This window comes from Pristis pectinata, chromosome 39 (assembly GCF_009764475.1).
Source record: "Pristis pectinata isolate sPriPec2 chromosome 39, sPriPec2.1.pri, whole genome shotgun sequence".
NCBI classification, from domain to species: Eukaryota; Metazoa; Chordata; class Chondrichthyes; order Rhinopristiformes; family Pristidae; genus Pristis; species Pristis pectinata.
Genome location: NC_067442.1, coordinates 2,454,047 through 2,514,994, shown reverse-complemented (window position 1 = coordinate 2,514,994; position 60,948 = coordinate 2,454,047). Strand labels below are relative to the sequence as shown.

The following is a 60,948-nucleotide window of genomic DNA, read 5'->3' as shown; positions in this document are numbered from 1 at the left end:
TTGTGAAATGTGTTGTTTTGCGGCAGCAGAACACAAAAGTACTGTAAGTTGCAAAAAGAAATAAATAGTGCAAAAGAGGAATAACGAGGTGGAGTTCATGGGTTCATGGACTGTTCAGAAATCTGAAGGCGGAGGGGAAGAAACTGTTCCTAAAATAGTGACTATGGATCTTCAGGCTCCTTTACCACCACCCCAGTGGTGGTATTGCAAAGACGGCGTGTCCTTAATGACGGATGCCGCCTTCTTGAGGCACCACCTCTTGAAGATGTCCTCGATGTTGGGGAGGGTTGTGCCCGTGATGGAGCTGGCTGAGTCTACAGTCTCGTTCAATCCTGCGTATTTGAGCCTCCGTACCAGGCCGTGATGCAACCTGTCATCATAGTCTCCACTGTACATCTGTTGAAACTTGCAAGTGTCTTTGGTGACGTACCAAACCTTGTCCAATTTGGTTCAGAATAAAGCACAAGGAATCCCTGAATCATTCAGCTCCACTGAATTTCTGACCCTCTCACCAGAGGACATCCCAGTGTCTCTTTGTTGGGTCAAAAGTGGATAACCTCTCCTTTCCCTGCTCAATGTCCCATCGTAATTTGCAGAGATGTAAGCAGGGTCAAAGACATTAAGCCTAATTATCTGGAAGCCTCTGGGGGATCGGGAGGGAGGGGAGAGGTCCTGGAGAGTTGGCTCTGCCAAAATAGAACGTCAACCCCAGATCACAGGGTCATTGGGTGACAGTTACTCATCTCCACATTGTGGAGAATCCAGGACAGCATGGAGAGCTGGAAACCCTCAGGAAGAAATCCCTTTTGACCGCAGCCAGCCAGGAGGAGATATGAGAGTGTGCCAAGTGTCCGAAGCAACGCTGCTGATCAGCGTTTGAGGGACTGTAAGTCTTGGGGAGAATAAGGAGGCTTCTGACGTGATGACCTTTGCCCTTATTTGAACAGTGTGTGAGTGTTAATTGCTTTTTGGTTGCAAAATACCCCTGACTGAACATGCAGCAACACTCCCTGTGGGAGGACGTTGTGGCTTTAGTGGGTTTGACAAATCGTGTCCCTGTTCTTTATTTAATTTACTTATTTTCCAGGAAGCAGCCATCTTCCCTTCCGAAGTTGCAATGAGCTGCCCTCTTGAACCTCTCCAGTCTGTGTGAAGATGCCCCTGCAGTGCTGCGGGGAGGGAGCGCCAGTATTCAGACGCAGCAGCAATGAAGGTACAGATGATATATTTCCTCGTCTGGTTGTTGTGTGACTCAGAGAAGAAGCAGTATTGGGTGGTGTTTCCCTGCAACCACTACTCTTCCTCTTCGTGCTCACAGAGGGTGTGGGTTTGGGATTTTCTGCTGGAGTAGCTGGGTGAGTAACTGTAGCAAGTTTTGTAAGTGGTAGCCTAGAATAACGTGTGAGGAACACTTGCTACGAAGTCCTGAGGCTGGGACGATTGGCCTCGACAACCTCAACCGTCTTCCTTTGTGGGAGATGGGAGTGCTTTTGTCTTGATATTTATTGACTACAGAGTTCAGGTAAATCCTTTGTTTTCCACTGATGTGGCAATGTCTTTGTCTCAGTTTTGTTATGTTGGATTTGACTCCGTGTCACTTTGTCCCAACTGCTGGTTTTTAAAATAATTGTTACCGTCACAGCTTGGGTCTGCTCCCAGTCACAGACATTTCCTCTGAGCTCTCCACCTCTCCCTCTCTGCTTGACGTTCCCAATTCGACTGAGGGCCCTTGACCCAAAATATCGACCCTGTTTCTGTATCCACAGATGCTGCCTGACCTGCTGAGCACATCCATCCTTCTCCAGTTCCACGCTTTTAACGTCAGGAGCAGTTACCCTCACCTCCCTGAAGAAGTCTGGAGCCGAGTGATCTGGTGAAACCCAGACGGGGGCATTGGTGAGTAAGTGTCGCTTGAGAGCACTGCTGATTACACCTTCCACCCCACCACCGTTGACTGAGTGTAGACTGACTGGACGGTAATTAGCGGTTTGGATTTCTCCTGCTTTATGTGAGCCCACCGGGAAAGTTCCCCGAACATGGTGCTACATTTAGGGTCTGAGAGCAACGGGCCCCTGATGTCAACCCACGAGGTCTGACTGACTCCCCCAGTCAGTAGCTCATGGACCGTTTTGAAAGTGTTTCTGTGCTCCTCAGACAGAAAAAGTCCACAATTGGTAACAAACACATTTCACGGCTCTTCAACAAGGAGCAGCTGCTGCTCCTGACGGTCAAAAGGGGAAGCTGGTCGACTGAGCTCAGACCCCACTTGGAGCACTGTGCTCAGTTCTGGTCGCCTCACTACAGGAAGGATGTGGAAGCCACAGAAAGGGTGCAGAGGAGATTTACAAGGATGTTGCCTGGATTGGGGAGCATGCCTTATGAAAGCAGGTTGAGGGAACTCGGCTTTTTCTCCTTGGAGCGACGGAGGATGAGGGGGGACCTGATAGAGGTGTATAAGATGATGAGAGGTATCGCTCGTGTGGATAGTCAGAGGCTTTTCCCCAGGGCTGAAATGGTTGCCACAAGAGGACACAGGTTTAAGGTGCTGGGGAGTAGGTACAGAGGAGATGTCAGGGGTGAGTTTTTTACTCAGAGAGTGGTGAGTGTGTGGAATTGGCTGCCGGCAACGGTGGTGGAGGCGGATACGATAGGGTCTTTTAAGAGACTGTTGGATAGGTACATGGAGCTGAGAAAAATGGAGGGCTATGGGTAAGCCTCGTAATTTCTAAGGTAGGCACAATGTTCGGCACAGCTTTGTGGGCCAAAGGGCCTGAATTGTGCTGTAGGTTTTCTGTGCTTCTATCTCAACACGTCCCAACTGATATCTCGCTCTGCAGGGGAGCAAACTAACTGCTCCTCCGACAGATTCAAGCTGCAATCGCCCCTGGATTCTCCAATGTGCAGATGAGAGATGGTTTCGTTCTCCACCAATGCACCAATGTCCCCGGGTCCTGGAATAGATTTCTGCCCCACACGTGTGCGCGTGCGTGCGTGCGTGCGTGTGTGTGTGTGTGTGTGTGTGTGTGTGTGTGTGTGCGTGCGTGCGCGCGCTCACGTGCGTGGTTAGGGGAGAAGTGGGGGCAGTGATGCACCAGTTAGCATTGCTTTCTCCAGCTCCAACAGTCAAGTTCAATCCTGACCTCTGGTGCTGTTTACGTAGGAGGTTGACCATTCTTACCACCATGGACTACATGGATTTCCCCCAGATGCTCCAGTTTCCCACCATAACTCATAGACATGTGGGTTAGTCGTCAGCGGGATTGGAAATGGGACATTCGGCCCACCAACCAGTGGATATCCATCTGTGTTAATCCCATCTTCCAGCACTTGGCCTTCTGCACCTGGGCGACTCAAATGCTCGTCTCGAGACTTCTTAACTGCTGTCAGTGACTCTGCTGCCACCACACTCTCGGGCAGTGTGTTCCAGGTACTCACCACTCCCTGGGTACCTCTGAGGAGCCCTCGAAATCTTTAACCCTTGGCGGCTGTGAACCACCCCGAGTGTAGGTGGGTGGATCAGGGGAGTTGGTGGGCATGTGACGGAGAGCAGATGACTGGGAAAGAAGCGGGGAAAATGGGATTGTTCTGTGAGACAGCAGAGATTTGATGGGCCTGCCATGTCATATGACATAGGAGACATGAACGTGAGAAGTTTGAATTTTATAATCAATCAGACTGAGAGTGTTTCTGTGTGTGTGTGCACGTACTGCAGCCACATAGCCACCCAATCAGGCAAAATCCTCCCTGAAGACCGAGTTTTCACTGAGATGAGCTTTTCAATGGTCGTTAATTGAGTAACAGCTATTTGCCGTTGTCCCTACTCTGTCTAACTCTGTCAACCCGGTTTGAAATCCTTTTTCTCATCCTTAGAAATAATCTTAAACGTGATATAACTTTAACATGACTTCAAGGAGTGCTAAAGGTACAAAAACTACTGAGGAACATGATCCTCCTGTATCTTTGGAATCTATTTTCCAATTGCTTCGAAAACACAAGGATGATTCTTCCGAGCAGTTTGGACAGCTTAATTCCAAGTTGGGTTCTATTCAAAAAACCTTAGACGATCACGATAAATTGAAGTGAATGAAGTGACTCTTTCGATTTTGGATGGGAAAATTGATGAATTAGAAAGGCTTTGTAAAAAGCAATCAAGGTTTAACGAGATGAGCTTCGTAAACATTCCTTAAATGTCAATTCCCCAGCTGCTGTAGTGAGCTTCAAACTGATTTCTCTGGGTCAATGGTCCAGAGCCCTGGCTTCCAGTCCAGGAATTTACCGCTCCCCCTCCATTACCCACATCAGCACGGGCGATATTTTGCACCAACCATTGACCGATGCTCGTCCCCACCTCTCTCGTCTCCGATCCAGAACACCTAGGGTCAAAGACCCCCTCTGTCCTGGAGTCCCACCCCAGGCTGACACGCCCAGTGCCGGTGGTGTGCAAGTGTCACGTTGTTGGGGCAGCGCCATGGGAACTTTAAAGGTTGGAGGGACTGTACGGAGGCAGCAGTGAATAGTGCGGGGTGTCATGTCAATGGAGGGGCAGTACTGAGGAAAGGTCATACTGTGGTAGGGGCAGTACCCAGCGGCGGGCGGCCGAGGGTACTGGCCGGTCTGCCTGCCTGCCCGTCTTCCGCTCGTGCGCGGGTGTGTTTAGAGAGGGAGCACGCGGTTTCTGCAGGCACACGAGCCGAGTTCCGCGCTCGGTGGGCCCCTCGGGATCACGTGTGTCGTGGACGGTACAAACGCGATTCTTATTTGAAGTGTTGCGTGTTGCGTTAATGGGTGTAGTGTCGCGTGTGTGTTTCATTAGTATTAGTTTGCATTCTCTACTGTAGTTCCGTCGTTACTTAGTTTCTTCTTTTCTGTATTAGATGTCGTGTATTGACACTGGTTGTCTTTTTGTCGTGCTTTTAGCGAATAAATGTTTATATTAAAAAAGAAGGGGCAGCACCGAGGGACGGCCACACTGTGGGAGGGGCAGTACCGAGGGACGGCCACACTGTGGGAGGGCCCACAGTTTGGATGAGATATTTGGATGAGATAAGAGAGTCTTTCTGCGTTCCCAGATGAATGTGAAAGATCCCAAGGGGACTCTAGAAGAACAGCAGGGAATTCCTGGTGTCTTGGCACCGATAATTTATGTTACACCCAATATCATTCATACCACTGCTAATCCGGCTCGCGGTCACATTACCGTCTGTGGGAGCTTGCTGTGCACAAATTGGCTGTCACCTTTCGCGACGTTCGTGACGGTACTTCACTGGGTGCAAAGTGTTTTGGGACATCCAGAAAGGGATGTGAAAGGTGCTACGTGAATAAAAGGTTGTGTTTTTAACCATTCCAATGTTACGCTGAGGCCTCAGTGGAGGATGAAAGTCGACCCAGGGGATTATAGGAATAAGATATCACATGTACACGGAAACACACAGTGAAATGAACCCTTTGCGTAGAGTGTTCTGGGGTCAGCCCGCAAGCGCCGCCGCGCTCCCGTCGCCAACATACCACGCCCACAGCTTCCTAACCCGTACGTCTTTGGAATGTGGGAGGAAACCGGAGCACCCGGAAGAAACCCACGCAGTCACGGGGAGAGCGTATAAACTCCTTACAGACAGCGGCCGGAATTCAACCCAGGTCTCTAGTGCTGTAATAGCGTTACGCTAACTGCTACACTACCGTGCCTGCCCAGTATCAGTTGTACGAATCCTCATGTCTGGAGTCAACAAGGACGGGGACGGGGATTTCAGCTGCTGACGAGCTGAGACAGGGCCAGGATCGGGCTATGTTACAGAGAGAGAGCTCATAGCTCAAGGTCAAATGGGACTCAAAATGGCCACGACTGCGGCCAGTAATCTGCTGGGCCTTTACAAGTCTCAGATCTGGGAGGTTAAACGTGCAGTCCTGCTGTATGTTTTGCACTGCAATACCCAGAGTCAGGGTGCGAGGGGAGGCGGGGTTGAGAGATGGAGCAGCGACATTAATGTGCAAAAACCGCAGGCCTGGTCCTCGGGTGAGCTGCAGAGTCCTGTCCATCAGCAGCACCATCTAGGCAGCATGTGGCAACAGAATGTAGTTCATCGGGGTGTGAGACTGTGAGTCTGTGACAGATTGTATCTGAATGTGTGAAGGTGCATGTTGAAGAGTACGTGACTCTTTTCAGAAGAACGAGGGGGTACTTCATAGAAACATTTCGAATGTTAAAAGGCCTGGACAGAGTAGATGTGGCAAAGTTGTTTCCCATGGTAGTGGAGTCTAGTACAAGAGGACACGACTTCAGGATTGAAGGGCGCCCATTCAGAACAGGGATGCGGAGAAATTTCTTTAGCCAGAGAGCGGTGAAACTGTGGAATTTGTTGCCACGGGCAGCTGTGGAGGCAAAGTCACTGGATGTATTTAAGGCAGAGATTGATAGGTATCTGAGTAGCCAGGGCATCAAAGGTTAAGGTGAGAAGGCGGGGGAGTGGGGCTAAATAAAAGAATGGATCAGCTCATGATAGAATGGTTGAGCAGACTCGATGGGCCGAATGGCCGACTTCTGCTGCTTTGTCTTATGTACTGTACCTCACCGCAGAGAAGCAAAGTAATCCACAAAAACTTTGTCTCCAGTTTTATTCTCCCCCAGAGCTGCCGGGCAGTAGGAGAGGTCTCACCGACCGTTCTCTCTTCCAGACCCTGAGAGCGGGAAATTGAGGGAATATCTGGGATCAGGCAATGATCGGGAAATCGTACTTCCTCCTGGCACTTCTCCAAGGTACAGGAAGCTTGTTATTTTTAAGGTTTTATTATTCTTTGCAATAGGTCAATGAAGTTGGATGGGGACAATTTCGGCAGGAACCCAGTGACCCAACTCACACCAAGTACGGTTCTCCCCTTGACCCGTGATCACTGACCCATTGGTCTTAATCCGTCGACAGGTTGATTTTAAAGTCCGCCTCCCCGTGTTCAGGCCCTTCCGCGACCTTGCCTCTCGATATCGCAGATATCTGTGGAAGGTAACACGTGTTCAAAGATAGCAAATACACCTGGCTGGATCTGCGATGTGACCACCCCCATGAAGCCCCCATCCACGACACTTTCTGCCTCCTGTATGCTCCCTGGACAGTCCAACTGATCTGTGTCGTCTGAAAGGAATCGCAGCTGGACACTCTTTGTTGTGTTATTTCGTTCGGTCATCCCATGGAATTTGACAGAAGCAAAGGTGTATGTGCTATCTTTGAACACAGAAGGCAGATTTCGATAGTCGGACACGATCTCGCGGAAATAGATCGGGGGCGGCTGCTAGAGTGGGAAACAACATCGGGTAAGCGGGAGATGTTTAAAAGCAAAATGGTAAGAGTTCAGAGTCAGCATGTTCCTGTCAGAGTAGAAACAAAGCTAGTAAAATTAGGGAAACTTGGTTAACAAAGGATATTGATCAGGAAAAAGAAGGAAGTGTGTGTCAGGGATAGGAAAATGGTACTGAATGAATCACAAGGTTCATAGGGGATAGAGAATAGAAATTAGGATGGAAAAAAGGGGCCACAAAGTGGCCTCGGTAAGTAGGATCAAGGAGAATCCTAAAACATTTTAGTAAGTATATTGGAAGCAAGAGGGAAGCTCAGGAAGGAATAGGTCTCCGCAGGGACCAGCAGGATAAGCCGTGTGTGGAGCCAGTGGATATGAACGAGGTCCTGAATGAGTACTCCAGCACTCCCTAGGGAGAAGGATGTGGGGGCTAGAGAGTTAAGGGACCAGTTAGGAGGAGGTATTAGAAATATTGGCACACATTATGGTGGATATATCCCCAGGATCTGACGGGATCTGTCCTAGGATGTTAAGGGAAGGAAGGGAGGACAATTCTGGGCCTTTGACGTTAGCCATGGAGGAGATGCCAAGAGACTGGAGGATCGCTAATGTCCCCTGTTCAAAAAGGGGCAGGAGGGATAAGCCTGGAAACTGTTGTGTTCCATCAGTGGTTGGGAAGGTGCTGGAGAAGATTCTGAGGACAGGAGTTGTATTCACTTGGAAAGGCAGGGATTGATTAGGAGTCGGTGTGGTTTTATGCAGGGAGATCACGTCTCACAATTCTGACTGAGTTTTTTGAGAAGATAATGAAGAAAATGAGATAAGATAAGATTTCTTTATTAGTCACGTGTACATCGAAACGCACAGTGAAATGCGTATTTTGCGCAGGGTGTTCTGGGGGCAGCCCGCAAGTGTCGCCACGCTTCCAGCACAACGTCGCACACCCACAGCTTCCTAACCCGTATGTCTTTGGGATGTGGGACGAAACTGGAGCACCCGGAGGAAACCCGCACAGACACGGGGAGAATTGAAGGCAGGGTAGGAGATATGGTTTACAAGGACACCTCTGACAAGGTCCCACTTGGTGGGATAAGGCACAAGGGATTTGAGGCAAAATGGATCCAAAATTGGTTTGGTGATAAGGGGCAGAGGGCAGTAGTTGTAGGCTGTGTTTCTGATTGGAAATCTGTCACAAGTGGTGTACCGCAGGGATTGGTGCTGGGACCTTTATAAATGACTTGGATGAGAATATAGGTGGTCTGATTAGTCAGTTTGCAGACGACATGAAGATTGGTGGAGTCCCAGGTAGCAGATAGAATTGTCTAAGGATACGGTGGGACACAGGTCAGTTGGAAGGTCGGGCGGAGCGATGGAGATGGAATGTAATCTTTGGGAGGTCAAATTCTGGCGGGGGATATAGACTAAATGGCAGGGACCTTCGGAGTGCTGAAGTATGGAGGAACCTCGTACATCAGTGGTAGAGACAGATACAATTACAAGATGTAAAAAGTATTTGGACAGGAAAGGCGTAGAGGGGTATGGGATGATTTAGGCACAGTGGTCGGCATTGACAAGGTGGGCCGAAGGGCCTGTTCTTCTCCTGTACGATCCTATGATTCCAGGGAGGAGATCACACAGCCCATGAAGCTCACGCGGCTTCCTTGGAAGAGTAATCCATTCATTCCCACGCATCGCCAACAGTCTTCCAAATTTTCCCACAAGTTCATCCAGCTCCCCCCCCCCCCCCCCCCCCCCCCGTTAACAAATACAACGAGATTGCTGGGATGAGGGTCCAAATTGTACCAAATACATCGGTGCACTTTCGAAGTGTTGAAATGGGAACCTGCGCCTTTGTCTTATTAATGCTCCGTGACGGAGAATGTGGCGTGAGCTCTGTGGGCTACTGATCCGCGGTTCTGGCTTGTGGAATAGATCCCCGTCAGTGGGATGTGCAGATGTCATGCTGGGTGAGTGACTCACTTCACTCCTGAGTATCCAGGGGTCCAAGGACAAACTCGTCTACTCCCACACCCAGGTTCCCTTCCATTCCTTGAAGCTCAGAGTTCTTCATGCACCTGGAAGTTTGTGATCACTTAGGCAGACCAGGCTGCCTGAAAACAGGCCACAGGTGGTGCAGCACTCCATCAGAACTGCCCCTCTGACAGTGCGGCGTTCCCTCAGTACTGCCCCTCTGACAGTGTGGCACTCCCTCAGTACTGTCCCTCTGAGTACGGGGCTCCCTCAGTACTGCCTCTCTGACAGTGCGCACTCCCTCAGTACTGCTCCTCTTGACAGTGTGACACTCCCTCAGTACTGCTCCTCTTGACAGTGTGACACTCCCTCAGTACTGTCCCTCTGAGTGCGGGGCTCCCTCAGTACTGCCTCTCTGACAGTGCGCACTCCCTCAGTACTGCCACCTCAGGTTTGCTCCTGGTTTACATTTGTATCCAGTTAATTAATTCCCAGATTTTAAAACTACACGGCTGCTCAACTGTCCTGAGAAACCCTCCAGCCCCTTTACCCTTCCCCATCTCTGTGACCCCCCTCTGGCCCCTACACCCCTCGTCTCTGTGACCCCCCCCAACCGCCTCCCCTAAAACCCTCCCCGTCTCTGTGACCCCCTCCCGCCATATACAGCACCAGATACCCTCCCCAAACCTCTCTGCTGAGCTCCCCTTTAAACCTTCCCTGTCGGAGGGAGGTTTGGGTCCTCGACAGGTTGTCACTGGGTCAGGAGCACAGCTTGAAGGGGGGTCGTTGTTGTCTTTCCAGGTGTTCACTGCGGGCCGTGGGAGGTGCGGGCTCCGAAGATAGTCACGGCCTCGGAAGGTTCCTGCGTACGGATCCCCTGCACATTCGATCACCCCGCGTGGTCACCGCTCAGTCAAGTGAAGTGGCTGAAAAATGACAAGACACGTGGGAGTCTTGTCATCGATTCCAAAGGGTTATCCGACCCTCCCTTCCTCCGCCGGACCCAACTCCACCCCCGGTGGGAAGTCGAGAAGGACTGCACGCTGACAGTAGATGGTCTGACCCACGGGGACGTGGGTCGGTACTACTTCCAAATGAAGACCAAAAACGGAGAGGAGTATTCCGGGCCGGATGGAGTCCTGGTCATTATATCTGGTAAGTCCAAACCAGACAAGAGCTGAGTCAATCAGAAAACAGGCTTGAGGGGCAGAATGTTCTCTTCCACCTCCTGTGGAATTTACCAAGTGGCTGAACAATCCCCTGACGTCTGATCACCGTTTCCCTGGGTCAGACCCACACGGGGAGCACCGTGCACAGTTCCAGTCTCTGTATCCCTGGGTCAGACCACACCAGGAGCACTGTGCACAGTTCCGGTCTCCGTATCCCTGGGTCAGACCACACCGGGAGCACCATGCACAGTTCCGGTCTCCGTATCCCTGGGCCAGACCACACCGGGAGCACCGTGCACAGTTCCGGTCTCCGTATCCCTGGGTCAGACCCACACCGGGAGCACCGTGCACAGTTCTGGTCTCTGTATCCCTGGGTCAGACCACACCAGGAGCACTGTGCACAGTTCCAGTCTCCGTATCCCTGGGTCAGACCACACCGGGAGCACCGTGCACAGTTCCGGTCTCCGTATCCCTGGGTCAGACCACACCAGGAGCACTGTGCACAGTTCCGGTCTCCGTATCCCTGGGTCGGACCACACCAGGAGCACCGTGCACAGTTCCGGTCTCCGTATCCCTGGGTCAGACCACACCGGGAGCACCATGCACAGTTCCGGTCTCCGTATCCCTGGGCCAGACCACACCGGGAGCACCGTGCACAGTTCCGGTCTCCGTATCCCTGGGTCAGACCCACACCGGGAGCACCGTGCACAGTTCTGGTCTCTGTATCCCTGGGTCAGACCACACCGGGAGCACCGTGCACAGTTCTGGTCTCCGTATCCCTGGGTCAGACCACACCAGGAGCACTGTGCACAGTTCCAGTCTCCGTATCCCTGGGTCAGACCACACCGGGAGCACCGTGCACAGTTCTGGTCTCTGTATCCCTGGGTCAGACCACACCGGGAGCACCGTGCACAGTTCCAGTCTCCGTATCCCTGGGTCAGACCACACCGGGAGCACCGTGCACAGTTCTGGTCTCCGTATCCCTGGGTCAGACCACACCGGGAGCACCGTGCACAGTTCTGGTCTCCGTATCCCTGGGTCAGACCACACCAGGAGCACTGTGCACAGTTCCAGTCTCCGTATCCCTGGGTCAGACCACACTGGGAATCCACTGCAATCACACAGTTTGCACTGATTAATCCTCTCTGTTTCTCCTAAGATGTGTCCAACTTGCCAAGAATTTCCTCAGCTGAGGAGATGGTCGAGGGAAGGGAGGTGGAGTTAACTTGCTCTGTGAAGTACGCCTGCCCTGGGCACCTGCAATGGACCGGTTCCGACGGATTAGACCGACCGACTACATCAGAAACTCCGGGCACCGTCCAGAACAGAGGGAGAAGCAGTCGCACACTGAGATTTTTCGCTTCCCACCAGGACCACGGGAGGACACTGCGTTGTGTGCAGACGTCCTCACAAGGAAAGACTCTGGTCCAAAGCATCACCTTAAACGTGAAGTGTGAGTGTTTGGGCAGCACCAGGGGCCCACCAACTGAGTGTTCCAGCAACACACATTACAACCTCGGCTCAGTGGGACACCTGACCCCTCATCCCAGAGTGAGGAGGTTGTGGGTTCAAACCCCAGACCAGAGGTTGATTCACTGTGGGAGGGGCAGTGAGGAGGGAGTGATTCACTGTGGGAGGGGCGGTGAGGAGGGAGCACCGCACTGCAGGAGGGTCGGTGAGGACGGAGCGCTGCGCTGTGTTCCTGTTCTCTCTCGGGGGTAAATCCTTTCTCTAACTGCCAGGTCTTTGGCTCCACAGATGCCCCCCGGTTTGTTCACCTCACCCTCTCTCCCTTCAAGCCGATCAATCGAGGTGATTCTGTGACATTGAGGTGTGGGGTCGGGGACAGTAACCCTCCAGTAACAAGGTACAGGTGGCATCAGTCAGGGCTTGGAACAACCCCGATCAGGGAGACATCGATGGCAACACACCGGGTCAACAACGTTTATGGATACCGGGAGCACTGGTGTGAAGCCACCAATTCAGTCGGAACGGCCACCTCGGAGAAAACGAAGCTGCCAGTTTACAGTGCGTATCGTGGGCTCCTCAAACTCGACCTTGTCAGACTTCGGCAGTCAGCTGCCCTGTGACCTTGTGTGCAGCCCGCCGTTCACCCGTCATCCACACTGGGTCTTTGTTCCACACCCCACCCAATCTGTGTGACCCCCTCTGGCCCCCACACCCCTCCTGTCTCTGTGACCCCCTCTGGCCCCCACACCCCTCCTGTCTCTGTGACCCCCTCTGGCCCCCACACCACTCCCCGTCTCTGTGAGCCCCTCCAACCCCAACACCCCTCCCCGTCTCTGACACCCCTCCCGCCCCACATCCCTTCCTGTCTCACTCCTCTCCCTATCTTCGTGACCCCCCTTCCCGCCCCTACAACCCTCCCCATATGAGACCCCGAAGCACCCCTACACCCCTCACCCTCTGTGAACCCCCTCTGGCCCCTACACCCCGTTTCTGTGACCCCTCCTGTCCCTACACCCCTCCCGTCCCTACACCCCTCTTGCCCCAACACCCGTCTTGCCCCTACACCCCCCATAATCTCTGTAATCTCTTTGAGAATCATCCTGACGTAGAAGGATTGAGGGGGAGCTGCAAAGTGCAGGGAAAAGCACGAATGAGAGAGGAATGGAGGGCAGTGGGGTCGTGGGTTGGATGAAGAGGGGCAGGACTGAGAGAGCGCCGCACTGTCAGAGGGGCAGGACTGAGGGAGCGCCGCACTGTCAGAGGGGCAGGACTGAGGGAGCGCCGCACTGTCAGAGGGGCAGGACTGAGGGAGCGCCGCACTGTCAGAGGGGCAGGACTGAGGGAGCGCCGCACTGTCAGAGGGGCAGGACTGAGGGAGCGCCGCACTGTCAGAGGGGCAGGACTGAGGGAGCGCCGCACTGTCAGAGGGGCAGGACTGAGGGAGCGCCGCACTGTCAGAGGGGCAGGACTGAGGGAGTGCTTCTCATCACCGTCTGGTTTTGGGGTTGTGGGTTGTCTGGTTTTGTTGTTTCTGATGCCCCACACTGAGACTTGGTTCCTTTCAGACAGTTACAGCTGGGCAGTGTGGACCCCCCTCTCACTCCACGCCCGGGAAGGTTCCTGTGTGATCATCCCCTGCCGGTTCCGCATTCCTGGATCTGGGAGGAGAGACTCAACAGCCACCGGGATCTGGTTACAAAATGGAGCCTATAATGGGATTCAAGTGTATCACACTTCTTGGATCAGCCATTATTATACAGGACGAGTCGAGTTCCTGGGAAACATGAAGAGTAGAAACTGCTCGTTGAAGATCCGGGATTTAAAAGCGTCCAACAGTGGGAAATATTATTTCCGGATTGAAGCATCGGCTGGTCAATGGTCGGATCCAATCGGCTTCAGACTCCTGGTATCTGGTGAGTTAATGAGCAACTATTCTGCGAAGCACCAACTGTGTCTCGCTGTCACTCTGTTCTCCACCTCAATGCTTCCCTCCCTCTGCTGACCGGTCTGCCCCTCCCCACAGTGTAACACACCCTCTGCTCAGCCACTGTGTGAGAGCCCCTCCACAGTGGGGCACCTGCTTGGGACCGCTCTCCAACCCCACCCACACACTGCCCACACCACAGCGCGGCGCTCCCTCCTCACCGCCCCTCCCACAGCACGGTGCTCTATCGTCACTGCCCATCCCACAGCGCTCTCTCCTCACCACCCCTCCCACAATGCGGCGCTCCCTCCTCACTGCCCCTCCCGCTGTGCTCCCTCCTCACCGACCCCCGCCCCCACAGTGCTCCATCTCACAGCCCCTCCCGCAGCGTGGTGCTCCCTCCTCACCGCCCCTCCCACAGCGCGGCGCTCCCTCGGTGTGACCCTGGGGAATACCTTCCTGGGTTGTGGGCCCTGACCCCAGGAGCTCTGAGACTGGGAGGTGGGGGTGGGGGAGCGACTTTAACCCTCACAGAGCCACACATTGTTTGCACGGTTTGTTCCACAGGGGATCTGCAGAAACCAGTGATCACAGTGCCTGAGAGTGTGGTGGACGGGGAAAGTGTGTCTCTGACCTGCTCTGTGTACAGTTACTGCCCTGAGGTCACTCCTGTGTTTGAGTGGCACCTCCCTCATTTCTCCCGTCCTCAGGAGACACGGACAGTTTTCAAGGATGACCGGTGGATTTATTCCAGCACTGTGGTGTATGTACCAACGTTCGGGACTACCCAGCCGGCAGTGAAATGCACGGCCAACTTTGGACAAGGGACACCTTCAGCAGAAACAGAGATCTCACTGGACGTGAAGTGTAAGTCACAGGGAATGTACCCGGAGAGCTGCTTTAACCCTCACAGAGCCACACATTGTTTGCACGGTTTGTTCCACAGGGGATCTGCAGAAACCAGTGATCACAGTGCCTGAGTGTGTGGTGGACGGGGAAGGTGTGTCTCTGACTTGGAGTTATCATTCCTAACATCCCTTCAAAGTCCTCTCCCTCCGTCACTACACACTCTCCATCCCCTGCACGGACCCCAATCTCTGCAACCCCAGCATCTCCTACACCCCTCCCTGTTTCTGTAACCCCCTCCATCCCCTACACCCCTCCCCGTCTCTGTGACCCCCTCCGTCCCTCTACACCCCTCCCCGTCTCTGTGACCCCCTCCATCCCTCTACACCCCTCCCCTACCTTTGTAACACCTCGAGCCACACCATTCCCTCTATAGCCCATTTCCTCCTCTTGATCCCATCCCAGCCACCCCTGCAGTCTGTACGTCTCTTCCTATCTCTGTCTATCTTCCAGCATTTACTGAAGAAGCTCTTAGAATGTATCCTGGGCCGTTAATGCAATGGGTGGTTTGCCTGACAGGGAAATTTGGAGAGGTTCAACATGTATCTGCTGGAATTTACAAAGTGAGACGTGACTTGATTGAAAGATCTTATTGGGTCTCAACAGTGGATGTGGAGATTGTTTCCTCATTGAAGAGTCTTAGCCTATGGGGCACAGTTTGAAAATGAGGGGTTAGTCAAGTAAGACAGACGTGAGGCACAATCTTTTTCTCAGAGGGTTTTTGAATCAAGTGGTTTGAATCTTACCTCGCACAAAGGAAGAGGGCTGGTTGTTGGAGGTCAATGATCCCAGCCCCAGGCCACCACCACAGGATCTTCTCGTCTTTGGATGTGGTGATGGGGGAGGTGGAGAGGTGAAAAGGGGCTGGTGTGGGGAAAAAACGCCAGAGGGGTCAAAGGCGCTGGACTCTTGTCGAACTCATTCTGTGCGTTTTCAGATCCACCTTGAAACGTCATCATCTCACTGACGGTAAACGGGGGGACAGACACTCACAGTATGAAGGAACGAGACAGAGTTGTCCTCAGCTGTGACGGTGTCACAGCGCACCCAGCAGTCAGGGAGTACACCTGGTTCAGGGATGGAACTGAAGTCCGGGGGGAAAGGAGCAGAAGCCTCCAATTTCCATCCATATCTTACAAAGATTACGGGAAGTACGCCTGTCAGGCTTCCAATGAAGTGGGCAAGAGCAGGTCAGCGGAACTCACGGTGATGGGCAAGTGTAAGTATGTCACAGAAATAACCTTGGTTTGTTTGGGCAAGGAATACAACAACAAGTGGAATTTATGTGGCGCACCTTCCTGGCGTCTCCATATCCCTGGGTTATACCAGACTGGAGCATCCTGCACAGCCTCTGATCCATATCATCTCTCATTCTTCTGTTCTCCAGAGAAGAATCCCAGCTGGTTTAATTATTCCATATCCCTGGGTCAGACCCACATCGGGAGCACCATGCAAGTTCTGGTCTCCGTATCCCTGAGTCAGACCCACACCGGGAGCACAGTGCACAGTTCCAGTCTCCATGTCCCTGGGTCAGACCCACACTGGGAGCACTGTGCACAGTTTCAGTCTCTGTATCCCTGGGTCAGACCACACCGAGAGCACCGTGAACAGTTCCGGTCTCCGTATCCCTGGGTCAGACCGCACTGGGAGCACCGTGCACAGTTCCGGTCTCCGTATCCCTGGGTCAGACCACACCAGGAGCACCGTGCACAGTTCCAGTCTCCATACCCCTGGGTCAGACCACACCAGGAGCACCGTGCACAGTTCCAGTCTCCATACCCCTGGGTCAGACCACACCGGGAACACCGTGCACAGTTCCCCGTGTTGGCAGTGGGGCCAAACAGCTGTTTCTGGGCGGTGAAGTTTGACCTGAAACAACGAGGACGTGAACTGCTAACAATCAGTGGAACAGGCGTTGAATCCTGTTTCAGATCAACCTTATGATGTTCACTTTGAGTACCGTGTCAACTGGAGAGCCAACAGCCATTCAACAACTGGCTGAGGCTGACCTGTCATTATTTTCCCCTCAATATTTCCCTTCTGTGCTACACAACCTCATTGTAGATTGTGTTGGTGTATAATTACTGAAAGTTGCCTCACAGTTAAGAAAGCTTATGAGGTGTTAGCTTTCATAAGTCGTGGGATCAAGTTTAAGAGCCGCGAGGTAATGATGCAGCTCTACAAAACTCTGGTTAGACCACACTTACAGTGTCCAGTTCTGGTCGCCTCATTATAGGAAGGATGTGGAAGCATTGGAAAGGGTGCAGAGGAGATTTACCAGGATGCTGCCTGGTTTAGAGAGGATGCATTATGAGGAGAGACTAAGGGAGCTCGGCCTTTACTCTTTGGAGAGGAGGAGGATGAGAGGAGACATGATAGAGGTGTACAAAATATTAAGAGGAATAGATAGAGTGGACAGCCAGCGCCTCTTTCCCAGGGCGCCAATGCTCAATACAAGAGGGCATGGCTTTAAAGTAATGGGTGGGAAGTTCACGGGAGATATCAGGGAGGTTTTTCACCCAGAGAGTGGTTGGGGCATGGAATGCGCTGCCTGGGACGGTGGTGGAGGCAGGTACACTGGTCAAATTCAAGAGATTACTAGATAAGCGTATGGAGGAATTTAAAATAGAGGGATACGTGGGAGGAAGGGGTTAGATAGTCTTAGGCGAGGTTTAGAGGTCGGCACAACATTGTGGGCCGAAGGGCCTGTATTGTGCTGTACTGTTCCATGTTCTATAATGCACCCTCATCACTGCCTCCTCATATACAGTGCATCCTGATTACTGATTCTCCTTCTTTGTCTCTCCAACTGTGTTTCCATCTTCATTATCATCCCTCTCCCATGCACAACCGTAACAATTGTTACAGCTTCCTAAATGCATTTGTGTTCCCTCATTTCACTCCCTCCTACGCGATACAGAGACCGGAACTGTGCACGGTGCTCCCAGTGTGGTCTGACGCAGGGATATGTGTTACAAGGCATCATTACTGCCCTTCCCCATGTGTAGTGCACTCCCAGTACCCCGCTAGTGTCATCGCCTGGGTTCTGTGCTTTGTGAAGGAATCTGTGTCTAAATCAAAACTCTGATGCTCCAGGATCCTTCAATGTGCTTCAGACAATGCAGGGACTCTGATCTTTATTTGTGTTTAGATGCCCCACAGTATCTCTCAATCACCTCTCTCAACAATGTGGACAATTCCTCCGTCAGTGTAAAGGAAGGGAATTCTGCAGCGATCCTCTGCTCCGTCCAGAGTTTCCCGGCGTCCAACCTGATGTGGAGGCATCTCGGTGTCACACTGAACACAAGTTCCACCAACGAGCTGTGGTTGGAGGTTCCTCAGGTGACGTCCCAGCTCGCCGGAGTCTATCAGTGTGTGGCGGAGAATGAACACGGGAGAGTGGAGAGGAACATAACCATCAGTGTGGAACGTGAGTGGATACATCACCATATTTCTCTAACTTAAAGATCCAGATTATTGACTACATTTGAAATTTCATTGGGACTTGGATTTGTCACTCCAGGTGTGTTGGTCACTATTCTGGTACTTCAATCACTGCAGTACCATGGTAACCCGACTGGGCATTTTGTGGGAATCTTTTCATGTTTGTGCCCATGTTTTCTTTGGTGGAGAAAGCCGAGGAGGGAATTGAGGTGTTCAAAAGCATGTGGGTCCTAGATAAATAGGAAAGACTTATCCCCCTTTGAGGAGGGCTCTAAAACCTGGACTGTCAAGTTTTAAGTAGATTTAAAGAAACTGGCAAAATAGCGCGAGGAAAGTTGAGCAAAAATATTTTGATCCAGTGGGTGGTGAGCGTCTGGGACTCTCTTCCTGAAAGGCTGGTGGAGCCAGAAAGTCCTCCCACATTCAAACAGTGCTAGGATGTGCACCTGAAGTACTGTGACCTGCAGGACCACAGACCGGGTGCTGGGCGGTGGGATTAGGCTGGGTTGCAGTTTTTCAACTGGCATCACCAGTGGCCTGAATAGCCTCCCGTCTCTGAAAACGTTTGTGATTCTGTACAGTCCAACTAAAGCCCACAGGAAGCTCCGGGGTTTACAGAGTGATTTACACTCATTAAAGCACAAAGAACTACGCAGGCAGGAATACAGGCACTCTCACCCTCCTCACACTCTCTGTCCACCTGCAGCACTGAGGCTTGTTTACCTATCATCACCAATCTAATGGCCCTTGTGGCTTGGTAGCAAATGTTGTCGGTAGCTCTTTGAGAGGAAAAAATACGAGAGATGGACACAGACGCTCACACACACAGAAGCTCACACAGACGCACAGACAGACAGACATACAGACACACACGCACACACAGACAGACACACACACACACAGAGACATGCATACACAGATACAGGCACAGATATACGCACAGACACAGAGATATAGGCACAGACACACACACAGATGTGCACAGACAGACACACAGACACAGACACACACACACACACAGACACATACAGACACGCAGACAGACACACACAGAGTCATGCATACACAGATACAGGCACAGATACACACACACACACACTGGAAGAGGATCCAAGAGGAATGGATGAGGTTAGAGAGAAATTAAGTGGTGAGAGTCCTTTGACAAATTGAAAACAGTGCTGTGAATTGTACCAGCATGGAGTCTTATCATCAAGTGATCATTGGGATGATGGTTGAACAGGAACAGGGAGCTCCGATGGAAAGCAGCAGAGTGTTGAACGGCCTCAGATTTGTGGAGAGTGGAACAAGCGGGGCCAGGAGAGGGTTGGAACAGTGAAGCCCAGAGGGTACAAAGGCACGGCTGAGGGGTTTGGGGTTCCAGTGCTACCTAAAGATGTACTGATGCTACAACATCTCACGTTTTGTTCCTTCCACCCCAGATAAGCCGAAGATTTCTCCCGAATCTAGATGCACTCAGATGCCCGAGGGCATCACCTGCGTCTGTAAGGCCAGATCCAACCCACCCGCAGAGCTCACCTGGCACCTGCCCCTCGCCAACCTCAGCGGGAACCAAACGCACGGCCGTTTCCAGGCGTGGCAGGTGGCGGACGGGCAACTGGTGACTGGCTCACTGACCCTGAGAGGGGGCGAGGGAGAGGAGGAAGCGACGGTCTGGTGTACAGCCCGAAACCGGCACGGGGAGGTCTCGTTCAAGGTGTATCTGTGGGTGAAAGGTGAGAGCGTTTCTGGGGAACACTCCACATTCAACAATGTGGAGCCCTAATCTCGGCGATTCCCACCGTCCACCTCTCGCGCTCCTTTTGAGCAAGGTCCATATTCCCTCCCAGCTGGGAGGGGCAGAGCCCACGGCCAGTAACTGGGAGTTCACCCCAGTGTCCCAAGGCCAATAATGATCCTTCATCGGATGATCTGGGGTCATTATTGGATTGTTGTTTGTGGGAGCTTGCTGTGCAGAATAGGCCGCCACGTTTCCCTCGTTACAACCGTGACCACACTGGAAATGTATGTCATTGCTTGAGCAGCACTTTGAGATGGTGAAAGAATGATGTCGAGATGGGTCCAAGGTCCATCTATCCTTCCACACCTCTCACCATCTCCCACTTACTTTTACCTCATGGTTCATATCTTAAAGGTATAGAGGTATCTGGACACACAGTCTTTGTACTTTAAAAAGGAGAATTTTATTTACAAAGACAGACGTGGGAACAGAATGTGAAGGAACAAATTCTGTTTGGTGAAACCCGAGGGTGATCGTGAAATATGAGGGGAGTCACAACAGGGGCACACACACGCACGCGCGCGCGCACACACACACACACACACACACGCACACGCAACAAACTAATACAAATAATCAGGAAACGATCAAATACGTTGTCTGAACCCCCTGAGTCTGGACAAACAATGGCTCTACGCTACTGCGAATCTACTTAGGACACTCCCAGACCCCTGTGGAACTGCACCCTCTCACCTGTGGTCTCGACCCCAGCAGCAATCGGAAAAGAGGGAGAGCTGCCCACACGTACAATCTTTTATAGGGCTGTAGCTGGGTGGATCCCGCTCAGGTAATTCAAACAAGCCAATGATTCAGGGTCAAGAACAGAGGTGTGTTACCAAGCCAATCCTTAGGTGTGCTCTTAATGGGTGGGGCGGAGCCGGACCCTTGATTCATGCTGCACAGAAACAGACTCTTCGGCCCACCATGTCCATGCTGACCATAAATACCGATCTACGTGAATTCCATTTTCCAGCATTTAACCTTCTATGCTTTGGAGATTGAAGTGTTTATCCAGAAACTTCTTAAATATTGTGAGAGTCTCTGCCTCCAACAGTCAGTGTGTTCAGGCGGTGTGTTCCAGATTCCAACCACTCTCTGGGTGAAGGATTTGTTCCTCAGATCCCCTCTTACCCAAACCTCCATCCCCTTAACATAAACCTTTAGTTTTTGACACCTCTGTTCACTGGGAAAGCTCTATGCCCCATCTATGCCTCTCATAATTGTATACGTCCCCCTCAGCCTCCTCTGCTCCAAGGCAAACAGACCCAGTCTCTCCTTGTAACGGAAGCCTTCCACCCTGGTGAATTTCCTCTACACCCCCTCCAGTGCAATTATGTCCGTCCGATAAAGTGGCAACCAGAGATTCACACAGTACTCTGTACTCTTGTGTTCTTCTGAAGATTAAACTCCATCTGCCACTCCTCTGCCCCTTTCTGACCTGTCCCCAGAAGACAGTGGGGGTCTGGAACTCCTTCTGAGCCAACGTGACTAGAGGGCAACTGTGATAGCATTCTAATTATGTTGTGAGGATAATCCGCGGGCTTGGGCTGATGATCCTGAGGTCAAATCCCACATGACATTTTCAATTTCATAAATAAATTCTGGAAAAGAAAATCCGGTATCATTAACAGAGCCTCTGAAAACCACCAGACTTGCAAAGAACCCAATAATTCACTGATACACCATTAGGGAAGTATGTTATCCCAACCTAGTACCGCCAGCTCAATCCCATTCCAACATTAGTGGCTCTTAATTGCTCAATGAAACGGTGGAGTCATTTTGTAGTTAAGAAAGCTTATGCGATGTTAGCTTTCACAAGTTGTGGGATCGAGCTTAAGAGCCACGAGGTAATGATGCAGCTCTACAAAACTCTGGTTAGACCACACTTAAGAGCACTGGGTCCAGTTCTGGTCGCCTCATTATAGGAAGGATGTGGAGGTGTTGGAAAGGGTGCAGAGGAAATTTACCAGATTTACCAATGTCCAATACAAGAGGGCCTGGCTTTAAAGTAATGGGTGGGAAGCTCAAGGGAGATATCAGAGGGAGGTTTTTTACCCAGAGAGTGGTTGGGGCATGGAATGTGCTGCCTGGGGCGGTGGTGGAGGCAGGTACATTGGTCAAATTCAAGAGATTGTTAGATAATCATATGGAGGGATTTAAAATAGAGGGATATGGGGGAGGTTGAGGTTGGATAGTCGTAGACGAGGTTTAAAGGTCGGCACAACATGGTGGGCCGAAGGGCCTGTATTGCGCTGTAGTGTTCTATGTTCTATCATCATCATACGAGATTATCAGTTCAAGGGAAGTAAAGAATGGGTAATATTTTCCAGCCTTGTTGCCTTGTTCCATTAAAAATCAAGCAAGTATTTACTTCACTTCTAGAGGGAAACTGAAGCACCGTTCTGAAGCTGTACTACTGCTTGTTTTTGCAGTTAGAGGCTGCACTGATTGGAGAACGTGGTTGCTGACAGCAGGGATCATTTTCAGCGTCGTACTGGCTGGATTCTTCATCTACAAGTACATCCAACAGTAAGTGTGAATTAGTCTTCTTTGTATTGTAACATCAGGTATCTCCTTAAGTCCAGAACTGCTTCAGACAGGGCCAGCTCCTGTCCGCAACTAACGGCTGTACACCCTGCACTGACACAGGGCGCCTGGAGTTCTCTGGCATTGCATATTAGCTGTTGGATGACACCAGGTGTCATAGACACCTTGGCATTAACACCTCAATGAACAATTAAACACGGGAAGTAGGAACAGAAGCAGGCCATTCAGCCCTTTAACTCTATTCTACCATTCAAAATAATGATGGCTGATCATCCAAATTCAGTAGCATATGCCTCCATTCTCCACATATCTCTTGATCTCTTTAGCCATAAGCACAATAGCTTCTTCAATACGTTTAATGATTTGGGCTCAACTGCCTTCTGTGGTAGAGAACGTCATGGGTTTTCGTTACTACCACTGGGGAGGAGGTACAGGAGCCTGAAGACCCACACTCAACGATTCAGGAACAGCTTCTTCCCCTCCACCATCAGATTTCTGAACGGTCCATGAACACTACCTCGTAATTCCTTTGTTTTGCTCTATTTAGTTATTTTGTAAGTTATAGATTTTATGTCTTGCACTGTAATGCTGCTGCAAAACAACACATTTCACATCGTATGTCAGTGGTAATAAACCTGATGCTGATTCAGCACGCTTAGGTGAAGAAATTTCTCCACATCTCAGTCCTAAATGGCCTGCCCGGTTGTATTGTTGAGGGTCGTGGCTGCCACGTGACAGCACTGCCCCTGTACCTGGTCGAAAGACACACCACTGCCAATCAAGGTTTGATCCCGGCCCACCTGTCAGTGCACATCTGACCATTGGCCTTTGTAATCGATTAGTCCTTGCTGGCACCAGGCCATTGGCCTTTGTAAATTACCTGGGCTGGATCCCCACCCCCTCCAGCCCTCCAGCACTATAAAGAGTGCCACATGTACTCGGCTCGGTCTCTTTTGTCTAATAAAAATAAAAAAAATTTAAAAATTTTGAAAAAGGCCAAGCACCATGAAACAGAGCTGGAGAAATCGTTGGTGAGATGTGCATTGTTAAAGGGTTAGGAGCGTTTTAGTTAGTGTCCCGAGTAGCACAGAGCCGTGCCTGCACTGTCAAGGGGTGGCGGGTATCATATTGTTTTTCCTTGTTTGTATGTACCTAGTCTGTTGTGTGTGTGTATTTTACCCCCATTGCAATTTTCCCACGCTTGCTATAAACCGTGCGTGCACGTGTGTGTGTTATCCTGTCACCATATTCCCTGCTTATCTTTTGTAAGTAAAATATTTACTGCCAACTGTGTTCAGAATCAACTTCTGCGACTCCGAGCGACATGGTGGGTCTGGTGGGGGAGATATTGTGGAGGGGAGAGGGGTGGGGAATGGAGGGAGGAGGCAGGGTGAGCTGGGGAGGCAGAGGGGAGGAGGAGGAGGAGGAGGGAGGGAGGGAAGGTCTGAGAGAGAATGAGGTGGGGGAGTGATAGGATGTACGAGTCGGCGGCCCTGTAGCGCGGCGCTCCCTCCTCACCGCCCCTCCCGCAGTGCGGCGCTCCCTCCTCACCGCCCCTCCCGCAGTGCGGCGCTCCCTCCTCACCGCCCTTCCCACAAGGATTTGGACAAAAGTGTAGGAGAACAGATTGGTAAGTTTGCAGACGACACAGAGTTGTGGATAGTGTAGGAGGCTGCCAAAGGATACAGCGGGATATAGATCAGTTACAGATCTGGGCAGAGAAGTGGCAGGTGGAATTTCATCCGGGCAAGTGTGAGATGTTGCACCTTGGAAGGTCAAATGTACGGGGAAAGTGTACAGTTAATAGCAGGGGCCTTAATAGCATAGATGTGCAGGGGGATCTTGGGGTCCAAGTCCACAGCTCCCTGAAAGTGGCCACACAATTAGACGGTGTGTTGAAGAAGGCATACAGCACGCTTGCCTTCATCGGTCGGGGCGTTGAGAATAAGACTTAGGAAGTCAGGTATAAATTCTTTGTTGGACTGCACTTGGAGCATTGTGCGCAGTTCTGGTCGCCCCCGTTACAGGAAGGGTGCGGGGGCTTTGGAGAGGGTGCGGGAGAGGTTCACCAGGATGCTGCCTGGATCAGAGGGCGTGAGCAATAAGGAGAGGCCGGATAAACTTGGGTTGTTTTCTCTAGAGCGGCGAAGGCTGAGGGGAGACCTGGTAGAGGTTTATAAGATTATGAGAAGCAGAGACAGTGTAGACTTTTCCCCCAGGGTAGAAATGTCCAATACTGGAGGACATGCCCTTAAGGAGAGAGGGGGAAAGTTTCAAGGAGGTAACCTTCTTACACAGGGAGTGGTGGGTGCCTGGAACGGGCTGCAGGGGAGAGGGTGGAGGCACCAGACAGATGAGAATAAAGTCCGACATTCCAAGTTGGAGACTGCCACAGAGACTGCCTGGTTTACCAATCCCGTCCCGCCCGGCTCTTCTCTGTGGAGGCAGCCTGTGCGGAGAAGAGAGACCCTTCCTCTTCCGTGAAAACTGCCGTTAGTTCAGAGCTGCCCAGCCTCCCTCTCCAGCTCACTACCCTTCCCGTCGCTCTGTCACCTTCTGCCATGCCTTCAGTGCCCTGGGAACCCAGCTCCAGGATTCCCTCCCGGGACCCCTCCTCCTCACCTTGGACCCTGCTCTCCGTCATGGTGCAGTCCAACTTCCCCGGAATCTCCGGCTCAGTCCGTGGTCCTGGGGACCTCCGGACAGTTGGACTCAGATCCCAAATTGTTGCGACCATGTCCAGGGTGGGGACTGGGTCCCGTCTGAGGCTGAGAGATGGGTCAGTCACTTTGGGAGAGACTCACACCCTGCGGTGTAGAAGCTCCAAGCAGCTCAGTTTGAGGAAGTTGGGTTGATGATACCAGGAGCTAAAACTGAAGTGACTCAGCAGAGAACAACACATTTCCCTTATTTCTGAGAAGTAACAGAGGAAATGAAGTTCTGCGTGTAACCCGTGCCCTGGGGTGTGTGATGGGACGAGGTAGAGGGAGCTTCACCCTGTGTCTGACCCCGGGAGTGTGTGATGGGACAGTGCGGAGGGAGTTTCACCCTGCGTCTGACACCGGGAATGTGTGATGGGACTGTGTCCAGGGAACTTCACCCTGTGTCTGACCCCAGAAAATGTGTGATGGGACAGGTAGAGGGAGCTTCACCCTGCGTCTGACTCCGGGAGTGTGTGATGGGACGGTGCGGAGGGAGCTTCACCCTGTGTCTGACCCCGGGAATGTGTGATGGGACGGTGTCCAGGGAGCTTCACTCTGTGTCCACCCTGTGCAGTTTTTTCTCAAAAGGAAGTTTTTTTATAAGGTTATAGTCCAAAATATTACACTGCTGCAATTTGTTCTACATCACGTTCAATATGCAATATACAGGGGATCCATGGTGACTGGTAGTTTGAATTCAGAATTACTTGCCCATTAGAAGACAGAGGCTCGTGGTGGAGGGGTGTTATTCTGGCTGGAGGTCTGTGACCTGTGATGTTCCACAGGGATCAGTGCTGGGACCTCTGTGATAGATCTAAAGGATTTGGACAAAAATGCAGCTGGGCTGATTGGTAAGTTTGAGACAAGATAGAAATTGGCAGAATTGGGTGGTGAGGAAAGTTGTCGAAGGATTCCGCAGGAAAGCTCGGCAGAGGAATGGCAGATGGAGTTTAATCCAGACAAGTGTGAGGTGTTGTACTTTGGGAGGTCAAATGTCAGAGGAAAATATCCAGTGAATGGCAGGGCCCTGAGGAACAGTGATGTACAGAGGGATCTTGGGGCCCAGGTCCACAGCTCCCTGAAGGTGGCCACACAAGTCGATAGGGTGGTGAAGCAGATGTACGACACACTCGCCTTCATCGGTCGGGGTGTTGAGTATAAAAGTCGGGAAGCCGTGTTGCAGCTGTGTAAAACTTCGGTGGCTCCGCACTTGGAGTACCGTAGAACCATAGAACCATACAGCACAAAACAGGCCCTTCGGCCCACCATGTTGTGCCGTCCATCAAACCACCCTCACACCATCCAACCCTTTCCTCCCGCATATCCCTCTATCTCACATTCCCCCATGTGCCTATCCAACAAACTCTTGAACCTGTCCAATGTATCTGCCTCCACCACCACCCCAGGCAGTGCATTCCGTGCACCAACCACTCTCTGGGTGAAAAACCTCCCCCTGACATCTCCCCTGAACCTCCCACCCATATCCTTAAAGCCATGCCCTCTCGGCTTGAGCATTGGTGCCCTGGGAAGGAGATGCTGGCTGTCTACTCTATCTATTCCTCTCAATATTTTATATACCTCTATCATGTCTCCCCTCATCCTCCTCCTTTCCAGTGAATAAAGCCCTAGCACCTTAAGTCTCTCCTCATATTCCATACACTCTAATCCAGGCAGCATCCTGGTAAATCTCCTCTGCACCCTCTCCAACGCCTCCACATCCTTCCTATAATGCAGCGACCAAAACTGAACACAGTACTCTAAGTGTGGTCTAACTAGAGTTCTGTAAAGCTGCATCATCACTTCGCGGCTCTTAAACTCAATCCCACGATTTATGAAAGCCAACATCCCATTGGCCTTCTTAACTGCTCTATCCACCTGTGAGGCAACTTTCAATGAACTGTGAATATGAACCCCCAGATCTCTCTGCTCCTCTACACTGCCAAGTACCTTGCCATTTACCCTGTACTCTGCACTGGAGTTTGTCCTCCCAAAGTGTACCACCTCACACTTCTCCGGATTGAACTCCATCTGCCACTTGTCAGCCCAGCTCTGCATCCTATCAATATCCCTCTGTATGTTCTGACAGCCCTCCACACTATCCACAACACCGCCGATCTTAGTGTCCTCCGCAAACTTACTAACCCAGCCTTCCACCCCCTCATCTAAGTCATCTATAAATATCACAAAAAAACTGGTGTGCAGTTCTGGTCACCCGGTGACAGGAAGGACGTGGAGGCTGCAGAAAAGGTTCACCAGGATGTTGGCTGGGGAGCCATTTTGAGTTGTTCAGAGAGTCGGACAAACTTAGATTGTTTTCCCTGGAGCATCAGAGGCTGAGGGGAGACCTGATCGGACTTAATGAGGAAGAGCAGAGACGGGAGACAGTCAGCGTCCTTTTTCCAGGGTAGAAGTGTCAGGTGCGAGAGGACATGCATTTCACTTATTTTAACTTGAACCAGCATGGTAACTTCTACAGTTAACTTAACAACACAGCGACTTGACTTATACGGCTCTTTTTTCTTCATTAACTATCACATGTGATTATTAATTTATTGTGATCTCAAGTATAATTTAACACAATCTATTCAGTAGTATCGTTATCCTCTCTTTGATGAGTGTACTCTGTACTTTTTTTTGCGGAGTTAATAAAAATATTGTAAAAAGGAAGACTTGTACAGCTCTTCCAGCCCAATGAATCCGCGCCGCCCATTTACACCCATGTCAACCTCCCCGCACGTCCTTGCAATGTGGGAGGAAACCCACGCAGATGCACGGGGAGGGTGTACAAACTCCTGACAGACAGCGAGGGGGAGCTGAACCCCCATCGCTAGCGCTGTGGTAGTGTCGCGCTGCTACGCTACCGTGCATGAGGTGAGGAGATTTATGGAGGACATTCTTTCTCTAAGCACAGAGAGTAATAGGTGCCTGGAACGGGTGCCAGGGGATGGAATCAGACAGTGGCGTTTCAGAGGGATTTAGACAGACACATGAACAGGGAATGGTGGATCTGGACAGTGTACGGACAACTGGGACTAGTTTAAATTAGCATCATGGTCAGCACAGACACAGTGGGCCGAAGGTCTCTCCGCCCCAGGTCCCCGATGTAAAGGGGGAGGACTCCCGCGTAGAGAGAACCCCTCTGGGGACCCCCTCGTCACTGCCGAGTGTCCTCCGTTCCCGTCGTCAGGGGACGTCGCTTGGCCCAGATTCTGCGAGAGGGGGTCCCTCAGTCCCTCAGCGAAAGCCAGTCGGAGAGAGGCGGCCAGGGAGCGCCTGAAGGCCCAGCGGAAGCCATGGCCAGTGAAGACATAGAGAAGGGGGTTGAGGGCGCTGTTGAAGGAGGCCAGGCCGAGGGTGACGTAGATCCATTCAGTGGGAACGGGTTGGGAGAAGACCTTGAGAAGGCGGAAGACAGTGCTGGGGAGCCAGCAGACGATAAAGGCCACCACCACGGTCATGATGAGGCGGATGGGCTTCCTGGACTTGGCAAACCGGTCCCCGCGCAGCTTCCAGCCAATCAGGAGGTAGCAGGCGGCCATGATCGCAATGGGGAGGCCAAAGCTGAAGACGACCCACGTTACCTTCAATGTGACCCTGGTTTTGTCCCCGAGATACGGGGCAGTCTGCCGAGACAGGACAGGCAAGCACAGGAGGAAGGCCAGGCCCCAGGCCCCGAAGCAGGCCGCACGCACCCAGGCCAGGCCCGGATGTTGGCGGAACCAGATGGGCCGGGTGATGGCCAGGCAGCGGAAGATGCTGATCAGGGTCAACAGGAAGATGCTGGCAGAGGCGTTGAGAGTGACGGCGCAGAGGACGAACATCCGGAGCAATTGATTTTTGCGCCATGATCCTTGAACAATGAGGGAGGCCACCAGGATGGGGAGGGTGAGGCAGTAGGTCAGGTCCGCCACAGCCAGGTTCAGATAACACACCGTGTGGACGGTCCTCTTCATCTTGAAGCCCATCACCCAGACGACCGCGCCGTTGCCGGGGACGCCCAGCAGGAAGGTGAGGGTGAAGATGGTCAAGGACGAGATGGTGGACGCTGTCCACTGGCTGCTGCGGTCCTCAGGGGTGGAGTCGCTGGAGGAGAAGTTCCCACCAAGGGTGGTGTTGGACTGGTCTCCAGAGAGCGACATGGTGGGTCTGGTGGGCGAGATATTGTGGAGGGGAGAGGGATGGGGAATGGAGGGAGGGAGAGGAGAGAAGGGGTAAGATAAGACGATATCTTTATTAGTCACATGTACAAACAGAACGGAAACAGGCCCTTCGGTCCAACACGTCCTTACTGACCTTTTTGCCCATCTCCACCAATCCCACTTGCCCGCATTAGCACAGTATACCTTGTCTATTCAAGGGTCTGTCTAAATGCCCCTTAAACGTAGTCACTGCATCTGATTCCACCCCCTCCTCTGGCAACACCTCAACCACTCTCTGTGTAAAAAAAACCTACCCCTCAGATCCCCTTTAAACCTCCTCCCTCTCTCCTGAAACCCCTGCCCTCCTGTTGATAACCCCACAGTGGGGAAACAGGTTATGACTATCTAAAGTGTCTCTGCCTCTCGTTATCTCCCCCCAGCAGGAAAGTCCTCCAATCCCAGCAATGTCCTGGGGAATCTCCTCTGCACTCTCTCCATCCCAACCACACCCCTCCTGGTGGTGTGGTGACCAGAACTGCACACACGGCTCCAAGTGCGGTCTAACCGGTGTTTTGTAAATTTGCAATGTAACGTCCCAACTCTTGTAGTCTCTGCCCCGACCTATGAAGGCAAACATGCCGTACGCCTTCCTGACCACAATATCTCTGTCAATGATTTCGTGAGAATGTCCAAGGCATGGTCAGTAAGTTTGCAAATGACACTTAATTAGGTGTTGTCCTTGATAGTGAAGATAGTTATCAGGATTTACAGAGGGATCTGGATTAGTTGGGTCAGTGGACCAAGGAATGGCAAGTAGAGTTTAATTCGGATAAATACGAGGTGTTTCATTTTGGGAAGACAAACCAGGGTAGGCCTTTCACAGTGAACGGTGGGGTCCTGGGGAGTGTTGTAGAACAGAGGGACCTTGCAGTACAATTTCGTGGTTCCCTGAAAGTGACGTCGCAGGTAGACAGGGCGGTGAAGAAGGCGTTTGGCACGCTGGCCTTCTTCGGTCAGGGCACTGAGTATAGAGGTTGGGAAGTTACGTTGCAGTTGTACAGGACATTGGTGAGCCCGTATTTGGAATATTATGTTCAGTTCTGGTCGCCCTGCTGTAGGAAAGATGCCATTAAGCTGGAAAGGGGGCAGAGAGAGATTTACGAGGATGTTGCCCGGACATGAGGGACTGAGTTATGGAGAGAGGTTGAGCAGGTTGGGACTGTTTTCATTGGAGTGTAGGAGAATGAGGGCTGATCTCGTAGAGGTGTATAAAATCATGAGGGACAGAGATGGGGTGAAAGCGCATGGTCTTTTTCCCCAGAGTTGGGGAATCAAGAACCAGAGGCCACAGGTTTAAGAAGAGAGGGGAGAGTTTTAATAGGAACCTGTGGGGCAACTTTTTTCACCCAGAGGGTGGTCTGTATATGGAACGAGCAGCCAGAGGAAGTGGCTGAGGCAGGTACATTAAAAGGCACTCGGACAGATACATGGATGGGAAAGGTTCAAAGGATATGGGCCAAATTCAGGCAACTGGGACCGGCTTAGATGGGAATCTCGGTCGGCATGGACCAGTTGAGCTGAAGGGCTTGTTTCCATGCTGTGTGACTCTATGGGCTTGAACTCCTTGGTCTCTCCTGTTCATCAATGTTCCTCAGCAGCCTCCCGTTCACTGTATACATCCTACCCCGATTTGACTTCCCAAGGTGCATCACCTCGCGCTGGTCGGGATTAAATTCCATCTGCCGACTCGCCACCTGATTTTAACATGAAGGTGGATTGGGAAAGCCAGGAAGGCAGTGGATCTCAGGAGAGCGAGTTTGTGGAATGTCTACGGGACGGCTTTTTGGAGTAACTTGTTGATGAGCCCACCAGGGGATCGGCTGTTTTGGATTGGGTGCTGTGTAACGAACTGGAGGTGATTAGGGAACTAAAGGTGAAGGAACCATTGGGAACTAGTGATCACAATAGGATTGAGTTCAGTTTCAGACTTGAAAAGGAGAAGCTGACATCAGATGTGTCAATATTTCAGTGGAACAAAGGAAATTACAGAAGGCATGAGAGAGGAACTGGCCCAAACTGATTGGAAGAGTAAGCTAGCTGGAGGGACGGCAGAGCAGAAATGGATGGAATTTCTACAAGAAATGAGGAAAATGCAGGATAGATATATTCCAAGAAAAAAGAAGGTTTTGAGTGGAAAAAAGGCACAGATGTGGATAACGAGAGGTGAAGCCTAAAATAAGAGCAAAAGGGAGGGCGTACAAGGAAGCAAATATTAGTGGGAAAACAGAAGACTGGGAAACTTTTAAAAACCTGCAGAAAGAAACTAAGAAGGTCATTAGGAAAGAAAAGATGAATTATGAAAGGAAGTTGGCAGATAACATTCAAAAGGATACTAAGAGTTTTTTTTTAAATATATGAAGAGTAAAAGAGAGACATGGGTTGATACAGGACCAATTGAAAACGGTGCGGGAGAGATTATAATGGATAACAGAGAGATGGCAGAAGAACTAAATGAGTATCTTGCATTGGTCTTCACTGTGGAGGACATCAGCAATATACCGGATAGTCAGGGGTCTCAGGGGATAGAACTGAATTCAGTTAAGATTACTAGAGAGAAGGTGCTCGGGACTAAATGGACTAAAGGCTGATAAGTCTCCCGGACCAGATGAGGTGCACCCCAGGTTCTGAAGGAGGGGACTTCAGAGACTGCGGAGGCATTGGTGATAATTTTCCAGGAATCAACAGACTCCGGCATGGTTCCAGAAAACTGGAAGGTCGCAAATGTAGTTCCGCTGTATAAGAAGGGTGGGAGGCAGCATAAAGGAAATTACAGACCTATTAGTCTGACATCGGTGGTGGGAAAGTTATTGGAATCGATCCTCAAGGATGAGGTTATGGAATACCTCAAGATGCAAGGCAAGATAAGCCCAAGCCAGCATGGTTTCGTGAAGGGAAGATCCTGCCTGACCAACCTATTGGAGTTTTTTGAGGAGATCTCAGGCAGGGTGGATAAGGGAGAGGTGGTAGATGTTGTGTATTTAGACTTTCAAAAGACCTTCGACAAGGTGCCGCACAAGAGACTGATTAATAAGATGAGAGGTCATGGAATTACAGGTAGGATAACAGAATGGGTGGAGCATTGGCTGGTTGGCAGGAAGCAAAGGGTGGGAATAAAAGGATCTCGTTCTGGTTGGCCACCGGTTACTAGTGGTGTTCCGCAGGGGTCAGTGTTGGGGCCGCTTCTTTGTACATTAATGATTTGGATTATGGAGTAAATGGTTTTGTGGCTAAGTTTGCGGATGACACCAAGATAGATGGAGGAGTAGAGAGTATTGAGGAGACAGGAAGGTTGCAGAGAAACTTAGATAGTTTAGGAGAATGGGCAAAGAAATGGCAGATGAGATTCAGCGTTGAGAAATGTGCCGTTGTTCACTTTGGAAAAAGAAAGAAATGGGCAGATTATTATCTAAATGGGGAGAAAATTCAAAGTACAGAAGTATAAAGGGACTTGGGGGTACTCGTGCAGGATACCATAAAGGTTAACCACCAGGTCGGATCAGTGGTAAAGAAAGCGAATGCTATGTTGGCATTCATCAGAGGTGTAATGTATAAAAGTAAGGAAGTGTTGATGAGGATCTACGGGGCACTAGTGAGGCCTCATTTGGAATACTGTGCGCAGTTTTGGGCCCCGTATCTTAGGAAGGATGTGCTGATGTTGGAGAGGGTTCAGAGGAGATTTACAAGGATGATTCCAGGAATGAAAGGGCTTACGTATGATGAGCGTTTGTCGGCTCTTGGACTGTACGCACTGGAGTACAGAAGAATGAGAGGGGACCTCATAGAAACATTTCAAATGTTGAAAGGACTGGACGGAGTAGGTATGACCGAGTTGTTTTCCTTAGTGGGTGAGTCCAGAACTAGAGGGCACAGTCTTAGAATTAGAAGGTACCGGTTTAAAACAGAAATGAGGAGAAATTTCTTTAGCCAGAGGATAGTGAAATTATGGAATTCTTTGCCATGTACAGCTGTGGAGGCCCAATCATTGGGGGTGTTTAAGGAGGAGATTGATAGCCTATCTAATTAGTCAAGGTATCAAGGAATATGGGGATAAGGCCGGAAATTAGGGCTAGATGGGAATAGTTTTAGTTTAGCTCATGGAGCAGACTCAATGGGCCGAATGGCCTACTTCTGCTCCTTTGTCTTGTGATCTTGTGATCTGTCTCCTGCTGTAGCCTTGAATGCCCTACCTCGCCGTCCACAGCACCACTGACTTTCGTCTCCTCTACCAACTCACTAATCTGCTTCCCACATTCACATCCTGGTGGTTAACGTGAACCACAAACAGCAGAGATCCCAGCACCGATCCCTGGGGTACACCACTGGTAACAGACTCCCAAATACAAATCATCCTTCCACCCCCCTTCCCCACTCTGCCCCCTATCACCAAGCCAATCGTGGATCCAATTGGCCATCTCCTTGATTCCCTCCCAGGACCCCTCCTCCTCACCTTGGACCCTGCCCTCCCTCGAGATGCAGCCCACCTTCCCCGGAACCTCTGGCTCAGTTCGTGGTCCTGGGCACCTCCGGACAGTCGGACCCGGATCCAAAGTCTTTACGACCACAAGGAACTAACCTTGATCAGGAACTGCGCAGCGACAGACGGTGGGATTCTCCGCGGATCCAGGTGGATCGGGGAAGGGCGATGTATGGTGGAGTTGGGTGACGGTCTGGGGGAGGTCCGGAGTTCGGGCTGGGTCCCGGCTGAGGCTGAGAGATGGGTCAGTTGCCTCGGGAGAGACTCACACCCTGTGAGGTCGAAGCACCAAGCAGCTCAGTTTGAGGAAGTTGGGTTGATGGTGATGATAAAGATCTCTTTATTAGTCACATGTACATCGAAACACACAGTGGAATACATTATTTTTTGTGTAGAGTGTTCTGGGCGCAGCCCGCAAGTGTCGCCACGCTTCCGGCGCCAATGTAGCATGCCCACAACTTCCTAACCGGTACATCTTTGGAATGTGGGAGGAAACCAGAGCACCCGGAGGAAACCCACGCAGACATGCACCAAGAGATAACACTGAACAGCAGAGAACAACAAAACATTTCTTTTATTTCTGAGAAGTAACAGAGGAAATAACTGTGTCTGACCCATGCCCTGAGAGTGTGTGATGGGACGGTGTGGAGGGAGCTTCACCCTGTGTCTGACCCTGGGAGTGTGTGACAGGACAGTGTGGAGGGAGCTTCACCCTGGGTCTGACCCTGGCAGTGTGTGATGGGAAGGTGTGGAGGGAGCTTCACCCTGGGTCTGACCCTGGCAGTGTGTGATGGGACAGTGTGGAGGGAGCTTCACCCTGTGTCTGACCCCGGGAGTGTGTGATGGGACGGTGCGGAGGGAGCTTCACCCTGTGTCTGACCCCGGGAGTGTGTGATGGGACGGTGCGGAGGGAGCTTCACCCTGTGTCTGACCCCGGGAGTGTGTGATGGGACGGTGCGGAGGGAGCTTCATTCTTTTTCCAAAGAAAGTTTATTACAAAGTTAAATTCCAAAATATTAGAGAACTGCAATTACTTCTGCTTCGCATTCAGTACAAATGATGCACGGGATCCACGGTAACTGGTAGTTTGGATTCAGAATTACTTGCCAATAGAAGACAGAGGGTCATGGTGGAGGGGTGTTATTCTGGCTGGTGGTCTGTGACCTGTGGTGTTCCACAGGGATCAGTGCTGGGGCCTCTGTTGTTGGTGATATATATGAAGGATTTGGGTGAAAGTGTAGTTGGGTGGGTTAGTAAGTTTACACCGTCCCATCACACACTCCTGGGGTCAGACACAGGGTGAAGCTCCCTCCACGCCGTCCCGTCACACACTCCCGGGGTCAGACACAGGGTGAAGCTCCCTCCACGCCGTCCCGTCACACACTCCCGGGGTCAGACACAGGGTGAAGCTCCCTCCACGCCGTCCCGTCACACACTCCCGGGGTCAGACACAGGGTGAAGCTCCCTCCACACCGTCCCGTCACACACTCCCGGGGTCAGACACAGGGTGAAGCTCCCTCCACGCCGTCCCGTCACACACTCCCGGGGTCAGACACAGGGTGAAGCTCCCTCCACGCCGTCCCGTCACACACTCCCGGGGTCAGACACAGGGTGAAGCTCCCTCCACGCCGTCCCGTCACACACTCAGACACAAGGTGAAGCTCCCTCTGCACCATCCCATCACACACTCCCAGGGCATGGATCAGACACAAAGCTCCATTTTCTCTGTTACTTCTCAGAAATAAATGAAATGTTTTGTTGTTCTCTGCTGTTCAGTGTTACCTCCTGGTGTCATCGACCCAAACTGAGCTGCTTGGAGCTTCAACCCCACAGGGTGCGAGTCTCTCCTATGGCAGATGTTGTTCCAATTAATCTGGTGCCTCCACCCCCTCCCCTGGCAGCCCAATCCAGGCACCCACCACCCCCTGTGTAAAACGTTACCCTGCACATCTCCTTGAAACTTTCCCCCTCTCTCCTCAAATGCATGCCCTCCAAATACCCATCTCCTATGGCTCTACACATAGACAACTACATTGATCCTTAAGCAGACCTATTCTCTCCCCAGTTCCCGTTTTGCTCTTATTGTACTTAGAGAATCTCTTGAAAGTGTCCTGTTCCTTGTATGCCAAAGCTACTTCATGTCCTCTTTTTTTTCCCCCTCCTGATTTCTGTCTCGAGTACTTTGACATCCCCTATAATCCTCAAGGGATTCACTCAATCCCAGCTGCCTATACCTTTGATACGCCTCCTCCTTTTTCCTGACCAGAACCTCAATATTCCTCATCAGCCAGCATTGTCCTTCACTCCAACGGGACCATACTGGCTCTGAACTCTCCCTATCTCACTTTTAAAAACCTCCACTTGCCAGACATCCCTTTACCTGCGAACCCCCTCTCCTGATCAACCTTTGCAAGTTCCTGCCTGACACCATCAAAATTAGCCCTGCCCCAATTCAGGACTTCAACTGGTGGACCAGCTCTGTCTCTTCCCATAACTATTTTACAACTGATAGAATTATGGTCACTGGTCCTAAAGTACTCCTCAGTCATTTGCCCTGCCTTACTTCCCAATATATTTCTTAAGAAAACTTTCCTGGACGCACTTAACTAATTCTGCCCCATCCAAGCCCTCAGCACTGTGGCAGTCCCGGTCAATAATCAGGAGGTTAAAATAAAGAAACTGCGGAGAGTTGTGAACGCAGCCCAGTCCATCATACACCTGCCTCCCCTCCATTGACTCTGTCTACACCTCCTGCTGCCTCAGTTAACATCCTTAGGACCATAGAACCATAGAATGCTAAAGAAATTCAGTTTGTCCCCTTTGACTCTCACCAACTTTTATTGATGCACCATAGAAAGCATCCTATCTGGATGCACCACCGCTTGGTACGGCAACTGCTCTGCCCAGGACTGCAAGAAACTGCAGAGAGCTATGGACACAGCCCAGCGCATCACGGACACCAGCCTCCCCTCCATGAACTCTGTCTTTACCTCTTGCTGTCTTGGTGAAGCAGCCAACATAATCAAAGACCCCACCCACCCGGGACATTCTCTCTTCCCTCCTCTTCCATCGGGTAGAAGATACAGGAGCCTGAGGGCACGTACCACCAGGCTCAAGGACAGCTTCTACCCCACTGTGATAAGACTATTGAACGGTTCCTTTATACAATGAGATGGACTCTGACCTCATGATCTACCTTGTTGTGACCTTGCACATTATTGCACTGCACTTTCTCTGTAGCTGTGACACTTTACTCTGTACTGTTATTGTTTTTACCTGTACTACCTCAATGCACTCTGTACTAACCCAATGTAACTGCACTGTGTAATGAATTGACCTGTACGATGTACTGTTATTGTTTTTACCTGTACTACCTCAATGCACTCTGTACTAACCCAATGTAACTGCACTGTGTAATGAATTGACCTGTACGATCGGTTTGCAAGACAAGTTTTTCACTGTACCTCGGTACAAGTGACAATAATAAACCAATCCCAATATCAAGGACTCCTCCCTCTTGGGTCATTCTCCTTCGTCCCCCTCTGTCAAGCTTGAGACCATGTACCATCAGACTTCTATCCTGCTGTTATCAGACTCTTAACGGACCTCTCATTCACTAAAAGATGAACTCTTGATCCTCCAGTCTACCTCATCGTGGCCCTCGCATTTTATTTCTCTACCTGCAACACTATATTCTACATTCTGTTTTCTTTTTACTAGCTCGATGTAATTATGTATGGCGTGATCTGACTGGGCACGCAAAACAAAAGCTTTTCACTGTATCTCAGTACGTGACAATGATAAACCAATGCCCTATTATTGCTACAGCCATCTGCAATCTCCTCACGTGTTTACTCCCTTAATTTCTGTTGACGACTGGGGGCCTATAGTACAATCTTGGGTGGAGAATTCGAATGGTTCACTAATCTTTCGTTGAAGACCTTGCTTCTCATCTGTCCTTGATGGTCAACCCCTTATGTTGAGATTGAATTTACGAGGCGAGAGGTAATGATGCAGCGATATAGGACCCTGGTCAGACACCACTTGGAGTACTGTGCTCAGTTCTGGTCGCCTCACTACAGGAAGGATGTGGAAGCCATAGACAGGGTGCGGGGAGATTTACAAGGATGTTGCCTGGATTGGGGAGCATGCCTTATGAAAGCAGGTTGAGGGAACTCGGCCTTTTCTCCTTGGAGCAACGGAGGATGAGGGGGAACCTGATAGAGGTGTATAAGTTGATGAGAGGCATTGATCATGTGGATAGTCAGAGGCTTTTCCCCAGGGCTGAAATGGTTGCCACAAGAGGACACAGGTTTAAGGTGCTGGGGAGTAGGTACAGAGGAGATGTCAGGGGTAAGTTTTTTACTCAGAGAGTGGTGAGTGTGTGGAAGGGGCTGCCAGCAACGGTGGTGGAGGCGGATACGATAGGGTCTTTTAAGAGGCTTTTGAATAGGTACATGGAGCTGAGAAAGATAGAGGGCTATGGGTAAGCCTCGTAATTTCTAAGGTAGGTACATGCTCGGCACAGCTTTGTGGGCCGAAGGGCCTGAATTGTGCTCCAGGTTTTCTATATTTCTATGTTTCTATTAACCCAAGGTTACAGATACCCTAGCTCAAGGGAAGATCCATTCAACAAGGAGAATTTTGTGCGTTTCGATGAGATTACACTCATTAACGTGAACTCTAGACTATACAGGCCCAATGCATCTCCTCTCACCGTGCCCAGGAACGAATCCAGTGGACCTTTGCAGTGTATCGCAGTGTAACCTTCATCAAGTAGGGTCCATACTCGAACTGGTATTCCGAGTAACCTCTCATGGGTCCTGTTGAATTACAGTAAGATATCTTTACTTTGCAAAAAAAGCCAACAGACTATTTACCGGCCTAATTATTGCTGCACCATGCAGTGATTTGTATACAAGGCCATAAGACAAAGGAGCAGAAGTAGGTCATTCAGCCCATCGCGTCTGCTCTGCTGTTCTATCATGAGCTGATCCATTCTCCCATTGAGCCCCACTCCCCGGCCTTCTCATCATAACCTTTGATGCCCTGGCTACTCAGATACCTATCAATCTCTGCCTTAAATACACCCAATGACTTTGCCTCCACAGCCGCCCGTGGCAACAAATTCCACAGATTCACCGCTCTCTGGCTAAAGAAATTTCTCCGCATCCCTGTTCTGAATGGGCGACCTTCAATCCTGAAGTCGTGCCCTCTTGTACTAGACTCCCCTACCATGGGAAACAACTTTGCCACGTCTACTCTGTCCAGGCCTTTTAACATTCGAAATGTTTCTATGAGGTCCCCCCTCATTCTTCTGACCTCCAAGGAGTACAGCCCAAGATCCGCCAGGAACGTTTGAATAACAACACATTGAAAAGTAATTTGCACATGTATTTTTCCCTTCCAGAGAGGATGACCGACCAATTTTCTGCAATATATTCCATCTAGCTTGTCCTTCCTTGTTCACTTAACCTGTCTATATCCCATGGAAGCCTCTCTGCATTCTTCCCACGGCTCCGGCTCCTGTATATCCTCAGAAAAGATGGATATTTTTCCGCTTGATTCCTTCATCCAAATCCCGAAATTAGATTGCGAACAGTGTGGAGCCCAGCACTGATCCCACACCACTCCACTACTTGGTCTGCCAACTCAAGCGTGATCCATTTATTCCCACTCTAGCTGCTTTGTCCAATAAGCAACCCTCAGTACACGGCAGTACATTTACCCCATCACCAGGCACTTTAATATTGTTTTATAATCCCTTGTGTGGCACCTTGCCAAAGGGCTTCTGAAAGTCCAAGTACACCACATCAACTGTCTTGCCCTTATTGATTCTGCTGGTTACAAACTCAATAATTTCTCTTTTGTAGATCCTTATCTGCTGAATCCGAGAACTATTTTCTGCATTCTGAGTAATAGGTTCCAGAATTTAACAGATGTTTGCTTTGTCTTTCCCTTCATAAATAGTGGGATTATATTTGCTACTGTCTATTCTATGGGAACCATTCTAGAATCCGTGGTACTTTGAAGGATGACATCTATTTTCTCCACAACCACGTTCTTCAAACCCTTAAGGTCCAGGTCATCAGCTCATTTCATTTTGTCAATACTAATATGAGTTTGAGTAGACAGCCAGCGCCTCTTTCCCAGGCCACCAATGCTCAATACAAGAGGGCACGGGCTTTATGGGCGGGAAGTTCAAGGGAGATATCAGAGGGAGGTTTTCACCCGGAGAGTGGTTGGGGCATGGAATGTGCTGCCTGGGGCGGTGCTGGAGGCAGGTACGTTGGTCAAATTCAAGAGACTGTTAGGTAAGCATATGGAGGAATTTAAAATAGAGGGATATGTGGGAGGAAGAGGTTAGATAGACTTACGCAAGGTTTAAAGGTCGGCACAACATTGTGGGCCGAAGGGCCTGTATTGTGCTGTACTGTTCTATGATTCTATGGTTCCAATTCTTGATGATTTATAATTCCTTGGAGTTCCTCATTCCCTCTAGACCTTTTGAGAGGTTTCCTCCCTTCCGTGAAGGCAGACTCAAATTATACAAATAATTACTCTGACATTTCTTTCTGCCTGGCTCGGTCTGGGAGGGACCCATATTAACTTCAGCCAACCTTTTCCTTTTTACATATCTATAGAAACTCAGTCTGTGTTTCTGTTTCCAACCTACTGTCATATTCTACTTTCCCTTCCTTTATCAATGCCTTGATCCTTCGTTGCTGAATTCAGAAATTCTCCCAATTATCAGGATTACATTTTTACCAACAACAAATCTCCTCCTCTGATCACATAGAAGCGAGTACCACTTTCCCACTGCCTCAATTAGACAAATCTTCCTGTTTGATCTGAGAACTGTGCGTTAATTCTTTAAATATTAACAGTTGTTTTGTTCGCTGTCATACATTTTAATGGAGTCTCCAGTCCGCTGCAGCCAGCTCGTGCCTCACTCCTCCACGGTTTGCTTTGTTTAGATTTAGGAGCCTGGTGTCAGACTGACATGCTTTCAAGTTTCATTTAAAACCTTACTTGGATGAGATGATGAGATGAGACATCCTTATAGTCACACGTACATCGAAACACACAGTGAAATGCACCTTTTTGCGTAGAGTGTCCTGGGGGCAGCCCGCAAGTGTCACCGCGCTTCCCTCGCCAACATAGCGCGCCCACAGCTTCCTAACCCGTACGTCTTTGCAATGTGGGAGGAAACCGGAGCACCCGGAGGAAACCCACGCAGACACGGGGAGAACATACAAACTCCTTGCAGACAGAGGCCGGATTTGAACCTGGGTCGCTGGCGCTGTAAAGCATTACGCTAACCGCTACGCTACCGTGCCTGCCCATATTCTGATCACTGTTCCTTTAGCTGTCAGATCATCAAATTTTTTATCACACAACAATTGATCTAAAATAATCCGTTCCCTTAACATACTGAGCTCTGATCCAGATGTACACATGCATAGTATAGAAGGATGAGAGATGGGCAGATCGAAGAGTTTAAGAGAAACCAAGGACTGCAGATGCCAGAATCCAGATGAAAACCACAACGATGCTGGAGGAACTCAGCAGGCCAGGCAGCATCCGTGGAGAAAAGCAGGAGGTCAACGTTTCGGGTCAGGACCCTTCTTCAGGACTGAAGATAGGAAAAGGGGAAGCCCGATATATAGGAGGGAAAAGCAGAGCAGAGATAGGTGGGCAACAGAGGGGAGGTGGGGTGGGCACAGGGTGGTGATAGGTAGATGCAGGTAAGAGATAGTGATGGGCAGGTGCGGGGAGGAGGGGAGAGCAGATCCACCGGGGATGGGTCAAAGGTAAGGAGAGAGAGAAAGGCTAGGGAATAGAAGACACATGGGGGGGGGGGGTGTGGGGAAGTGGGGTGGGGATTACTTAAAGTGGGAGAATTCAATGTTCATGCCGTTAGGCTGCGAGGTTCCAAGACGGAAAACGAGGTGCTGTTGCTTCAGTCTGCGCTTGGAATTCTCCCGGCAGTGGGGGAGGCCGAGGACTGACGTATCAGTGATAGTGTGGGAGGGGGAGGTGAAGTGACCGGCAACGGGGCAGACGCAGATCGCGGTTATGGACGGAGCGCGAGTGTTCTGCGAAACGGTCGCCTAGTCTGCGTTTGGTCCCACCAGTGTGGAGGAGGCCACGCTTGGAGATGCTGTCGATGAGTCTGACCTGCTGAGTTTGCCCAGCATCTTGTTGTTCTTTCACCGAGGAGTTTAAGAATTTGAAATGGGTTCAGTGGTGTAGATGCAGAGATGGCGTTTCCACTTGAGGAGACTAAAATCATGAGCCACCAATACAACTGCCCATGATAAACCTGATGGTGGTTTCAGAAAAGAAAATGCCATCACCAGAGGCAGCAGGAAAGTGGAACTCGCTTAACTTGGAATGGTTGACATTGAAGGATACATGGCCGGGTTTAAGGGGAAGCTTGATAAACCATGAGGAAGAAAGTGAGGGAAAGGATGCTGTGCCGTATGGAGAGATTGTCCAGAAGTTGTCATGATATTACAACTGAATCAATGTTTGACCCTGCTGACATTCTGATCCGTGATACTCTGCTGTTCCAGGAGGGAAGTCGTGACTGGGAAGAGGGCCTCAGAGATCCAGGGCACCACAGTCAGCTACAGTGCACGCTCAGCGACACATCAGGTACGGAAAACTTTATACTTGCCGGAAAGCCTCACTCTCAGGGTTCGTTCAACGGACCCTGCGCATTCATGTTTGGAACACCACCATTCTCTGGTGTGGGGTTGGCCATGACAAATGCACCTCTGTCCCCTCTTCCATTCCTGCCTAGTCAGAGGATCACAGGATTGAGTCCCCACTTGAGAGCCGAGACAAGTGATGTTTCCAGCTGCGGGTGAGAGGGATTCTTTGTACTGCAGGAGGGACAACACCTAAGGCAGGAGTACTACAGGAGCATCGTGCTGGAGAGGATAGGGTCAAGGGATTGGTGTACTATCAAAGGTCCTCTCTGTTGATTGCGAGTTTAAAGCAGGTCCCTGTCTGCCTCTGTCAGGCATGACGGATCCCATGGAATAACAAGGGAGTTCTCCCATATCCTGGGATCAATATTTATCCCTCATTCCTAAAAGAAAACACACCATCATTATAACATGCTGCTCATGCAACCTTACTGCGCTCAAACCAGCAGCCAGGATTCACATAGCGATGGTGACCCTGTCTGAAAACCAGCACAAGGTGTACGTCCCGAGGCTGTGCCAGTACCTGTCCTGGGCCTGGGATGGGAGTTACTGGTTGGAGGAGGCGAGGAGGGAGACAGGGAGCGTAATACAGACACTGTGAGAGAGATCATCAGAGAATGAGTGGAGGGGGAGAGAGAGAGACAGACAGAAAGAGAGAACAAAAGAGAGGCCGTCTACTAAGGCACATTAACACCAGCCGGTTTGGTATTGGAATTGGTTTATTATTGTCACTTGTACCGAGGTACAGTGAAAAACTTGTCTTGCGTACCGATCGTACAGGTCAATTCATTACACAGTGCAGTTACATTGGGTTAGTACAGAGTGCATTGAGGTAGTGCAGGTAAAAACGATAACAGTACAGAGTAAAGTGTCACAGCTACAGAGAAAGTGCAGTGCAATAAGGTGCAAGGTCACAACAAGGTAGATCGTGAGGTCAGAGTCCATCTCATCGTATAAGGGAACCGTTCAATAGTTTTATCACAGTGGGGTAGAAGCTGCCCTTGAGCCTGGTGGTACGTGCCCTCAGGCTCCTGTGTCTTCTACCCGATGGAAGAGGAGAGAAGAGAGAATGTCCCGGGTGGATGGCGTCTTTGATTATGCTGGTTGCTTCACCGAGACAACGAGAGTCCAAGGAAAGAGGGAGTTAATGCAATCTTTCAACCCATTCAGCTCCAGTGAATGCTTTGGGATTGTCCTGCGCTTCCATTTTCTTTACAGGATGGGGGCAGAAGGATGGAGACTCCGGCAGGAGTGGATGTTGGACAGAGACAACCCACCAACCTCGAGAGCCCCCTTTACTCGAGCATACAAAAGGTGTTCACCAGAGACGGGGACGAGGCCACAGAGTACGCGGAGATCAGATTTAAGTGAAATAGGAGGGAATGAGCAATAGGTGGCAGATAGTTCAATGCAGAGAAACGTTCATTTTCAAATTGTGAGGTGGCTGGATCAGCGACATTGTGTGAACCAGCCATCTTCTGCTGTCATGCACACGTCCTCACAGAGAACACGCAGGAACGAGGAATCCTTTGGCCCTTGAGCAGGATGTTCTGGGCTCTGCCGTAGTTTTGTGGCACACCTACATCTCTGAGTGAGACCCTGGGATGGTAGCGGGGAGGGGAAGGGAGTGCCCAGTGTAAAAAATTACAGCACAGGAAATCTAGCAATAAATGTCAAAGCTCTTAAAATCATGTATGTCTAGCTGATTTCTTCCTAGTTTCATAACCCAATCACTCCTCAAAGCAAAGAGAGGATACACAGTACACAGATACACAGTCGTCTTAACTGTGTGCCTAGTAATTTCTAAGGTAGGGACATGTTCGGCACAGCTTTGTGGGCCGAAGGGCCTGAATTGTGCTGTAGGTTTTCTATGTTTCTAAGACTTTAAGCAGGATTAAACTTCTCCCCAGACCTCCAAGTTAGCCTCCAAAGGCCTCAGTAAGTGTTCATCACCTCCTCACAAGGAGAGGATGGGCAGGAAGACTTGTCTCCTCGTACACCGCTTCACATGGGTAATAGGCCGCTTTTATCAAATAGATCCATAAACTTTTGGAAATTAAGGAAATCAAGGGATTAGTGTATGAAAACAATCTTACTGAACGGCAGTGCAGGCATACGGGGTGAATGGCCTCTTCTAGCTTCCATTTTCCATGATTGTCAGACCAGGAGGATCCTCATCCATTGAGGCAATTTTACCAAACTGAGTGGAGATCAAATTGGATGGGATGAGGTGAGTCCATTCAGGAGATCCAATACAGGAGGTGCAGAGAGCATCATCTCCATGTAACAAGAATATTATCCTGGGAGCTGCTCCCACAAACCTACTCTACAATTCCTTTACCTTCCTCTCTCTCTGCTAACAATAAAGAAAATCATTAGACAGGTCCTGGAAACATAGACTGCCTACTCACGTGAGACTGCAGAGGCAGGAAATCTGGAGCAACACAGAAAAGCTGTCAGAGGAACTCAGTAGGTCAGGCAGCATGTATTGGTATTGGTTTATTATTGTCGCTTGTACCGAGGTACAGTGAAAAACTTGTCTTGAACACCGATCGTACAGGTCAATTCATTACACAGTGCAGTTACATTGGGTTAGCACAGAGTGCATTGAGGTAGTACAGGTAAAAACAATAACAGTACAGAGTAGTGTCACAGCTACAGAGAAAGTGCAGTGCAATAAGGTGCAAGGTCACAACAAGGTAGATTGCGAGGTCAGAGTCCATCTCATTGTACGAGGGAACCGTTCAATAGTCTCATCACCGTGGGGTAGAAGCTGTCCTTGAGTCTGGTGGTACGTGCCCTCAGGCTCCTGTATCTTCTACCTGATGGGAGAGGAGAGAAGAGAGAATGACCCGGGTGGGTGGGGTCTTTGATTATGCCGGCTGCTTCACCAAGACAGTCCAAGGAAGTGAACAGTCAACGTTTTGGGCTGAGACCCTTCATCAGGACTGCCTCCAGCTAATCGCAGGTAAATCTACATTCAGGAAATGGGAGTCTTTTAAAAGTGAATTAGTGACGAGTTCAGGGCCAATATGTCCCTGCCAGGGTGAAGGGCAAAGATGGGAAGATTGAGGCACCCTGGATGTCAATGGATATCAAGGGTTTGATAATGCCAAAAAAGGAAAGCACAAAGGTTGGAGGTGTTCTGGATAGTGTGGAGGACTGTCGAAGATTGCAGAGGGACATTGATAGGATGCAGAGCTGGGCTGAGAAGTGGCAGATGGAGTTCAATCCGGAGAAGTGTGAGGTGGTACACTTTGGAAGGACAAACTCCAAGGCAGAGTACAAAGTTAATGGCAGGGTTCTTGGTTGTGTGGAGGAGCAGAGGGATCTGGGGGTCCATATCAACAGATCCCTGAAAGTTGCCTCACAGGTGGATAGGGTAGTTAAGAAAGCTTATGAGATGTTAGCTTTCATAAGTCGAGGGATCGGGTTTAAGAGCGGTGAGGTAATGATGCAGTTCTATAAAACTCTGGTTGGAGTACTGTGTCCAGTTCTGGTCGCCTCGTTATAGGAAGGATGTGGAAGCGTTGGAAAGGGTGCAGAGGAGATTTACCAGGATGCTGCCTGGTTTAGAGAGTATACATTATGAGGAGAGACTTAGGGCTTTACTCTTTGGAGAGGAGGAGGACGAGAGGAGACATGGTAGAGGTGTACAAAATATTAAGAGGAATAGATAATCTTAGGCGAGGTTTAAAGGTCAGCACAACATTGTGGGCCGAAGGGCCTGTATTGTGCTCTACTGTTCTATGTTCTATGTCTAATAAAAGTAGGACATGCCCTATGGGGAGCATTGAAGAACAAAGGTACTTGGGGTGCAAGTCCAAAGACCCCTCGAGGTGGCAGCACAGGTAGTGAATGAGGTGAAGGCAGCATACAGGATGCTTGCCTTCATTAGCTGGGGCGTAGAGTACAAGAGCAGGGAGGTCTTCGTCCAACTTTATAAAACATTGGTTAGGCCACAGCTGGAAGTGATGTCTGAACTGGGGAGAAAGACCATGGAGGGAAATGAAGGTGAGTCGAAGATTTTAAAATCAAGGCATTGCTGAACCAGGAGCCAGTGTGAGCCAGTGAGCATAAGGGATAGTCACTGAGAGACCTGCACTTGGTGCCTTCTCCGTGGATTGTCGCCTTGTCGTGACGGAGAAGCTTCGTGTGGCCCTGAGATCCCAAGAGCGATGCCGTCTGGAGCTATGCTCCTGGTAGGGTCACCCATGGCGGTAAGATCGATAGCGAAGTCCCTGACAAAGAACAATCCAACCGAGACCACAACGGTGGGACAGGCGGACAAAGTTTCTTCGAACTCAACGGCTGTGAAGGCGGACGAGGGCTGCGACAAATCCATCAGCTCCAGTCGCCATGGTTTCCATGCCATTGGAACCAGTTGGTTGATTTGTGGTGTGCTTTTTGTAGTGTAACATCAAGTACACGTTAAGCAAATACACACACAGGCGTCTTCGCTCTGTGGGCTACTTGGAACGAAGACCATCATCTTTGACTTCGAGGGATAGCCATCACGACGACTTGGTGTGAGCTGGGACACTGATCCCCAGTAACCTGACCCAGGGGGGATGAGGTGGCACAGCAATTAGAGCAGCTGCCTCACTAACTCGGGTCCAAACCTGACCCCCAGGTGCTGTCTGTGTGGAGTTTTCACGCTCTCTGTGTGACACACAGATTCCACCCAGCTACTCCAATGTCACGTCCTAAAGTCCATGTGCAATAGGTTAGTTGGCCCCTGTAAATGACCCCAGTGTTGGTGGGAAGGTGAGAGAGAATAGATTACAGGAAATAAGTGAGGGGAATTGGGACTGATGGGATTTCTCTGAGAACCGGCGAAGACTCGATGGGCTGTACGGCCTCTCTAAGTCGTAACAAAATGTGACACCCAGGAGGAAGTACGATTTCCTGATCATCATCCACTCCCAGATATTTTGTTGGTTTCTTGCTGTTACGAGCCCCAGGTTGCTACTTGGTGAGTGTCCCTTTAAGGCACCTGAAAGCCACAAAGTGTGTGGCTTTGTCTGGCTGCTGCGAGTGGGAACGGAGAGCTTCTGTGACCGGGATAACTGGAATGCTGCAGGTGTCTGAAGGCTGATACACTGAAGTGCTGGCAGCTGCAGAGATATCTGTGAACTGATTCCCGAACCTGGCCACAGATAAAGAGAGAGAGAGAGAGAGAGACATGAGAGCACTGACTGCCAGCCTCTATATCTATGGGTGAAGCCCATTAGTTGTGTGACTGTCACTTTGCAATCCATACATGGATTTTCCGAGCAATCTGTGGTGTCCACTGTCGCTAACCTGTACCGGGAATCAGGTATATCTGTGGGTGACCAAGTATCGAGTGACCTCGGTATGGCAGATATTTCGGGACCAAGCCACGGAGATCTTCAGCAATTGGGGCGTCGTATTGGTTCCAACGTGGAATTTGTGAAATTCATAAACTCCTTCTCTCTACGTTCTAGCATGGTTTTCAGAAGCCTTTGCTCATCGTTTTGCTTCGTGACTTGCTGAGCTGAACTGGTTTGCCATCATAAAACTTTGAGAACTATTCCTAGACTTGGCTGGTTTGGGAACCACACACACACACACACACACACACACACACACACACACACACACACACACACACACACACACACACACACACACACACACACACACACACACACGGTTTATTTCGGTCATTTATTTAACATCGAAACCTTGCTCGTTGCATTTCTAGTGTTGCTGGTTCGTAACACTGCTCTCAGTCTGAAAGAGAACACAGTTGATGAGACCTTTCCTCCTGCCCAGCAGCTCTGGGGGAAATTAAAACCATCCATGGACAACGTCTCTGTGGATAACATTGTGTGATGGTGGTTGTGCTGTAAGGTCACAATATGAACTACAGTCGCTGTGTTCCTCGCACAGCACCTGTCCATTGGTGTCTCTGGGGAGTAAGGGCTGTCACACACTGGGACTGTGGGATCCCTCACTGTTGGCGGAGGAACATACCAGGCAGAAGACACAGTTTTCTCCATCGACAGGTGAAGGGAAATGTGTTGAGGAATATCTGTTTGAAAGTTGGAGCCTTCATGTCTCATCCAAATGAATTAGCTGAATGCAGAAGAGAGAGAGATGGAGAGGGACTTTCAGATCCTGGCGTCCAGGCAGCTAAAGAACATCAGTCATTGCTGGGCGACTGAGATCAGTGGGTGATTGCGAGGACAGAATCGAGGGAGTGCAGAGATCTTGGAGGGAAAGAGGGCCAGAGGGTGGTCACAGAGACGGGGAGGGGTGTAGGGTCTGGAGGGTTTACAGAGACGGGGAGGGGTGTAGGGCCTGGTGGGTTTTACAGAGGTGGTGAGGGGTTTAGGGGCTGGAGGGTGTCACAGAGACGGGGAGGGGTGTAGGGTCTGGTGGGTTTTACAGAGATGATGAGGGGTTTAGGGGCTGGAGGGGGTTACAGAGACAGAGAGGGGGGAGGCTGAAGGCCCCTTCCTCGGATGATGAAGTGACACCATGAGGCAGATCAGGAGGCAAATGTGGAGACAGCACTTTGTACTTGGGCCGCCCGAGACTGGACAAGGTGGTGGCATTTCTACAGCAAGGGTCTTAGACTGACATGGGACCCATACTCATGGAGCTGAGCGATGGTGTCCCTCCCACAGCACAGGACACGCTACGCATTTCCTGTCCGACAATGCAGTGCGCTCCAATGTGGAGGAATCGCCACAGGAGGTGAGGAGAGGAGAGGAGGGAGTACCGCAGTGAGGAGGGAGCAACACCAACCCCTTTACCTTCTCCGTGCTTTTGTAACCCCCTCCAGCTCCTGCACCCCTCCCTGTCTCTGTGACCCCTCCGGCCCCTACACCTCTTCCCGTCTCTGTGACCCCTCCGGCCCCTACACCCCTCCCCGTCTCTGTGACCCCTCCAGCCCCTACACCCCTCCCCATCTCTGTGACCCCCTCCCTCCCCTACACCCCTCCCCGTCTCTGTGACCCCCTCCGGCCCCTGCACCCCTCCCAGTCTCTGTGACCCCCTCCGGCCTCTGCATCCCTCCCTGTCTCTGTGACCCCCCCCCATCCAGCCCCTAAACCCCTCACCATCTCTGTAAAGCCACCAGACCCTACACCCCTCCCTATCTCTGTAACCCCCTCTGGCCCTCTTTCCCTCCAAGATCTCTGCACTCCCTCGATTCTGTCCTCGCAATCACCCACTGATCTCAGTCGCCCCAGCAATGACTGATGTCCTTTAGCTGCCTGGACACCAGGATCTGAAAGTCCCTCTCCATCTCTCTCTCTCCTGCATTCAGCTACTTCTTTTGAATGAGACATGATGGCTCCACCTTTCAAACAGATATTCCTCAACACATTTCCCTTCACCTGTCGACAGAGAAAACTGTATCTTCTGCCTAATGTGTTCCTCCACCAACAGTGAGGGATCCCACAGTCCCGCTCCACCGGTGTCCATGCCTTCAGCTGCCTGAGCCCTGGAATTCCCTTCCTAACTGTCTCCACCCCTTACTCTCTCTTCTTCTAAGACACTGCTTGAAAAGTTGCACGTTGAATTTCAGGCCCTCTGTCCCAATGTCTCCTGAGGTGGAACAATGCAAAACCGCTTCCTAGAACCCCACCCCCTCCCCCAGACAATTGTGGGGTGCGGGGAAGCAGTTTCGTACGTTAAAGACATTGAGTAAATTCAAATGGCTGCAGGTGATTGAGGTACCTCCGGATGTTCTGACACCTGGGGGACGAGCTCTCATTGTACCGTGTTTGGACACCTGGTTGGAAAGAACTTGTACTGATGCCAACGCAGGTAGGAGCCAAGGTAAACTACAGATCCAGCGTAGTTCGATGTCTCTGATAATCAAATTATTAAATAAATCTGGAATTTTAAAGATAAAATGTGGAAGAGTTGGAAAGGATGCAGAGGAGATTTACCAGGATGCTGCCTGGTTTAGACAGTATGCATTATGAGGAGAGACTAAGGCTTTACTCTTTGGAGAGAAGGAGGATGAGAGGAGACATGACAGAGATATACAAAATATTAAGAGGAATAGATAGAGTGGACAGCCAGCGCCTCTTTCCCAGGGCACCAATGCTCAATACAAGAGGGCATGGCTTTAAAGTAATGGGTGGGAAGTTCAAGGGAGATATCAGAGGATTTTTTTTTACCCAGAGAGTGGTTGGGGCATGGAATGTGCTGCCTGGGGTAGTGGTGGAGGCAGGTACATTGGTCAAATTCAAGAGATTACTAGATAAGCACATGGAGGAATTTAAAATAGAGGGATATGTGGGAGGAAGGGGTTAGATAGTCTTAGGCGAGGTTTAAAGGTCGGCACAACATTGCGGGCCGAAGGGCCTGTATTGTGCTGTACTGTTCTATGTTCTATGTTCTAAAATCTAGTCTCAGTGACCATAAACATGTAGGATTGTTGTGAAAACTAATCAGGTTCATTAATGTCAGATTGGTTCCGATCCACCCCGCCGTGTGCCTTCAGACCTCACAAGATCCCTCCCTCGTGCTCCCATCCCACCACACGAGGCCGTGTCCCTCGGGGACGCCCCCTCCCCAATGTTACAACGGAAGTAGTGCCAGATTGGGATCCCAGTTATGGACATCCATATGGAGATGCCCTCAAGCCTGCTTCACCATTTAACAACATCCTGGCTGAGATGACTGTAACCGCAAATCCTGAATTCCCATCTACTCCTGATAACCTTTCACCACCTCTTGCTGATCAGGTATCTATCCACCTCTTGTCTTAAAAACTATTCAAAGACTCTGCTTCCACAGGAGCTCCACAGTCACAATCCTCTGACGGAAGATATTCTTCATTGCTATTCTCTGTGCTGGGAATGTTCTCCGAGGCCACCCAATGTCATGGGATGAGGGCAGCGGACGCTCGGGAATGCCGTCCAGGATGGCATCCTCCATTCCCCCCCCCCCTCAGAAATCGCTGTCCCTTTGTCACTGCTGGGTGTAAATCTTAGAACTCTTGTCCCCAACAGCAGCGCGGGAGCACCTTCCCCACATGGACGGAGGTGGTTCAAGGAGGCGGCTCAGCCCCACCCGTCAATAAACACTGACACTGCCCGCATCCCGCGGACCCATGAGTACAAAATATTCTGGACTGCTGAGAGGGTAATTAGGGTTTGGCACACACTCCGACCTGAGGGACTACTGACAAAAGGGAAATTAAACAAAGGGAAGAACAATTTTGAAGATCTGATCATCAAAGTCGTCTGTAAGGAGAAGGTCACAGAAAAACGAGGTACAGGCACTGCATAAAATGATACAGCATTGCTTACATTTCCTTTACTGCCTGTAGTGTGAAGGGTCATGGCTGTCACGTGACACACATGGTCGAAAGCGACACCACTGTCAATCAAGGTCTGGCTGCACCCCCCCATTAGCACACACCCTTGACCATTGGCCTCTGTACACATCTTTTGTACCTGGCCATGACCCATTGGATCATTTGGATTACCTGGGCTGGCTCCACCCAGCCCTCCAGCACTATAAAGAATGCCACGTGTGCATGGTTGCGTCGCTTTTGATTGCTCCAGGAATCGAAACCATGCCGAAGGGACCATTGTTAAGAGTGTGCACTTCCACAGGGGTTAGGAGCATCCTAAGTAGGTTCCCGGTAGCGTAAACCCGATGCTTGTACTGTGTTGGGGGGTCAGGCATTGTATTGTTTTTTTTCCCTGATCATTTGTAACCAGTTTGTTGTGTGTGTGTATGTGTGTGTGTGTGTGTGTGTGTGTGTGTGTGTGTGTGTGTGTGTGTGCGTATCTCACCCTCGTTGTGATTTCCCCCACGTTTGCGATCACCTGTGTGTGTGTGCGTGCGTGCGTGCGTGTGCATGCGTGCGTGCGTGCATGCGTGTGTGTGTGTGCGCGCGCGCAAGTGTGCATTCGTTCCCATTCATTCTGTCCCTGTGTTCATCTTCGTGAATAAATCATTTTTAAACTCCAAAGACTTGTGTCCAGAGTCCTTGCCCTTTGAGACCTCAAAGAACCCTTCTTACAACACTGCCCTCGTTCATCTCCCACTATTTACCCCTCCAGAGAGATCAGCGATAATTAACAAGTATTCACCATCCGCGAGGTGATGTTGCAGCTCTATCGAACTCTGGTCAGACCACACTTGGAGTATTGTGTTCCATTCCGGTCGCCTCATTATAGGAAGGATGTGGAAGCTTTAGAGAGGGTGCAGAGGAGATTTACCAGGATGCTGCCTGGATTGGAGAGCATGTCTTATGAGGATAGGTTGAGCGAGCTAGAGCGAACTAGAGGAGGAGGATGAGAGGTGACTTGATAGAGGTGTACAAGAGGCACAGATCGAGTGGACAGTCAGAGACTTTTTCCCAGGGCGACAATGGTTAACATGAGGGGACAGGAGGAAGGTATAAGGGGGATGTCAGGGGTAAGTTTTTTACACAGAGAGTGGTGGGTGCGTGGAACGCTCTGCCGGCAGAGGTTATGGGTGCAGATACATTAGGGACATTTAAGAGACTCTTAGATAGACACATGAATGATAGAAAAATAGGGGGCTATGTAGGAGGGAAGGGTTAGATAGATCTTAGAGCAGGATAAAATGTTGGCACAACATTGTGGGCTGAAGGGCCTGTACTGTGCTGCAGTGTTCTGTGTCCTATGTTCTATCTATCCTCTCCTGGACAGGATCAACAACCTTGGTCTCCATCCTGTCACCGACAACCCCTTTGCTGTCTCCACCTTCCCCTCTTTGCAACCTAAAACACATCTTTTTGTTTTAAACTTTTCCAGTTCTGAGGGAAGGTCATCGACCTGAAACACTAACTCTGTTCCTCTCTCCACAACGGACGTCTCACCTACTGAGCATCTCCAATACTTTGTTTTTAGTTCAGGTTTTCTGTATCTGCAGCTTTTGGGCATTTGGACGGCAGATCCTAATCTGACTTTAAAATTCTGAAAGGCTACGATTGCAATTCTGCAAGCAAGGCTGTTTCATCCACCTGTGATATATGACAAATTATACACTTGCAGGTCCCAATGTCTCCATCCACGCTTCTAACGGCAAATGCCCATGTGAACACTTCTGTAATAGCACCCTCCCACCAGCAGTGTTGCTGCCTCACCCATCTCCAGTGCTTCAGCCAATTCTGCAAAGAACCTCCCAATGTCCAACAACTCTCAGTTCCCCTGCTGCCCACCTCAAGGTTTTCTCATCACGAAGCTTTGAATGGTAGAATAAATCCAGAATAGTGCATGAACACAAGCAGAACACTGCAAGACTTTAAATCAGCGAGCAAATTATCCCAATATACAGGTGGCCTTCTAACCCTGATGGTTGGATAGCGGAACTGTTACGTACCAGTAACAATAGAAACACAACGAGCCACATATAAATGTTAGAATCTATTTATTAATAACTATTTGTAATAATAAGAGAAATAAAAATGTTAGATATTAAACATTGACACCAAAAATAAACTCGAAGTGTCTGTGTGTGTCTAGTGCCCAAACCCCAAGTCTAGGAATAGTTCTCAAAGGTCAGTTCAGCAAGTCATAGGGTAGGACGATGAGCAAAGGCTTCTGAAAACCACAGTAGATTGTACAGAAAATGTAGAGAGAATTTACAAAATGCACAAGTCCCACGATGGAACCCATATGACACCTCAATCACCTATGATCTCCGTTGCTGTGTTCCGAAGTATCTGCCACACCGAGGGCACTCGATATGTGGCTGCCCACAGATATACCTGCTTTCCAGTACAGGTTAACGACAAAGTGGGCTCCCACAGATTGCTCCAGTAATCCATACATGGATTGTATAGTGACAATCACAGCTATTGTTCTTCATCCATGGATACAGAGACTGGCAGTCTCTCTCTCTCTCTCTTTCTCTCTCTCCCCATCTCTCTCTCTCCCCATCTCCCCGTCTCTCTCTCTCCCCATCTCTCCCCATCTCTCCATCTCTCTGTGTGCAACTGCCAATACGCTCCAGTTATAGTTTTTTTCTCACTTGCAGTAGTCAGATAACACCACACACACGCGCACACACACACACACACACACACACAATCACACACACACAAAACTACACGACTGTCCAGGTGCCTTAAAGGGACACTCACCAAGTAGCAACCTGGCTCGTAACAGAACAACCGACCTGTAGACATCCACAGAATGGAACACGAATCACAAAATGAAAGTTGATTCAAACCCGCCACCTCCAGCCCCACCCCCCCCCCCCAGACACAGGATTGAACACGGACGGTCTGTCCCACTGGACGATCCAATGATACCTGTGGGTATGAACGATCAGAGAGGAGATGATTGTCTCCTCGCGTGAGGGACCTTTCTGCATGAAATTAAACCCAATGAGAATGACCTTGGCCTGATCACTGCTTCATAAAGCGAGTTTGAATGGAATGGCCTCAGCTTCTGTCAAGGAGTTTTAGACCGTTTTTTGGGGTGAATTTCTGTGGATTCCCAAAAAGAGGAATTTCAATCATTCCTGTGCTGTTTCCAGAGTGTGTGTTTCCTGTTCTCGATCCAATTACAGGTTCTCATAGACCGGATCTTCAAACTGACAGTTCTGGTAAGTACTCTGACCTTGATCTCGATGCATGTTCCGTTTGCTTTCTGCATCGCTCTCTGCCTTCCCCTGCAAACAGACCGAGATGACAATCAGGATTTGGGGTCTCTGATTCCGAGCAGAGCACCCTAACTGCAGGCGATGCTGCTGATTGGTAACGCCGGGCAGGGTGGCTTTGAATTGGAGGTTTCAGTCTGTCAGTGACGACCTTTAAATCCACGAATTGTGTGTTCAAGTCTCAATCCAGAATCTTGCACGCAAGATCAAGATAACACTGACAGGGAGTGAACAGTGTCTTGGTCAGTAAAATGATACCTGCACCCCAACGCTGCTCTACTGGGAAGACGAGGAGGGGAGTTCTCCCCAGTGTCCTGGAGCCAAAGTTTATCCCTCAGATGGGGATAAATTTTGCCCTGTTTTCATATCATTATCACATTAGAGTCATTGACTTGTACAGCACACCATCTCCATGCCAACCAGGGGAACAGGGATAAGCAGGGAACTACAGGCATTACTGGTGGGCAAGTTACTGGAGGGGATTCTGAGAGACAGGATGCATTTGCATTTGGAAAGGCAAGGACTGATTAGGGACAGTCAGCGTGGCTTTGCGTGTGGGAAATCGTATCTCAGGAATTTGATTACTTTTTTTGAAGAGGCGACCAAGAGGATCAACGAGGGCGGGGTTGTAGATGTTATCTACATAGACTTCAGCAAGGCCTTTGACAAGGTCCCGCATGGTAGGTTGGTCCGGAAGGTTGGATAACATGGGATCCAGGGTGAGCTGGCCAACTGAATACAAAATGGGCTTGGTGGTAGGAGGCAGAGGGTAGCTGGAGGCCTGTGATCAGTGGTGTACCCCCAGCGATCAGTGTTGGGGCCTCTGTTGTTTGTCATCTATATTAAAGATTTGGATGAGAATGTAGGTGGCGTGGTTAGTAAGTCTGCAGATGGCACCAAAACTGGTGGGGTACAGTGGAGACTGAAAAGGGTACAACAGGATCTAAGGTTATACAGCCCAGCGCATCACGGACACCAGTCTCTCCTCCTTGGACTCTCATTGTCTTGGTGAAGCAGCCAGCATAATCAAAGACCCCACCCACCCGGGACATTCTCTCTTCTCTCCTCTTCCATCGGGTAGAAGATACAAGAGGCTGAGGGCACGTATCACCAGGCTCAAGGACAGCTTCTACCCCACGGTGATAAGACTATTGAACGGTTCCCTTATACAATAAGATGGACTCTGACCTCACAATCTACCTTGTTGCACCTTATTGCACCGCACTTTCTCTGTAGCTGTGACACTTTACTCTGTACTGTTATTGTCTTTACCGGTACTACCTCAATACACTCTGTACTAACCCAATGTAACTGCACTGTGTAATGAATTGACCTGTACGATCGGTATGCAAAACAAGTTTTTCACTGTACCTCGGTACAAGTGACAATATTAGACCCATACCAATACCCTCTCAATGTACAGGTTAACTCCATCCCTCGGGAATTTTTCCTATAGTTTCCAGACCACTGATGCTGGACTCACTGGCCTATAATTGCCCAGCTTCCTGGTGAACATCCTGGATTCACCAGGATATAATTACCCAGCTATACCTGTTATATGCTTCTATATTTTCCCTTCTTTATCAAACGGGCGATATCCCTCGACATCCAAGGTCCGTTGGACTTGCTGTGCTCAACCTTTCACCTTTAAAGGAACGTGTTGGCCCTGAACTCTATTCCACTTTTAAAAGACTCCCCAAAGGTAGATTTTACCTGCTTCCAGTTTGCACTCGCCAGATCCTGTCTAACGATATTGAAATCGGCCTTTCCCCAATTCAGACACTTAGTTTTGGGAAAATCCTCGTCCCTTTCCATAACTACTTTCAAACTTATCGAGTTATAGTCACCATCCCCAGAGTGCTCCCCCATTAAGACTTGGCTGGTTTCATTCCCCAGAATTCCTCTTTTACCTCTTCGGATTTACCTGCATTATCTGCTCCCCCATCTCCTGCCGACTGTTGGGAGGCGCCTAGTATAATATCACACCTACTTTATCTCTCATTTGGAAAGCATTCTCAGACATCCTCCCTCATTACTGCCAAATACTTCGTGTTCAATAACGCAATGGCCCCTCCTTTATTTACGTCCGCCCCCAATCACACAGCCGATTATGGGACCTCGATGTGTGCCAGTTGACCGCTACGTTTCCCTCAGCAGTGATTAAACTTCAGGAAAGCCTCCCCTGGGCTCTGGAGGTCTTTGTGCTGTCCTGGGGTGGTGATGTGGAAATGGGATGTTCCTTCCAACATTGCTCAGAAGGGGCAGGACTCACCTTGCGACCTCGTGAAGTCCCTGAAACCTTGTCACGGGGGAGAGAGGCCATGCTGTACGATCGCTAGCCTCGCTCACGGTGGTGTAGCAGTTGGCTTAACGCCATTACAGCACCAGCGACCCAGGTTCAATTCCGGCCGCTGTCTGTCAGGAGTTTGTACGTTCTCCCCGTGTCTGCGTGGGTTTCCTCCGGGTGCTCCGGTTTCCTCCCACATTCCAAAGACGTACGGGTTAGGACGTTGTGGGTGTGCTATGTTGGCGCTGGAAGCATGGCGACACTTGCGGGTTGCCCCCAGAACACTCTACGCAAAAGATGCATTTCAGTGTGTGTTTCGATGTACATGTGACTAATAAAGACGTCTTGTCTTTCATGCTCTGCCACCAAGGAATAACTGAGCGCAAACATCAATCTGCGAGAGGTTTGTTACCTGGGCCTTAGACTTCCCATGGTGCACAGTGTAATGTTTCTTCTTACTCTGCCTCATTCTCACTGGCTCCATCACAGCTCCATCAGACCCCGACCCTCCCGCATCTCCAGCTGGTCTGAAAACAAGAGTTTGAGGATAAAACATCTGCCTGTGTTTACAGAAATGTCGATGGTTGTTTGGAAGGTTCTTGCGTCAAAGTCTGAGGAGTCAGCAGGACCTTGGCCGTGGGTGAGCTACCAACAGACTGGAGGGTGATGAATGTTGTGCCTTTATTTAAGAAGGGCTGCAAGGGACAAGCCAGGGGACTACTGTAGAAGACAATGGGATGGGAGCTCTGATGAACAAAGGTTTACTCTCTCTCTCCCTCTCTCTCCCTCTCTCTCTACTGGTAAGCAGCTTGGGTCACCTGCTCGTGAAGATCTACAACTCCTTATCAGCTAAGCTGAGCTTCAAGGCCACAAGAACAGGGTTGCTTGTGCACACAGCAGCCCTCAGCTTGACCAGTGGTAGCGTGAGCTGGTCAATCATACCCAAATATGGGTGTGCCTGTGCAGTAAGTGGACACCCACTGGAGAACAATGTATTTACGTTTGTTAGCACCCTGTATTCCCTGTGTCGGAGCACGTGCAGGGAAGAGCAGCACTGACAGTTTGCTCCTCCATGTACCCCCACTCCCGCTAGCGTTAAACTAATAGAGCATTGATTGTAAGTTCTTTGGTTCTGTTGTTGTCTGATTTATTACAGGACGCAGGTCGACTTTTACACTACAGGTCGGTGAGCCTAACGTCAGTGGTGGCAAAGTTATTAGAGGTGATTCTTGAGACAGGATCAATCTGCACTTGAAAGGCAAGGACTGCTTAGGGGCAGTCAGCGTGGGAAATTGTGTTTCACAAATGTAACTGAGTTTTTTTTGGAAGACGTGTTTAAGAGGTTTGACAAGGGCAGGGTTGGTAGACGTTACAGGGAATTTAGCAAAGCCTTGAACAAGGTCTTGCATGGTAGACCGGTCTGGAAGGCAAAAATCACATGGAATCCAGGTTGGGCTAGTCAACTGGATACAAACTTGTATTGGTGGCAGGAGTGAAAGGGTGATAGTGAAGGGTCGGTTCTCAGATTGAAAGTCTGTGACCTGTGGTGTGCCGCAGGGATCGGTGCTGGGCCCCTTGTTGTTTGTCAGACACGGTAGTGTAGCAGTTAACGTAACACTATTACAACACCAGCGACCTGGGTTCAATTCCTGCCACTGTCTGTAAGGAGTTTGTACGTCCTCCCCGTGTGTCTGCGTGGGTTTCCTCCGGGTGCTCCGGTTTCCCCCCACATTCCAAAGACGCACGGGTTAGGAAGTTGTGGGCATGCTATGTTGGCGCCGGAAGTGCGGCGACACTTGCGGGCTGCCCCCAGAACACTCTACACAAAGATGATTTTCACTGTGTGTTTCGATGTACATGTGACTAATAAAGAAATCTTATCTTATCTTACTTGAATTTGCAGATGAAACTTAAACTGATGGAGTAGTAGACAGTGGAGAAAATCGTCTCAATATCTCAAATCGTCTCAAATCTCAAGTGTCTGATGTCTCAGATCGTCTCTTCTGTGTGTGGAACGGGCTGCCGGAAATGGTGGTGGAGGCTGATACAATAGGGTCTTTCAAGAGACTGTTAGAGAGGTACATGGAGCTGAGTAAAATAGAGGGCTATGGGTAAGCCTAGTAATTTCTAGGGTAGGGACATGTTTGGCACAGCTTTGTGGGCCGAAGGGCCTGAATTGTGCTGTAATTGTTCTATGTTCTATGTTCTATAACAACAGGATCTGGATCAACTGAGAAAGTGGGCCAAGAAATGGCAGGTGGAGTTTAACTTGGAAAAGTGTGAAGTGAAATATTTTGGGAAGTTAAAAAAAGGGCAGGACTTTCTCTGTAACCCCCTCCGGTCAGGTGGGGTTACAGAGAAATGGTAGGGCCTTAGGGAGTGTTGTAGAACAGAGAGATTTGGAAGTACATAGTTCCCTGAAAGTGGCGACACAGGTGAAGAAGGCATACGTCATGTCTGCCTTCAGGGAGGGGTGTGGGGACTGAAGGGTGTCACAGAGACGGGGAGGGGTGTAGGGGCCAGAGGGGGTTACAGAGATAGGGAGGGGTGTAGGGGCTGGAGGGGGTTACAGAGACGAGGAGGGGTGTAGGGGCCGGGGGGGGGGGGTTACAGAGACAGGGAGGGGTGCAGCATCCAGAGAGGGTTGCAGAGGGAGGGGTGTAGGGGCCAGAGGGGGGGTCACAGAGATAGAGAAGGGTGTAGGGGCCGGAGGGGGTTAGAGACAGGGAGGGGTGCAGCATCCAGAGGGGGTCACAGAGATAGGGAGGGGTGTAGGGGCCAGAGAGGGTTACAGAGACAGGGAGGGGTGCAGCATCCAGAGGGGGTTACAGAGGGAGGGGTGTAGGGGCCTGAGGGGGTCACAGAGATAGGGAGGGGTGTAGGGGCCAGAGAGGGTTACAGAGACAGGGAGGGGTGCAGCATCAAGAGGGGGTTACAGAGGGAGGGGTGTAGGGGCCAGAGGGGGTCACAGAGATAGGGAGGAGCATTGGGGCCGGAGGGGGTTACAGAGACAGGGAGGGGTGTAGGGGCCGGGGGGGTTACAGAGACAGGGAGGGGTGTAGGGGCTGGAGTGGGTCACAGAGATAAGGAAGATGTAGGAGCTGGAGGGGACACAAACCAAGCCACAGGGAATGCTGCACTCCTGGAGGGGCAGTACTGGGGACTAGGGGATAATAAAAAGAGGTAAGAGTTGGGTTTAGACTCTATGTCGGACTAGGAAGGGGCTGTGGATGGGGAAGTGCACAGAAACAGGGCAATGTTTCCATATGCTATAAGCAGACCTTTTCCGAATCCCTTTCAATAACCTTTGAATATAGAAGAGTGGAGCTAACAACATAAACTTTTTTTTTAAATGAAGAAATATCAGTCCAGTTTTGTTTTTGAAGTTTTTGGTTCGCTTTTGTTTATTTTTTGTTCGATTTG

The 60,948-nt window shown here is 50.3% G+C and overlaps 2 protein-coding genes across 6 annotated transcripts; one reads left to right on the top strand and one right to left on the bottom strand.

Annotated features, from left to right (window-relative positions):
- Nucleotides 1–1,111: 1,111 nt before the first annotated feature.
- Nucleotides 1,112–44,225, top strand: LOC127587230 (myelin-associated glycoprotein-like). Of its 4 annotated transcripts, none has more exons than XM_052045491.1 (13): nucleotides 1,112–1,213; nucleotides 1,767–1,896; nucleotides 6,670–6,751; nucleotides 10,057–10,410; nucleotides 11,584–11,877; nucleotides 12,183–12,452; nucleotides 13,460–13,807; nucleotides 14,386–14,685; nucleotides 17,876–18,154; nucleotides 19,608–19,901; nucleotides 22,399–22,495; nucleotides 42,468–42,549; nucleotides 43,824–44,225. In XM_052045491.1, exons 3-13 carry the CDS (start codon nucleotides 6,712–6,714, stop codon nucleotides 43,974–43,976), a joined length of 2,511 nt encoding a protein of 836 aa, XP_051901451.1. In that variant the 5' UTR covers nucleotides 1,112–1,213; nucleotides 1,767–1,896; nucleotides 6,670–6,711; the 3' UTR covers nucleotides 43,977–44,225. The 4 variants fall into 4 exon arrangements, with proteins under 4 accessions (XP_051901451.1, XP_051901447.1, XP_051901448.1 ...); XM_052045487.1 differs by having other exon boundaries at nucleotides 6,607–6,751; XM_052045488.1 differs by lacking the exon at nucleotides 1,112–1,213 and adding an exon at nucleotides 1,280–1,522 and having other exon boundaries at nucleotides 6,607–6,751.
- Nucleotides 21,243–29,173, bottom strand: LOC127587270 (formyl peptide receptor-related sequence 3-like). 2 transcript variants are annotated; one of them, XR_007958757.1, is made up of 2 exons: nucleotides 25,136–25,324; nucleotides 21,243–21,567 (listed from the first exon to the last, which is right to left on the bottom strand). XR_007958757.1 is itself a non-coding variant. In XM_052045566.1 (2 exons), exons 1-2 carry the CDS (start codon nucleotides 29,166–29,168, stop codon nucleotides 21,529–21,531), a joined length of 411 nt encoding a protein of 136 aa, XP_051901526.1. In that variant the 5' UTR covers nucleotides 29,169–29,173; the 3' UTR covers nucleotides 21,243–21,528. The 2 variants fall into 2 exon arrangements, 1 of the variants encoding a protein (XP_051901526.1); XM_052045566.1 differs by lacking the exon at nucleotides 25,136–25,324 and adding an exon at nucleotides 28,797–29,173.
- Nucleotides 44,226–60,948: the final 16,723 nt, after the last annotated feature.

What these genes read in the sequence shown, in the direction of transcription:
- LOC127587270 (XM_052045566.1), bottom strand. Translation starts at nt 29,168, where the DNA reads ATGAAGAGGACCGTCCACACGGTGTGTTATCTGAACCTGGCTGTGGCG. An exon ending in AAACCAGGGTCACATTGAAG is followed by an intron (nt 21,568 to 28,796) that starts GTAACGTGGGTC and finishes TTTCTTTTCCAG; the next exon opens with AATTTATTTATGAAATTGAA.
- LOC127587230 (XM_052045491.1), top strand. Translation starts at nt 6,712, where the DNA reads ATGATCGGGAAATCGTACTTCCTCCTGGCACTTCTCCAAG. An exon ending in CCTCCTGGCACTTCTCCAAG is followed by an intron (nt 6,752 to 10,056) that starts GTACAGGAAGCT and finishes TTGTCTTTCCAG; the next exon opens with GTGTTCACTGCGGGCCGTGG. An exon ending in CATAACCATCAGTGTGGAAC is followed by an intron (nt 18,155 to 19,607) that starts GTGAGTGGATAC and finishes CTTCCACCCCAG; the next exon opens with ATAAGCCGAAGATTTCTCCC.